Genomic DNA, 72,089 nt, shown 5'->3' with positions numbered 1-72,089 from the left:
GATTATTTGGATTAATATGTATAATTGGAATTTTATGTATAAACTAAAACTGATGGGCAGCAGCTTGTGAGAGATGCAGGCAGCAAAGATTTTTTTCCCAAGGATAAAGTTTTTGGGCCAAACAGTAAGTTCAAACTGATCTTAGTTAGAGCCACTGTATAAGATTAGGTTTGAGTCAGCCTTGTGAAGTGAGACAAAGCACACTATGATTATTTAAATGTCTGACACCCTTGCCCTAAACTTTATAGAAAATAATAATTTTTCCCGTCCTTGAAAATCCTGCTTGCATAACTATGCTCTTGCTTTTCTGCCAACAAAGAAAGTATAAAAATGGTAACAAATCCTGAATAAAATGAAGAAGTTTGAATCTAATTCATGTGGTCATTCTTCTTTCATTTTCGACCTCAGATTCCCCTCATCAACACATGAACCTCGACTCTGCTAGGGCTGGAACCCGGCAGCATGGAATGGGAAGGTGCTCTCAAAAGGGTATATGTTTTCAGTAAACAGTAAGGAGAGAAGTGTCATGATAGTCAATAATGACTGTATATTTTGAATTAGCAAGTTTTCTCTGCTCTCACATTGTGAAGGCTGGAAGCAGAGAAGGAGCAGCAGGTAAATGGAATCTATATGATTCCCCAAGGCCACACTCCCTAGGAACCTCATTAGCAACTAAGTACTGCTTTCAATATTGCTACCTTCTAGACACACTTGAAAGTAGCCCAAGTCACACAATGTAAATTGCAAACTACTTTCTCCCCAAAGTAGAAGGACAGAGAGAGACAAAAACAGAGACATCCAAAGACAAAGGGAAAGAAAAGGAGACAGTTAGGTTGAGATAAAGACATTCTTTCCCCACCTAACCTTGACCTTGGACCTCACTCTCCCTTGTGCTCAGCTGCCTCTTCTTCAGGTCAGGTCTGTGATAAAATTTCCCAGGCTTCTGGAATCCCCTCCAGGAATTCTAATGACATACTGCTTTCCCTTGGGGACAAAAGGGATGGGGAAATCTCTCTTTAGATTCCCTTGGAGAAATGGGAGGATTCCTGCTGCACTAAGTTTGTTTGGTTGGGTTCACAATCACACTTTTGTTAGAAGTTGGTGGTGGAGATGAAGCCACAGGTAAATGTAGTAGATAGGGACAGCAATGATATTCACAGTAGTGCAGAACATACCCAAGGAGTGCAATTGTGAAAAGAATGTTTATGTGCCAACCAAAGTTTGAGAAAAATCTGGAGAGAATGAGTAAAGAGTAGATTTTCTTAGGAGTGTTAAATTTTTATTTCATTTTTAATTTTGTTGATTATAAAAAATAACATATTTTTGTGTATTGCTATGTTTGAAGATGCTTTGGTTTAATTGCAGCAAAACACAATGGATCAAAATATTAAAGGCACAAGAACTCTGGAAAAGAGCTTTTCAACAATTTTAGAGCAGAACTGTTGTGCACTCAGTAGAAACTCTGTTTCAGAGGCAGATGTGGCAGAGAGCTTATAGGGCTCTGCTCTTTATTTTGGTTTTAGTTCTTGTTTCACTGCTTTCAAATTCTCAGTTTTGTTGTTGTTATTCACTTTTTACTGTTTTTCTTCCCTCATGGAGAAGCAATCTTCCAGTGGTTGAGTTGTAGATCTCAGAGAATTTGAATTCTGCTGTCTCACTCAGTCACCATCTTGAATCTGCTATTATTGAACACTGCTCTGGACCTCTGGAGGAGGTGGTGAGCTCGGTGGCCACTGCTGCAGGTCGGGTTCACAAAGGAGGAGTTGACTGCTTATCATTCTGATGAGCGGCCGCTGCTTACTTTGTTTCAAATCAATGCCTATTTGCTGGGGTCTCTGCTTTTCCAGCGTGGTGAGGCAAGATGGTGCTGCTGTGGAAGCCACAGCCACTGGAAGAGGGCAGGGCACTTTCTGCTCTCTCTTCTGCTTTCTAGCATTTTTTCCACAGCCTTTCAATTCTCAGTGCTCTGTTCTAATTAATGTTGTTTTTAAGGCATAAGAGATTGTCAACGGGACAGACGTTTGCTGGTTCCCTTGGTTGCCATCTTCCCAGAAGTCCACTACATATGGCTTTTCATGATCACTTTTGAAAATGTGTGAACTACTCACATTACTGAAGAAAATACCAATTTGTGAAATTATAGTTGCAGTCATGGAAAAAAAATAGAATACTATCTGCTTTATTTTCTCTGGCACACCATACACTGAAAACAAATTTTGAGAAAAGAAACCTAAGTATTCCTTACAATAAGTCCAAAACATTCCAAGATAACATAATTTTTTTTTGGTGGTACTGGGGGTGAAACCCAGAGGTTTTCTACCTCCAGGCTATACTACCAAAACTATTTGTATTTTATTTGGAAACAGGGTCTCACTAAGTTCCTGATAATCTCACTAACTAGCTGAGGCTGGCTTTAAACCTGTGTGATCCTCCTGTCTCAGCCTCCCAAGTGCAGGGATTGCAAGCGTGTGCCACCATGTGTGGCCAAAACACAATGTAATTTTTTAAAGAAAGTAAAAAAATGATACAAGCAATGATATGCAGAGCTCTTCACTATCATCTTAATAAGCTCTTCTTTTACTTATACTTATATCTTTAAAATTTGCAACATAGGTCAGAACATATGAAAACTGCTTGATGAACTAATATAAAAATGTGTGATAAGTAAAATATTTTTAAAAACTTAAGAATCAATGGACACAGGCAGAATTTTTTTTATTGGTGCATTATATTCATACAACTTATTGGGGTAAAAAACTTATGTGTACAAACATGTATTCATCGCTGATTTAACCCCTACCCAAATACCACCCCATTCCCTCCCCGTCCCTCCCTCCTTTGCTTGGCTTAGTGATTGACTTTGATATGTTTAAGTACATTGTGAGCTTTAGAGATTTTCCTCTTCCCCCCTCATTTCTACTCCTTTAGGTTGTCTTGTTTGCTCCTCTTTTCTCCCTAACTCTCACATATTAGGGAAAGCATCTGATTTCTTATTTTTTGTGCCTGACTAATCTCACTTAGCATAATGTCCTCCAGTTCCATCCATTTTCCTGAAAATGATGTAATTGAGGTTTTTTTGATGGCTGAGTAAAACTCCATTGTGTACATATCCCACAGTTTTGTAATCCATTAATCTGTTGATGGACATCTTGGCTGGTTCCATAGTTTGGCTATGGTGAATTGTGCAGCTATGAACATAGATACACATGCATTAGTTTGGTAATTTGGTTTCTTTTCTTTTGGGTAGATACCCAACAGTGGTATTGCTGGATCAAATGGTAGATTTGTTCCCATTCTTCTGAGGATTCTCCATACTGTTTTCCAAAGTGATTGCACTAATTTGCAATCCCACCAACAATGTCTTAGAGTTCCCACTTCTCCACATCCTCACCAGCATCTGTTGTTGTTTGTGTTTTGAATGATGGCCATTCTAGTTGGAGTTAGGTGTAATCTCAGGGTAGTTTTGATTTGCATCTCTCTGATTGCCAGTGATGTTGAGCAGTTTTTCATGCATTTATTGGCCATTTGAATTTCTTCTTTTGTGAAGTGTCTATTTAGTTCATTTGCCCATTTTGTTATTGGATGCTTTGTTTTCTTAGTGTTGAGTTTCTTGAGTTCTCTGTATATTCTAGATATTAGTCCTCTATCAGTGGTGTAGGTGGCAAAAATCTTCTCCCATTCTGTTGGCTCTCGATTGAGATTCCAGATAGTTTCCTTTGCTGAACAGAAGCTCTTCAGTTTCATGCAATCCCTTGTATTGATTCTCCTTTTAATTTGTTGTGCCTTTGGGGTCTTGTTGAGTAAATGTTTGTCTGTGTCTATGTGTTGTAGTGTTGGACCTATGCCCTCTTCAAGGAGCTTCAAAGTCTCTGGTTTAATTTCCAAGTCTTTGATCCATTGTGAGTTGACTTTTGTACAGGGTGAAAAAGTGGGATTAACATCCAATTTTGTGCATATGGTTAACCAGTTTTGCCAACACCATTTGTTGAAGAGGCTATCTTTTTTCCAGTGTATGTTTTTGGCCTCTTTGTCAAAAATCAATCGGCTGAAAGTGTGTGGACTTGTTTCTGGGTCTTCTATTCTGCTCCATTGGTCTATATATCTGTTCTTTTTCCAGTACCATGCTATTTTTATTACAATGGCTTTGTAGTATAGTTTAAAGTCAGGTATTTTGATTCCTCCAGCGTGGTTTTTGTTGTTGAGAACTACCTTGGCTATTCTGGGATTTTTGTTATTAAAGATAAATTTAAGGACTGATTTTTCTATGTCTGTGAGGAATGATCTTGGTAGTTTAATGGGCATTGCATTAAATCTGTAGATCACTTTTAGGAGGATGGCCATTTTAATGATATTTATTCTGCCAATCCATGAACATGGAAGATCTTTTCATCTTCTAAGATCTTCTTCGATTTCTTTTTTTAGTGTTTTATAATTTTCTTTGTAGAGATCTTTTACCTCCTTGGTCAAGTTTATTCCTAGGTATTTTATTTTTTTGTGGGAGATCCTGAGTGGAAGTGTTTTCTGAATTTCTTTTTCAGTGGATTTATGGTTGGTGTACAGGAAAGCTTCTGATTTTTTAAGATTGATTTTGTATCCAGATACCTTGCTGAATTTGTTGATCAGTTCTATAAGCCTTTTGGTTGAGTTTGTTGGGTTTTCTAAATATAGTATCATGTCATCTGCAAATAGTGAAAGCTTAAATTCTTCTTTTCCTATTTGTACTCCTTTGATTTCCTTTTCTTGCCTTATTGCTCTGGCTAGAGTCTCTAGTACTATATTGAAGAGAAGTGGTGATAGTGGACATCCTGGTCTCATTCCAGTTTTTAGGGGGAATTCTTGAAGTTTTTCCCCATTTAATATGATGTTGGCAGTGGGCTTATTGTAGATTGCCTCAATAATATTGAGATATGTTCCTTCTATTCCAATTCTCTGCACTGTTTTTATCATAAATGGATGTTGAATTTTATCAAATGCTTTTTCAGCATCTATTGAGATGATTGTGTGGTTTTTGTCTTTGATTCTGTTTATATGATGAATTACATGGATTGATTTTCGTATATTGAACCAGCCTTGCATCCCTGGGATGAACCCTACCTGGTCATGGTGAATGATTTTCTTGATGTGGTTTAAATGCGTGTTGCTAGTATTTTGTTTAATAGTTTTGCATCCAAGTTCATCAGAGATATAGGCCTGTAGTTTTCCTTCCTTGAACTGTCTTTATTCGGTTTGGGTATTAGTGTGATGTTGGCTTCATAGAATGTATTTGGGAGAGTCCCGGTTTTTTCTATTTCCCAAAATAGTTTGAGTAGTATTGGGATTAGTTCTCCTATAAAGGTTTTATAGAATTCACTTGGGAAACCATCTGGTCCTGGGCTTTTCTTTGATGGTAAGCTCTTTATTGCTATTTCAATCTCTTTGATTGTTATTGGTTGGTTTAAGTGTTCTATATCTTCTTGACTCAGTTTAGGAAGGTTGTATTTATCTAGGAAGTTGTCGATTTCCTCCATATTTTCCATTTTGTTGGAGTATAGTTTTTCAAAGTAGTTTCTGATAATCCTCTGGATTTCTATGCTGTCATTAGTAATGTCTCCTTTTTCATCCCTTATCTTCATAATTTGGGTTGATTCTCTCTTTTTTTTAGTTAGGTTGGCTAGTGTTTTATCAATCTTGTTAATTTTTTCAAGAAACCAGCTTTTGGTTTTGTTGATTTTCTGTATTGTTTTTTTATTGTCTATTTCATTAATTTCTGCTCTAATTTTAATAATTTCCCGTCTTCTGCTGGCTTTGGGGTTCAATTTTTCCTGCTTTTCAAGGGCTTTGAGGTGTGTCATAAGGCTATTTATTTGAAGACTTTCTGTTTTTCCTATGTGAGCACTCAGTGCTATAAATTTCCCTCTTAATACTGCCTTCAAAGTGTCCCAGAGGTTTTGATATGTTGTTTCTTTATTTTCATTTATTTCTAGAAATTTCTTGATTTCACCTCTTACATCTTCTATGACCCATTCTTCATTCAGAAGTGTGGTGTTCAGTCTCCACATGTTTATGTTGTTTCTCTGGGTCTTCTTATAGTTGATTTCTAGTTTCATTCCATTATGGTCTGAAATGACACAGGGAAGTATGTAACATTTTTTAAATTTGCTAGTGCTCATTTTGTGTCCCAGGATGTTATCTATTTTGGAGAAGGTTCCATGAGCAGCTGAGAAAAATGTAAACTCTGCTGTAGTTGGGTGAAATATTCTATATGTGTCCAACAGGTCCATTTGGTTAATGGTATTCTTTAGTTCTGAGACATCTTTACTGACACTTTGTCTGGAAGATCGGTCTAGTATTGTGAGAGGTGTGTTGAAGTCTCCCAGTATTATTGTGTTGGGATTTATGTGTGACTTCATGTCACAAAGAGTTTGATTTATGAAAGTAGCTGCCCCTATGTTTGGGACATAGATGTTGATTATTGTTATTTCCTCTTGCTGGATTATTCCTTTTACCAGTAAAATGTGACCTTCTTTGTCTCTTCTAATAAGTTTGGGTTTGAAGTCTAACTTGTTTGATATCATAGTTGCTACTCCTGCTTCTCTTCAAGTACCATTAGCATGGATTACCTTGCTCTAGCCCTTTACCTTGAGTTTGTTCCTATCTTTACTTGTATGGTGTGTTTCTTGTAAGCAGCAGATGGATGGATTCTGGCTTTTAATCCATTTTGCCACTTTATGTCTTTTTATTGGGGAGTTGAGGCCGTTTACATTCAGTGTGATTATAGAGAGATAATTTTTAATTCCCAACATGTTAAGATGTTACTTCTGTTTGAGATACTGTTTATTCTTCTTTTCTTAGTTGTCTGCTGGATGGGAATTCTTGTTTCTTTGGTTCTGGCGTGTATTACCCATTTCCTCTTTGCAGTTAATCTCCTTGAGTATTTTCTCTAGCGCTGGTTTTGAAGACATAAATTACTTCAGTTGCTGTTTGTCATGGAAGCTTCTTATTTCCCCATCTAATTTGATAGATAGTTTTGCTGGGTAGGAAATTTTTTCCTGGAAGTTGTTTTCTTTCAGAGTTTGAAATATGTTACTCCAAGCCCTTCTGGCTCTCATGACTTGGTTTGGGAAGTCTGGAGTGATTCTAATTGGTTTGCCTCCGTATGTCACGTGGCCTTTTGTTTTTGTTGCCTTTAAGATTCTCTGCTTGGCTTCCACATTAGTCATTTTGACAATTATGTGGCATGGGGATCCTCTTCTTTGATCCTGTCTAAAGGGAGTTCTATAAGTTTCCTGGACCTGTGTATTGACCTCTTGCTCTATGTTTGGAAAATTTTCTGCTATTACTTCCTTGAAGAGATTGTTGATCCCTTTGGTTTCACCTTCTTTTCCCTCCTCTATTCCAATTATTCTTAGGTTAGCTCTCTTGAAATGGGCCCATATTTCTTCAATGTCAGATTCCTGCTGTCAGGTTTTTTTTTTTCTAAATTAGAAACTATGCGTTCATTTTTAGAATGATCATCTTCAAGAAGCGAGATTCTATTCTCCATGTGGTCTAATCGGTTGTTTGTGCTTTGAATTGAGGCCTTTACTTCATTAATTGCATCCTTTATCTCTTTTTGACTCTCTCTAAATTCTTTTTGAAAGTCCTCTGTTATTTCTAAAGTTATTTTCCTAATTTGATCTTCTAGAGATCTTTGGATTTCTGTGTTATCAGATTATGATGTTGTGGGGTTGTTGGCATTCACTGCTCCATTGTTATTTCTCTTTCCCATCATTTTGGAAGCTTGTGCCTTCTCTGGGTTCTTCCCTGAGTCACTACGAGTTCACTTAAGATGCTCTGGATCTTGAGTCTGTGGTATCTCAGTTACCACTCCTCCTTTACTGTGTTGTATCACAAAGTCTCAGACCCAGGGAGTCAATCAAGGCTGCTTAGACCGTGGAGGGTGCCAAGTTGGGCGTTCTCCAGTGGGGAGTTATGACTATGGTATGATATCTCTGCCACTGCCACTCCCCCACTGGGCTGCACTGCTAAAATCTCCGGCCCAGGGAGACTATCTGCACAAGTCCCTGGGAGTGCAGTACTGGGATTTCTCCCCTAGGAGCCGCAATTTGACTCACGGTTGTTGAGTGTGCTGATGGAGCTGTAGTGAACTCGGTGGATTGGCTGCTGCCGCCGCTGGCAATATGGCACCACTGCCACGCCCTCAGCCGTGATGCGGCGTATTTCTTCTCTGGTTTTGAACTCCGCTCTGAGTCCTTGCCAGTTGTGCTGTGCCCGGCCCTTGGGAGCTTTAGATGTTCCCTGCACCAACAAAACTGCTGACTGCCGCCCGGCTGTTCAGCACCTGCTCACCTCGGCTCGCTGTCCACCCCTCCTCTCAGGCGCCTGGTGGCTGGTTGAGTGGGTTGGTCTAGGGCTGTCCGGTGAACTCGCCGCTGCCGCCAGCAGTAAGACGCTGCTTCTGCATCCTAGGCCGCAAGGCCAGAGTACCTCCTCTCTGGATTTGAGCTCTGTTTTGAATCTCCCTCCTCTCTGGAGCCTAGTGCTGCTAGGGAAGATGTAGGCCGCGCCGCTCCGGCCGCTCTGCGCCACGGCTCTGGCTGCTCTGCACCACGGCTCTGGACGCTCCGGCTGCTCCGGCCGCTCTGCACCGTGGCTCTGGCTGATCTGCACTGCGGGTCTGGCCACTCTGGCCATTCCGCAACGCGGCTCTGGCTGCTCCGGCTGCTCTGGCCGCTCCGCTCAGCTGTTCTGGCCGCTCCGCTCCGGCTACTCCAGCTGCTCCGCTCCGCAGCTCCGGCCACTCTGCACCGCTGCTCCAGCCAATCCACGCTGCGGCTCTGGCTGCTCCGGCTGTTCTGGCCGCTCCACTCGGCTTCTCTGGCCGCTCTGCTCGGCTGCTCTGAACCGTGGCGCCGGCTGCTCTGCACCGCGGGTCTGGCCACTCCGGCCGCTCTGTCCATTCCGCAATGTGGCTCTGGCTGCTCCGGCTGCTCAGGCCGCTCTGCTCCGCACCCCCCCCCCCCAATCCGCTCTGCGGCTCTGGCCGCTCCAGCTGCTCCGGCCGCTCCGCACCGCGCGGGTGCGGCACTTCGGGCTGGTTTTTTTCCGGTGTCTTGTTTTCCAAGCCCTTTTTCTCTGTCCCTTGTATTTACCGTTTTTATTTCTTTGCTGGTGGTGTTTTCTGGCTCTGAAAGGCGCTGGTTTTGTGGTAGTAGAGTTGGATTGTTAGAAGAACTTGTAAGTGCCGCTTTCCTCCATCGTCATCTTCCCGGAAGTCCCACAGGCAGAATTTTTAAAGGTGGGCCAAGAAGACACACTAGGTAGACAGTTGCAGCTCCTCAGGGCAACTCCTCAGCCCAGCTCAGGAATCCCTCTATAATTCCACAGTAGAAAATTCTTGAAAACATAAGAAATTTCTATTTTTTCAAATGTAAATAAATGAAATTGGTATTGTAACCTCAGGGAGAATGTTACACATTAGGAGAGATGAGAAGCTACTGAAGACTAAGGACATAATTTCATCTCTGCAACTGCCACAGCTTTCAGATCAAGACAGGGAGATTTCAGAGGCCACTCTCTAGAGATGCAGTGAAACCCAAAGCCTCATGTAAGACTGAAGTCAAAGCCACCAGTGTAGGCTTCTATCCCTGTCTCATGGGTTCTCTGAGCCACTGAATAGAAAGAACCCTCCTGTAAGTGTATTAGCCAAAACACTGAACCTCAGAACCTGGAAAACAAAAGGCCTGGCAAGAGGCACCCACTGCAGGTTTAACTAAAAGACAAATTTAACCTCAATGGAACGAAGAAATATCCTCACAGAATTTGAAGACCATTCAGAACAAATATACAAGGGTTATATTTAGAACATCCCTCAGGGTGGCCACATTCCTTTGCAGGTCATCTGTGAATCTATGTCATCCTCCATCTCTATAAATACACTGCAGCCCTGCATCCTCTGTCACTCAGCTTCCTGGGGAAGTTTCTTGTCCTGTTCTGAAATTGGACCCAGCCTGCTGGATACCATGAGGACCTGCTACTTTCTTCTGCTAATGTCCTGTCTCCTCTTCTCCCAGGTCTATGCAGGTATGCTCTGGGAATTGGTGGGACACCTGGCCCAGGAATGGTGTTAAGGAGACCTAAGAATGACTACCACTGTTTTTAGAGGGGTTGAATAAAAGAGGGCATTAAATGTGGAGGGAGGTTCAATTGGAAAGTCTCAACATCTGGAAGTTGTTCTCAGGGAAGCAGAAGTTGATGCTAGCAGGGCTACAGAGTGAATAAAGGGCAGTTTCCAGCATCTCCCAGCACCTGTATTTGCCTTAAACATATACACCATTTTTTGATGTTGAAAACTTTTTTGCTTCACATGCAAGAATTTTTCTCACTCTGAGAGTCCATCTTTCTATCCAAATAGTGGTGCCAGACACCCAACCATGGATCACTGGATGGGCCCCTTAGGTCCCTTCTGCAGGCAAGTGGCTGTTTCCATTCTAACTCCTGAATGAACATTGTGACAACTTTAGGCCACCTTTCACCCTCTATTAGAAATCCATCCACAACTTCCATGCTATATTTTCCAGTGGAGGTAAAGTCTCAGAAGGCCAGAGGATTCCAGTGTCTCTTGAACAAAGCAGAATGTCTCTGACATGACATAAGTGGACCATTAAGAAATAGCAGAGGACACATTCTTATCCTGCCTGTCACCACAGAGATCTTGACTTCTCCTGTATTTTTGGAGCATATTTTTTACATCTACAAATGAATCTTGGAGCAGAAAGTATGGATTGTAAATTCTCTAGAAGATACAATTACACTTATTTCTGGGTGGTGACATTCCTAATAAATCAGGATTTCAAGTTTATTCCAATTATTCTCTAATTTTTATCATAAAAGTAGATACAAAATGTAATTAAAATGCACAGATTTTCATGAAGACGATTGAGACCACTTAGAGTGGCTGAGATACCAATCTCATAATCTTTAACATATTTTTGTCTAAAGAATAAAAAAAAATTTAGCAGGCCAGTATAGAGTAGTATATGCTGATAGATTGCACTTTTGCTTCATATTTGTGTGAATCCATTGTTTTACTTATTAATTAGAAGACATTCTTTTTTATAATCCAAACAAGAGAGTTTATAACAGATTAACAGGAAGGTTTTTTATTTTGTCTAATATACCTAAAAATCTTGAGCTCCTCATTTGAAGTACAGAGAACACAGTGCTCCACAGAGCTGTGCAGAAGTGCTGTGCTTCCCGATCCTGCACCTTAGGGATGGAGGAAGTGGGGGCAGCGCACACACCAGGAGCTCAGGTGCTCCCCTGACAGGATGCCCTCCTGTGTCTTTGATCACACAAAACTTTTGTGGAGATAATGTATCAGGCAACAGTATCTTCAGCCAGAATTGGACACTTCCGAAGAGCGTAGTTGAGTTTGATCCTACATGAGTTCCACATTAAGGCAAGGCTATCAAGACAAAACAAAAATGGCAAGCTATGATATAAAGGAAGAATGTGACCTAGACATAAGGAGTCTGTCTTTTATGTGAAAAACTAAGTATGCTTGAGAACTTATGCTTCCCTGGATATGGGATGATACTGACACTATAACCCAGTTCTCTCCAATCACCATAGCAGCATGACATAATGGAACTTTCTGTAGTGTTGAGAAAATAGCTTCCATGAATGTTCAATGCCCTAATCATGCACAACAAATGACTTTGAGCACTTGTAATGGAGCTAGTGACATTTCAATATCAACAGCCACATCTCACAAGTGACTATTGTGTTGGATATGAGAGCTCTGCAGTAGAGAGTGGGCGAGAGAGGGAGAGAGAGAAGGAGGAGAGAGAAAGGACAGAGAGAGGAGGGGGGGGAGGGAGAGAGAGGAGAGAGAGAGAGAGAGAGAGAGAGAGAGAGAGAGAGAGAGAGAGAGAGAGAGAGAGAGAGAGAGAGTGTCTTTCTTTTTTCAGTTGCTGGGACACATTTAGGTGCTTTTTATTTACTCCAGGCCTTGGACTTTATGAAGACTGACAAACCTGTACACATCCAGAGGAGCATAACAGCATTTGGAAAGTCTAGACATAAGGCATTGAGAAAAGTGAAAAAATATGCTTAAAAGTTTAAATACGCTGGGCATGGTGGCAAATGTTTGTAATTTTAGTACTTTGGAGACAGGAGAATCACAGGTTCCCAGACAGCCTCAGCTACTTAGTGAAGCCCTCTGTAACTTAGTGAGACCTTGTTTCAAAATAAAGAATTCAAAATAGGGCTTAGACTGTGGCCCAGAAGTAAAATTCCACTTGGATTCCATCCACAGTACCACAAAAAAGTTGAAATTATTAAAAATGAGGTTACCTTCTCAAATAATAGACTTAATAGCAAATAAAGAGCCTCTTAGTGGACTTTCTGAGAGGACATTGAAATCAGCATGAATGCCATCTTACCAGCAAGCAGCCATGTGACTTTAAAATGGGCTGTCTGCTGGGGAGGTGATTATACATTGTACTTGTCCACTCAGGCTACCATAACAGAATACCACACACTAGGGCCTCAGCATTAGAAACACACCTCCTCACAGTCCTGGGAGCTGGCAGCATGAGATCAATTGGAAAAGGGGTTTGTTTCTCCTAGGCCTCTCCTCTTGTTTTGCACATGGTGGATTCTCACTCGTCATCACTTATCTTTCTTCTTTGTGTGTTTGTGCCTGTTCTCCTCTTGTAAGGACACGTCATACCAGACACACCCAGGAGTATTGTATTTACTCCAGGCTTTGAACCTTAGAATGTCACCTGTAACACTCAGAGAACAATGGGCAGGATTAGGAAGGCCTCATTCTTAGGCATTGAGAAAAACTAGATAAAGAGTTATAAAAAAATTAAAATGACTAAGAATGGTGTTACCCTATGCCAAAATGATTAGACTTGACTGCAAAAAGCAGAGGAAGAACCCTGAGATGGAATGTCCTGAGAGGATAATTACAGCCAGCATGAATACCATCTTGTCAGTGAGCAGGCACATGACTTTAGAATGGGCTGCGTCCTGGGGGGGGGGGTGAGTGATGGCCTATTGAACTGGTCTGCTCATTACAGAATACCACACTTCAGGGCCTTAAACAACAGCAGTCCACCTCCTCACAGCCCTGGAGGTTGGTGGTCTGCGGTCAGGGTGGCAGCAGGGTGTATTTCTCCTCCTGGGTTCTCTCTTCTTGGTTTGCAGATGCTGCCTTCTTCTTGGTTCTCACCTGTCACTCCTTTGTGTGTCTGGACCTAATCTTGTTTCGTAAGGACACCAGTCATACAGAATAAGGGCCCACACTAATGACCTCATTTAACTTTAATCACCTCTTGGAGAAATAACTTGAAGATTCTGTGCACTTTGATAGCTCTTAGAAGAGGAAAATCTCATCAATTTTTCTTGGCGAGTGATGAATCACATGCCTGTCTAGTTTCATGTGTAGCTGCAAAAGTCAATGTGCAAATTTCGAGGAAGAGAAAATATACTCCTATGCACTGTAGAGTTGTCTGTTCGGCCTCTGTAGTGGTTGTTCAAGTAACTGGAGATAAAAGCCAAGTGTCTGACGTGTTTCTGTTCACACCCTACAGGTGATGACCCTGCCACAGCTAGATTGGTTTTGACAACCAAGATGTGCAATAAACATAATGGAATGTGTCACTTTTTGTACTGCCCTCCTGGATTCCGTACCATTGGCACTTGTTTCCGGTCAGCAGATGTATGCTGTATACCAACCAAATAATTTTTGGAAAAAAACACCTAAAGGCCATGTGAATGATTTATAGTCCTCAAATAATAAAAGAAAACTTTCCTTAAAGCATACCTTCCTTAGGGCTGAATGAGTCTTGTATTGCAATATCGAAGAGGTGAAGAAATTGTGAGCTCAGGTATGGGGCTTGGAATAAAAGATAGACCAGGCCCCAAAGACTTCCTTGTCCACACAAAGGAGGGTCAAGACATGAGCAATGTCCTTGCCATTTGGTTTTATCATAAACCCACAAGTAGGCAATGCTGAAGGTCCACATGGATCAAAGGCACCTACTGAGGCCAGTGGAGAGGGATTCAGGGCCTTCTGGGGCCTGACAGAGGTTGACCCCAAATTCCAGGGTCTCTGATTTCTGTTCAGTGAAAAGGTCCATCTGCAGTTAGAGCCAGAGCTGTGGCCTCTAGCCTCCTTCATGACCACAAAAGCATCCCCATAAGTCCCATCCTCGAGGACTCATATGTGGCTTCTGGGATCAGCTCTCGCCTCTGCCTCAGTCTCACAACCAAGCTGCATAGCGCACACCCTCACCATGGCATAGCACATCCCTATGTCAGTGCTGCCTCCCCATGGGGTCTGCAGACATGGCTGGCCCAATAAACCTCAAGAACTGAAAACATACACAAATAAGTAAATGTGGCTCAATTCAACATCATGTTTTCCCCACTATCCTATACCCTGAATGCACACTCCCACACAGAGTTTCCAAGTTTGCTGGCATCATTTAGAAATGTATCAAGCTTTCTTCACACCTAGCATCTGAACTGACTCAAGAAAGACTTAGACATGAACTATGTCCCTTCTGATAAGACACCAGCATGACCCTGAAGAGCTGACTTGAAAGGGACTTGATTCCTTGTTCAGGGAGAATCCAGGGCTTGTTCCTGAACACTTAAGTACACTGGTTTCTCCAAGTTGCTAGGAAATCAATACATTTCCTTTTCCTTCTTTCCAAAATCTTGTCACAATTATTTTATATGGCTTTGAGGGCAGGTGCCAGGCTTTGGCAACACCTTGATATATTCAAATTTTTACTTTTTTAAATGAACTTAAAATTCTGCCTGCACTTACATGATGTTAATTCATTTGTACTTGATTTTCTATCATTTTAGCTTCTCTTCTATATGTTCCTAACTTGTCTATTATAAAATTGATAGCTACTATAATTGACAATTAAAAATCCAAACAGCCAGGCATGGTGGTGCACGCTTGTAATCCCAGCATTCGGGAGGCTGAGACAGGAGGATTGCGGTTTGTGGACAGCCTCAGCTACTTAGTGAGGCCCTCTGTACTTCAGTGAGACCCGCTTTCAAAAGAAATAACAAAAACTAGGGCAGGGAGTATAGCTTGGAGGTCAAATGCCCAGACCCTTCCCCAGACCCGCAAAAAAAAAAAAAAAAAAAAATCCAAACAAATGAAGTTTTCCATAATACATATGTCTCCTTAATAGTAAGACAAAATAATGCAAAACTGTCTCAAAGGCTGTTTGTAGATTATATGAAACATTTTGGAAAATTACCTATGCATCTTTATAAAAACTGTTTTTATTGGTGCATTGTAGGCATAAATCTTAATGAGATTTAAAAAAAAAACTTGTGGAGACATACATGCACACATCCCCCAAACAGCCCCTACTCGAACACCACCCCATTCCCTTCCCAACCCTCCTTCCCATGCTTGGCTTAGTGAATGACCTTGATGTGTCTGTTTAAGTATATCATGTGCTTTAGAGAGTTTCCCTCTTCCCTACTCCCATATCCTCAATTAGGTTGCCTTATTTGCTCCTCTATAGGGTCTCCTTCTTCATCCAGAGTTTCTCCTGTTACCCATTTCTCCCTAGCTTTTGCATATTAGGGAAAGCATCTGATTTCTTAATTTTTTCTGACTGACTAATCTCACTTAGCATAATGTCCTCCAGTTCCATTCATTTCCCTGTAAATGATGTAATAGTGTTTTTCTTTATGGCTGAGTAAAATTCCGTTGTGTACATATCCCATAGTTTTGTAGTCCATTCATCTGTGGATGGACATCTTGGCTGGTTCCATAGTTTGGCAATGGTGAATTGTGCAGCTATGAACATAGATATACATGCATTAGTTTGGTGGTTTGGTTTCCTTTCTTTTGGGTAGATATCCAGAAGTGTTATTGCTGGATCAAATGGTAAGTTTGCTCCCATTCTTCTGAGGATCCTTCATACTGTTTTCCAAAGTGGTTGCACTAACCTGCAATACCACCAAGAATGTTTTAGAGTTCCTACTTCTCTGCACCCTCACCAGCATTTGTTGTTGTGTTTTGAAAGATTGTCATTCTAGTTGGAGTTCGGTGAAATCTCAGGGTGGTTTTGATTTGCATCTCTCTTCTGGCCAATGATGTTCAGCTTTTTTTTCCATGCACTTATTGTCCATTTAAATTTCTTCTTCAGTCAAGTGTCTATTGAATTCACTTGCCCATATTTGATTGGGTTATTAGTTTTCTTAGTGCAGAGTTTCTTGGGTTCTCTCTATATTCTAGATATTAGTCATCTATTGGAAGCGTAGGTGGCAAAAATCTTCCGGTGTGTTGGCTCTTGATTGAGGTTCTTGGAAGTTTTCTTTGCTGTACAGAAGCTCTTCAATTTCACTCAATACCAGTTATTGAGCCTTGCATCTTTTATCCTTTTCATGTTAGAAAGTTCAGAACCACTGCTTTCCAAAATCATGTCTGATTCTAGGAACAAAGCTGGAAGAGATATTAAAAATACAAGGTCATCATGATAATAATAATGAAATTGCTTTACTCAAAGAATTCATCTTCTACTATGAGACACTGGGTCATAAATGTGCAGGTTGTTCTGTGATACAGGACACACTATGATGGAATCCTGTATTGTTTTCTGCATGTGGTGGGGGTGATATCAGAGAAGGCCTTGTAGAGACTGAGGGAGTGAGAAAGCTAGACAGGGAAGATGGATCCAGGAGGCTACACATGGGGCCTCAGTGGGCCCGACCACAGCTGAGTCAAGCTGGGCATGCTGGGAGCCCTGTGGTGTCTGCTAAGGATTCTGAGCCTTTGCCAGGGAGCTGCTGAATCTCAGATACTCTAACCAATGTGCTTGACTGGCACAAGGGAATCCGAGACTGGCAGTCCCACAGAGAGGCCACCTGCATGCCAAACACCTTCACCACTCATTGGTTATTCTCAGGGTGGTAAAACAGCAGACATCCTGGTCCAGGCCTGTGTCAGGGTCGGGCTCCTCCCTGCAACAAGAACAATGCTGCTCGCCCTTGCCATCAACACAAGGCCTACCATCAGGCATAAAGCAGCAGGTCAGTCACCATACCACTGTTACCACCACTGCAACGCCATGGCAAAAGGAAGTTGTATTGAGCAAGGTATGCCCAGTGGGCTTCATTTCTTGTATTCCCATGCTTTGACCTCTGGGCCCTCTCTGACCCTGGAGGGACTGCTTACCCCAGGATTAGATAATTCCTAAAAATAGCAACCAACTCACTGAGGAGCAGGATTGTCCAATGCCAACCAGCCACTCCAATCACCTAATTGGCCCTAATCACACCAGGGCAGGTAACATCTCCTACATGCACCAAAACAGTTCAGACCAGCCTGTCCCAAGCCAGTAGGTGCCAGCTTGCCTGCTCACATGGGGAAACCACACCAAAGGCTCTGGCTCCCAGTGACTCTTCCTCAACCACATAACTGTCCTGGTGCCTCCCCATAGGCCCCCATGCTCGGTGCCCCCTCACCCTGGAACGCAGAGTAAGAGTTTGTCTTTACCATGGTAATGGTCACCTGCTCTGTGGATCTTGCCCACCTTCTGGATCTATCACACACTATATCTTAAAACAAGAAATCTCAGTCTACCACAGCAACCCTAAATTTTCACATTTCTTTCATATACTGAGAAGATGTTTGGTCTTCAAGGGTTGACCAAAACCTCATTGGACCCCATTGTGCCATATGTATAGAAAATAAAAAATTAGCAGAGCCAGGCATGGTGGCACATGTCTGTAATCCTAGTATTTGGGAGGCTTACACAGGTCCACAAGTTCTAGGCCAGCCTCAGTTAGTCAGTGAAACTCTCAGCTGTTTAGAGAAAGCCTGATTCAAAATAAAAAATGAAAGGGATGGAAGTGCAGCTCGGAGGTAGAGTGCCCCTGGGATTAACCTCAGTACTTGAGGGGAAAATCTGATTTTAATGTTAGCAGAAATATCTGGAGCCATGTGAAGTACTCCAAATGTGCTGCTTTGTCTGATTAAGGACCTCAGGTAAGACATTTGAAGCTATAAATCAAACTATCAAGCTGCTAAATACAACATGTTTTTCGTACTACCTGAACAGATATATTTTCAAAACAACTTGGAAGGCCACGCAAAACTTAGGACTTCTGAAAGTCAGGATGAGCCAGTCCAGGAGAGCCAGATCTTGACCTGCAGGAAGCACTCTCGTTTCTCTTCCTACCCCAAGAGCATCCCCACAGTCCTGGTCTCATATACTCATGTACAGGACCCTTAGCTTGGAGCTCTGAGTTCTATCCACAGTCCCACAAGCAGTACCCTGTGGCTCTGTACATGCACCCAGACAGCATGACTTCTCCTTGAGTGTCAGACCGAGGAGAGACTCCCATGGCCTGGGAAGAAGGCCATCCATTCAGAGGCCACAGGAGCCTGAAAAATAATCTAGAAGGAGAAGGGACATGGGTGTAGCCAGACAGGAAACATCCTAAAGCCAGAGCCACTAGGGCCCCTCTTATCTGGATCAGCACCTGGTGAAAGCTGGGAAATTCTGAAGGAGTTTGCATTCCAGCTAGTCCCAAAAGTTGAGTCCACATGACCTAGGTTAAGAGGGAGCATCAAGAGACCAACCCTAACCAAGCCAGGGGAAAACAGATTCCGGTAAGAGATGCAGAGGCACCCACCTCCGCCTCCCACTTGTTAACAATGGAAGCTCAGAACATGTGAGTGAAAAGTTGGGTCCCTCCCCCACATTATCTCTCAGCGGAAGCCCCGAAGCCAAAAGTGGAGATATCGCGAAACTCCAGGTGCCCCCAGACTCCAAACATCCCGAGAAAACAGATGTCATGAGAATCGGCATGCCTATAAAACATCAGTGCCTCCGATCCACCACGTGACTCAGCTGGCCGATCAGGAACTCTTCACAAGCGTGGCCCATCGCTCTCTTACCCCCAGCCAGCTGACTCTTCGGAGGGTACTAGGGTTGGGGCCTAATAAAACAGTGGTCTCTGATAACTCAGTTGGTGTTTTTACATCCCTCCTAAACCAACTCAGGAGGCTTTTTGAAAAAATTAAGACCATCCTCAGGTCCTCAAACCCCTATTCGAGATTTACTTAACTTGGCATTTGAAGTTTTTAATTCCAGAGAGGAACAGATGGAGATGGAGTGTACTCTACGACTTTGCCAAAGGGCAGATCCCTGGTAGCTGCCCTGCTGCTAGTGGTGGCAGCTCAGCCCTCTAGAGCGCCACCTAGGGGTGGAGGACATCAATGACGACTAAATAAAAATAAAAAAATAAAAAATAATTTCCTATTGGTAATTGTTTTATTCTACAGGACTGCCTAATTTATCCCAATTGTGCCTCAATGTTCTAACTGAAAACTAGGTACAAACACATTCTATTGCATAAATTGTATACTTCTAGTGACCTTGCAGACAAGTATAGAAATCAATTTCATGAACTAAAACATAATTTTCTTTGCAGATGAGAAAACTCCACTGCTCAAGAAGTAAAATGTGTATGTGCTGTCCCCAATAAAGACAAGTGCTGGACCTGGACCCTTCAGAAGCGTTAAATTGAGTTTGATCTCCTTGAGTCTCACTTTGTGTTGAGAACATGAACAGAGCACGTTTGGCCAGGATCAGTATGAATCACATTGACAGAATGAATGGGAGCTAGAGATAAGGAGACTGTCTTTTATGTAAAATATTGAGTGGGTTGGAGATTGCATACTTCCTTCAAGATAGGATGATTTTGTCAAACTAAAATAGAGCTCAATCCCCTTCCATTTCCATATTGTCATGATGTCATAGAAATTTCTATGGTGTTGGAAAACTTGAAATGAAATACATGCTACGCCACAAAGCCTGCTTGCTCCAGGGAAATGAGGCCAGGGCTGGGCAATGTTCCTGACACATGAATGCTAGCACAAATCCAAGGGAAGCAATGAAGAGGGTCCAAATGAAAACAAGGACAACAACGGAGGCCACAGGAGAGAGCTGCAGAGTCGCCCAAGGCCAGGAAGGAACTGATTCCAAATTTCAGGTTTGGGCAGTTTGCTCAGCGCCCTGGTCAATCTGCAGAGTCATTACTGCAGTTTCTTCTTTCTGGGCTTAGGGCAGAGGATTCCTTAACATTATCAAGGGTGACTTTTCTCATCACCACAAAATCTTCCCCTTAAGTTTTATCTCAAGTACTATTGTGTGGTCCTGGGGTCTCTTCACTCTGCTTCAATTACACAACCAAGGTGCATAGCACAGACCCTCACTGTACTCTGCACATCTGCATTTGAGTGCTCCTCCATTATTGGACCTGCACACACCTCTATGGGAGGGCAAAAAATGCCTTTCTTTTCTTCAATAAACTTCTTAACCCTCCTCAGCATGCACACAGTATTCTTGTCGTTTTAACTTGCAGCTATAAATTCCCAGTCTGAAATTAAGGATAAAAATAATTTTTCTTAGCATTTCAATATTGTCATCCCTGTGAACATAGCATTTGCCCCAGCAGCAGATATTGTCTTCTATAGAACACTCTCTTCTGCAATGGACAGGCGGAAAATTATGAAAATTATGAAACTGGTTTCTCTACCTCTCCTTGTATTCCTAGAGTCTCCAAGAAAAACTGTGCCTTTAGATTGATTTTGAACCTGCTTTTCAGATAGAAAAAAAGGATGCATAACTGGAAATTATTAGGCTTCCCTATAGGATAAAGTATCCCAGAAATAAATTCAATAGGTTTTTTTTCAGGGAACTTATAGGCTGTGTTTTTACTGTAAAATTCATTTTCAGGTGAGAAAATATGTCTTAGAAATGTATGACAAGTTCAAGGTCACTCTGGGTGACTGAGGCAGAATAAGAGTGTGTTGTACGTTTCTTCTGAATGCTCCCTTTCTGTTAGGTCAGGGACATTTTGGTTTTTCCCAGAGACATTGGAATCCTTAGGACTTGTGAGAATGTCCTTCCATTAGAAGACTGAACATTGGGAATGTGGGTGGATTTCTCATAGAGTGTGGAGGGCTGCATCTAGTTGTCACAATGTACATGCAGGAGATTAGAATCACAGCACTGGATGTGCAGGCCTGACAGTAGTGTGTATGGCCTCTTGAATAGAGAAGGGCACCTTGGAGACTCACCCAGTAACCTGGCCTGGGGGTGGCTGTCACCTCTCTTTGGATGGAGAGCTGGATTCAAATGTGAGGGACTTGCTACAAGTCAAGCAGAAATCCCTTAAACACAAGACATGCCAGATTCCCAGGACAAAGAGGGGGAAAAGGAGGATGCTAGGAAACACACCTGAAAAGTCCTGTGTCCCTGTCAGAATGATTTCTCTGGTGCTCAATGGGAAAATTCTGTACCCTGAAACCTGCCAACTGCACTTCCTCAACTCTGTATACAGTCCATTCCCTTCCCTTGAAGAAATAATGGGAATGTAAGTTAGGTCTCATTAGCCACACTGTCCCCAGCCCTTGGCAAGGTGTTCTACTAATTCTCAGAGCATACCTAAGATGACTTAGGAAAAAAGAGACAGAAAACAAGCACCAGAAAGCACTGAGTCCTCATGGTGTCCAGCAGGCTGGGACTCATTGAACAGCAGAACCAGACACTCCCCAGGAATCTGAAGCAACAGAGCCCAAAGCCAAAGTGCAGGTGTATTTATAGGATGCATGATGACAGCCTCACAGAGGAGCAGTGAGGAGGTGTGGCCCACAGGAGTGATAGAATAAATCTAACTCTGGGGTGTTTGCCTGAAAACTCCCCAAGTCCTGTCAGCATATTGCTTTGCTCCACTGGCCTGGGTTTGGCTTTGACTCTGGAAACCCATAGGAGGTACATTTTACTGGCTTGTTCTTCTAGGTTTAAAGGTTCTGAGTGTTCTTCTCAAGGTACTCACAGGAGGATTCCTCCTATTCAATGTCTCAGAGATCTGATGATAGAGGGGCAGTGGCCCAAGCTGGTGGCCATGGCTCCAAGCTGGTATTGGTCTTTCAGTTTTACTGGGTCCCCACATGTTTGCCTCAGAACTAGCCCTATCCTGGTATGAAATCTGAGCCAGTTTTAGGTATCAATGTTTGTCTTCAGTCTGAGGTCACTTTCTATGTAGAGTTGTCTCCTTGAGAGTGCAATGCAACTTAATTTTTTCCATTTAGACTTGTATTCCCAGGAATTCCTATGTTTGCTTCAAGAGAGTGAATATACAGCCTGGCCACACAAGGAGCTGGACACTCTTTTTGTTGGTGTTTGTATGTTGTGTTTGTTTTTGGTATGTTAGCTAAACTCTTAATTAAGCAGAAAATTTTAAAAATTAAGTGATTAAATTTCTTCTCGAATCATAAAAACAGAGTTATGGGTTCTTTGTTAATTACCAGATTTAAGCTAGTTTACAGAGTCACCTTCTCTTGAGTGGAGGGACAGTTGATTTCATTGATGAAGAACCCCTGTATACTACTGAAAAATCATACTTTTCATTATCATCTCTTGACCAGGGGCATCTATGTTATCATGTGGCCTGAGATATCCATCACTGACTAGCCACAAGACCAAAAAGCTGGGCATGCCAAGAGCTCTCCATCTACACTGCAAGCAGTAGGTACCTGGTGGGGTCTGAACAGGACCTGAAGGCTCAAGCAAATTATGAAGAAACATGGCCCAAATTCACGTGTATTCTGATTCTGCCAGCCAAGATTTCATACCAGAAGAGAATGTGTGGATTATTTTCTCTTTTAAAGTTAAAGAGCTTGGATGCATGTCACTGAATGCTCTCATGTCTGGTCACTGAGAATGTCTGGTTCCTGTCAGTGCCCTCCATAGGAGACAGGCTGAACCTCTCTCAGTATGTCCCTTACTGAGGCGGGCCTTGCAAGGAAGATTACTCCTAGGTGCTGGGGCAAAGGCTATTGTCATAGGAATGACATTACTGAAGTGCAAAGAAAAAACTGTGTGTTCATAATTGTGAAACAGAAAATTCCTGCTGCAGGTTAAGGTGACAACCCAAACATGTTCATGCTTAGGAGGGTTTAAGTTTATTGGAGGATAGAAGGTAATTACTGTTCTCGAGGGATGTTGGCAGGCCCAGGGTGAGGCACCACTAAAATTCAGTTGTGCTGAATCTTGGAGAGGTTTGTCCTATGCATGTTGTTTGTATAATCGAGGCAGAGTGAAGAGAGCAGATCTCAGGACCCAGACATGAGTACATGAGAATGGCACTTAAGAGGATGATTTTATGGTGTTGTTGTGGGTTTTCCTTGCTAAAGTTAACTAATCCCCTGTTCTAAGCCCAGACAGAATTGGCTATAGTCTTGGCTCTGCAGATCACCACGGATGTCCCTGAGCAGGCTTCCCAGACCCTGAAATTTGGAGTCAGCATCTTCCAGGCCCTGGAGGGCTCTGTATCTGTATCCTCTGAACTCTGTTAGTGTAATTGATCACATATTGACCCTGTGCTTGCTTAATTTGGGATCCATGGAAAAAATCATATGTGAGGGACATTGGTCAAGCCCTGGTCCTTATTCCTCTGGACTAAGCAGACTTTGTGCTCTAACATGTCTTTAATTTCAATGTCGCATATTTCAGAGGTGCTTTATCTTCTGCTAATGAGTCATAGGGCAGAAACCACAGCTTGGAAATCCTACAACTTCATTCTGCACTTTTCTCTAAGTTATTGCTTTATTTTACAGGGTTGCCTCATTTACTCCAGTTATGCCTCTGTTCCCCCATCTGTAGACTGGCTTCAAAGCATCCTCAATACATAGTTTTTAAAGCCATAGAGGTCCTTAAGAGGGTCAGAGAAATTAACCCAGGGCATTGTTCTTTATAGCTACACCCCAGCCCTTTTTATTTATTTGAAACAGGGTCTCACTAGGTTTCTGAGGGCCTTAGTAATCTGCTGAGGCTGACCTCAAATGTGTGATCCTTCTGTCTCAGCCTCCCAGGTACTAAGATTATAGGTGTGCACCACCACACCTGGCTTTTTGTACCTTTTATAAAAGACACCCTCTTTAAAATGAAGAAAGTCTTCATTATTCTCTCTTTCACTCTGCATATAATTCTTTATTATCTAAAGTCCTTCTTTTCTCCTGATTAATCCCTAGATGGGGAAATCTCTCTTTAGTTTCCCAGGGAGTGATGGGAGGATTCCTGCTGCACTAAGTTTGTTTGGCTGGGTTCACAATCACACTGTGGATAGAAGTTGATGGAGGAGATGAAGCCACAGGTAAACACTGTAGATAGGGACAGTAATGATATTCACAGTAGTGCAGAACATACCCAGGGAGTGCAATTGTGAAAAGAATGTTTATGTGCCAACCAAAGTTTGATAATATTCTGGAGAGAATGGGTAAAGAGTAGATTTTATAAGGATGTATTATTATTATTAATTTTTTTTGCAGGTCTCAGGATAGAATCCAGGGGCATTAGCCCTCTGAGCTACACCCCTGTCCTATCTTTTTTATTCTTTATTTTGAAACAGGGTCTCATTAAGTTGCAGCTGGACTCACTAAGTAGCTGAGGCTGTCTGCGAACTGTGATCCTCCAGTCTCAGCCTCCAGAATGCTGGGATTACAAGCATGCATCCACCATGCCCAGCGTATTAGGAGGTTTGGGTTTTTTTTTTTTTTTTGTCAGGATATAATTTGAATTTCAATTAAAGAAAAAAAAACATACAACTCAATTCAGACTTAGTATATATAAAATACTACTTATGAGTTTTCAACCTAAAATTGAAAAACTTCAGACCACATTAAAGATTCTAAAATCTAATTTCTAATGTTTTGTTAAAAACAAACTAAATTATCCATGAGTCAAAACAAGCTATTAACAGTGGAGAAAAAAAAATAGGTAAGCCCTCCAGGGGCCTCCAAGTAACATACAAGGTGTCAGATTTCATCATAAAACCCACGTAGATGCAGGTTCTTTTAATGAATACATAAAATGGAGCCCCAAAGTTCCTAAAGCATAAAAGATCTTGAGGAAAATATCACATTTTGAGATGTGGTACACATATCACTTTTTTTCCCTGTAATTTTGAACGTAACAGTGATAGTCTTAGCAAAAAATCTGCTGGGAATATTAAGGGAAAAAAAGCCATACACGTCTACTAATTTAAAAATGAACTCGGTTTTGAGAGGGTTAAAAGGCAAGTGATGTCAGGCCATTTCTTGTAAACATCACTACACATGCAGATGCTAACAGTACCGCGCCATCGCACCATGACACAATGGTGCTCCTAAATATCCTGGGCGTCTAGGACGGTCGGTGCTGTGGGGCAGCGCAGCTGGGCTGCACATCCTGAAATGTGTTCACCTTATTTCCTCTTCATTTAAAAAAGCAGGATCAACCAGACGTGAATAGGACAGGGCCAGTATTATCCTAACAATATCAACTGCGTGCTTCCTATAAATCATCCGCAACAAAAACCCAGGGGCGTTCTCAGTTCTAAAAGTAAACACAAAACTGACCCCCACTTCCTCCCTCGGCTGAACACTGCAGCCGGGTGTGCCACATGCCCTCTCGGCTGTTTCCAAGTCACACTCGGTCGGATGCTCCCGCTGAGTCTGAGGACGGCCTGGTTCTCAGCAGCCTGAGAACCCCATGATCAGCGGGCCGGTGGCCTCTCCTCAAGAGCTTGAGCAGCAGGGTCTCATGGCGAGGCTCGCCTCAAGACTGCGGTGCAGAACGCAAATGCACCGTCCAGTGACCTCTGCCTCCTGTTTCCTAATCAAAACACATTACTACTGAAGATCAGAGCACACGCGTGGTCCCGGCACTGACTCTCAACATGATGATGGGGCCCTGCGCTGGGAGGCTGGGGGAGGCGAGCGGGAACGGAGACACTGCGTCTCGCGTGCAACTCTCGTGCTGAGCGAGCCTCCATGCGTGCGAGCGCTGCCCAGCGCTGTGCAGAGACACACGGACACTCGTGTCCACTCGGAGCCGTGGCTCCTACCAAAGGGACACTTTGAGCATCTTAAAAAATAAACAGGCATTTCAGATAGCAAATCTGTAATATACTGCCATCTAAGGTTAAAGGCAAACTTTCCACACATTTTTCTCTCCCACTACTTTAATTCCCTGTTTCCTAGCAAATTCACTCACATGTAAGCAAACTCCTATGCACTTCAGCGTGGCTCCACTCTGACCTACCTATGTCTTATCCCAAATCTGTGCTTCAAAACCCATTCCTAGCAAACCCTTCTATCTTGTCTTTGGGGGAGACAAACACCAGCACCTCCTGGGCAAAAACCACAAAACTAGGTGTACAGAACCTGCAGCTCACCAGCCGTCAACCCTTGTAAAGTGGGAGGCAGTCCCTAGATTCCGGGAGGCGCCCATAGGGCTAAAGATGGCCGACAGCAAACAGGACTACGGAAGGTGAACAGGACGCGCACGCTCCCCTGGCATCTGTGTACAACACCGCGAAGGCGAGGGTGTCCATCACAGCGCAGCGCACGGTTCATCTGGCGAGGGCGCCAGGCTCACAGAGCAGCCGACCGCAGCGGGGCCTCAGCGCCTGGGCCCTGTTCGAGTACACGTATATTGGGTGGAATCAGAGCGGTCAATAGTTTGTTGCCTCAATTGGTATCAGCGCGCACCAAGAGCTGGGTCTTCTGGTTAGCTGTGGGCTTTAAATGCAGGGTGCCCTCTCCCTTCTCTTTAAATTCACTGTCTTTCTTGTAAAATAGTTTACACTTTTTGGAGGAGAAAGCATCCTCTTTCACCTCAGTGATCACCACCTTGGGGGTCTCGTCGTTCTCTTCTTCCTCCCCACCTTGGCATTCATTATTACCACCTTCTGCTTCATTATCGGTTTCAGCAGAAAATGGTGAAGCTCTGGGTTTACTCTGGGCAGCACCTTTGCCAAATAAGGTGGAGTTTAAAGGCGAAAAGGAAAATCCAGTCAGAGCAGCAGAGCTTGCTGAGCTCAAGACAGAGCTGTCGATCTTCTTGCCAAAACGAAGCGAGGCGCTCGCGGCTCCTTGTGCTGGGTCTGTCTTTTCAGAAACGCCCTCCTCCTTCTTCTCGGATGTGCCCTCAGCTGTGCAGCCATGAAAGGAGAGTGTTGCCTCCTGGGGGAGCTTTGCTGAACCAAACAGGGAGGGGGCTGTGCTTCCACTGACAGCTGCTGGTTGCGCTTTCAGAACCACTATGCCGCCGGCCTCCCGCTGCTGCTGGATGGAGGCCAAGTACTTCTCATCGTCCTTAAAGATGGGCGTCAGGTCGCACAGGGGCTTGGTGTTCACTGCTTCACGACCCAGTCCCGAACCCAGCAGTTCAAGGCAGCCAGCTGCTCCTGGTAGGCGCTCCCCGCGCAGGCGCCCCTGGAAGACGGGCTGGGGGAGGGCTGCTGACCGCTGCCCTTGGTTTTGGCAGCTGAAAGCTTCTTCATGACCAAGGCAGTAGGGCCATTTGCCGCCAAAGAACCGAAGGCTGCCGTGGGCGCTGCCGTGGGCGCTGCTGCTGCCTTTGCGCTGGCGAAGGGAGGGGCGCCATTTGACAGTCCTTCCACAGGCTTTCCCGGGGCACCACCAAATCCAGAAAGCACCACCAGGCCTTTAAAAGCCTTAAAGGCTCCTCCGCTATCAGATTCAAAGCCAACACTTCTGCGCTTTGCTTTCTTTATTGCTCTGTTCTTGAAGACCTCCTCGCTGGCCACTCGGAATGTCCCCACCTCTTCAGCCTCATCTTCTTGATCCCAGTTTCTGTCTGTCACTTCCTTCTCCGCAATTCATTTGGCCATTTTGTTGAACCTCCCCTGTGCTCACTGAGTCGAGGGTGCTGCGGCTCACAGGGCCCTGGAGGATCTCAGAGCCTCGCAAGCTGGAGCCCCTACCACCATGGCCCTGGGGCGCGCCCCTCTGCTCCCTGCTGCACCAGGCAGCGCTGTCAGCTCGGCCTCATAACGCTGGGGACACAGCGGCCAGCGCGCTCCACGCAGCCATTTTGTAACTCCAATTATTATTAGGAGTTTTAAATGTTTTATTTCATTTTTAATTTTGTTGATTGTAAAAAAAATCCAATTTTTCTTTGTTTATCGTTATGTTTGAAGATGCTTTGCTTTGTTGCAGCAAAGCACCATGGCTCAAAATATTAATATAACAAGAACTTTGGAAATCAACTTTTCAACAGTTTTAGAGCAGAACAATTGTGCACTCAACAGAAACTCGCATTGTTTCAGAGGCAGGTGTTGCAAAGTCCTTTTAGGTCTCTGCTCATTATGCTGGTTCTGGTTCTACTGCTTTAAAATTTTCAGTTTTGTTGTTGTTATTTACTTTTTACTGCTTTTCTTCCCTTATGAAGAAGCAGTCTTCCCCGTGGTTGAGTAGTACATCTCAGTGAATTTGAATTCTGCTGTCTCACTCAGTCACCATCTTCAATGTGCTGTTATGGAGCACTGCTCTGGACCTCTAGAGGACCTGGAGAGCTCAGTGGCCACTGCTGCAGGTCGGGTTCACACAGGAGGAGCTGACTGCTTAAGATTCTGATGAGCTTCCGCTGCTTACTTTGCTTCAAGTCATTGGCTTTTTTGCTGGGCTCTCTGCTTTTCCAGGATGGTGAGGCAGGATGGTGCTGCTGTGGCAGCCACAGCCACTGGAAGTGGGCAGGGCACTTTTCTGATCTCTCTTCTGCTTTCTAGCATTGTTTCCTTTCAATTCTGCCTTTCAATTCTCAGTGCTGTGTTCTCATTAATGCTGTTTTATGATAATAGAGATTGAGCGTCAACACAACTGATATTTGCTGGTTCCCTTGTTGCCATCTTCCTGGAAGTCCCCTACATGTAGTTTTACATGCACAGTTCTTCTGAAAACATGTCAGCTACTCACAATATTGAAGATCATAGCAATTTATGAAATAATAGTTGCAGTCATGGAAAATACAGAATACTCTCTGCTTTATTTTCTCTGGTACACCATACACTGAAAACTAATTTTGAAAAAAGAAACCTAAATATTCATATGATAAGTCCAAAACCTTCAAAGACAACATAATTTTAGAAAGAAAATAAGAAAATGACACTAGCAATGATTTTCAGAGCTCTTCCATGTCATCTTAATAAGCTCCTCTTGTACTTATACTTCCAGGCCTGGCTTCTTTGTTAAATTTGCAGCATAGGTCACACCATAGGAACACTGCTTGATGAACTAATATAAAAATGTATGATAAGTAAAATATTTTGAAAATCTTAAACAATGAACACAGGCAGAATTTTAAAAGGTGGGCCAAGAAGACACTCTAAGTAGACAGGTGCAGCTCCTCAGGGTCAGCCCAGCTCAGGAATACCACTATGGGATCCATGGTAGAAAATTCTTAAAACATAAGACATTTCCACCTTTCAAATGGAAAAAAATGAAATTGGTATTGTACCCTCCTGAAGAAAGTTACACATCAGGAGATGAGAAGCCACTGCAGACTAAAGATATACAAGGACATATTTACATCCCTGCAAGTGCCACAGCTTTCAGACCAAGAAAGGGAGATTTCACAGGCCACTCTCTAGGGACACCGTGAAACCCAAAGCCTAATATAAGGCTGAAGCCAAAGCCACTAGTGTAGGCTTCTATCCCTGTCTCATGGGTTCTCTGAGCCATTGAATAGAAAGAACCCTCTTGTAACTGTATTAGCCAAAACACTGAACCTCATAACCTGGAAAACAAAAGGCAAAAATAATATCATGTATTTTGCCTAAATTTTACCTTATAAAAATTTCAGAAATTAGAGCTGAAATGTAAGAGTATGTTAATCTGCAGAGATCCTAACCAAAAAAATATTTTAGGAAGACATATATGTCTGTACTAGACAGTGAAGAGGAAGTAAAAATAAAAAATAATAAATTAAGTCAGGCCTGGTGGTGCATGCTTGTAATCCTCATGCTTGGGAGGTAGAGACAGGAGGACAGCGCAGTTTCGTAGTCAGCCTCGCTGGCTTAAGAGACCCTGTTTCCAAATAAATAAAAAAAGGTCTGGGACTTTTAAAAAAAGCCCGGAGGGAGAGGGCTTCCGGGAATCCCAATACCACCACCAAAAGAAAAAGATAAATTAAAAAAGATGAGAAGCCACTGCAGACTAATGACATACAAGGATATACTTTCATCCCTGCAACTGCCACAAATTTCAGACCAAGACAGGGAGATTTCAGAGGCCACTCTCTAGGGACACAGTGAAACCCAAAGCCTAACATAAGATAGAAGCCAAAGCCACCAGCGTAGGCTTCTATCCCTGTCTCATGGGTTCTCTGAGCCATTGAATAGAAAGAACCCTCTTGTAACTGTATTAGCCAAAACACTGAACCTCATAACCTGGAAAACAAAAGGCCTGGCAAGAGGCACCGAATGCAGGTTTGACTAAAAGACAAATCGAATCCCAGGGGAACAGAGATATCTCCACATAGAACTTGAAGACCATTCAGAACAAATATACAAAGGTTAGATTTAGATCATCCCTCCGGTTGGACACATCCCTTTGCAGGTCCTCTGTGAGTCTACGTCATCCTGCGTCTCTATAAATACACTGCAGCGCTGAATCTTCTCTCACTCAGCTTCCTGGGGGAGGTTCATCTCCTGTTCTGAAATTGGACCCAGCCTGCCTGATACCATGAGGACCCACTACATTTTTCTGATAATTTCCTGTCTCCTCTTCTTCCAGGTCTATTCAGGTATGCTCTGGGAATGGGTGGAACACCGGGCCCAGGGATGGTGTTAAGGAGACCTAAAAATGACTACCACGCTTTCTAGAGGGGTCGATTAAAAGAGGGCATTAAATATGGAGGGATGTATAACTGGAAAGTCGCAACAACTGGAAGTTGTCCTCCAGGAAGCAGAGGAATAATTCTAGGAGAGATGCAAGGTTAATCAAGGGAATTTCCCAGCATCTCCCAGCCCCTATCTTTGTCTTAGATATATACACCTTTTTTTGCGTGGAAAATATTTTTGCTTCACATGCAGGAAGGCTCCTCACACTGAGAGTCAAGCTTTCTATCCAAAGAGAGGTGCCAGCCACCTCCACCACGGTCAATGGATGGGCTCCTGAGGTTCCCTTCTGCAGGCAAGGGGCTGTCTCGATTCTAACTCCTGAATGAACATCGGGGCAATTTTAGGCCACCTTTCACCCCCTATGAGAAATCCATCCAAAATTTTCATGCTATGCTTCCCAAAGGAAGTAAAGTCTCAAAAGGCCAGAGGATTCCAGTGTCTCTGGAACAAATCAGAATGTCCCTTACCTGACAGAAGTGGACAATTAAGAAATAGCAGAGGACACATTCTTATCCTGCCTGTCACCCACAGAGATCTTGAGCTTCTCCTGTATTTTTGGAACATATTTTTTACATCTGCAAATGAATTTTGGAGCAGAAAGTATGACTTGTAAATTCTCTAGAAGATAGTATTGCACTTATTTCTGGGTGATGACTATCCTAACAAATCAGGATTCCCAATTTATTCCAATTATTCTTCTATTTTTCTATCATTAAAATAGATACAAAAAGCAATCAAAATGCACAGGTTTTCATGGAGACAGTTGAGACCACTTAGAGAGGTAGAGAAATCAATCTTATAATCTTCAACATATTTTTGTCTAAAGAATAGAGAATTTGCTAACAGTCCAGTAAAGAGTAGTATATGCTGATAGATTGCACTCTCACTTCATTTGGGGGTAGTCAGTTTTTTTTTACTTAGTAATTAGAAGACTTTTTTCTTATAACCCAAACAACAGAATTTATACGAAGATTAACGTGAAGGTTTGATTTTGTCTAATATACCTAAAAATCATGAGCTCGTCATTTGAAGTACAGAGAACACAGTGCTCCACAGAGCTGTGCAGAAGTGCTGTGCTTCCCGATCCTGCACCTTAGGGATAAAGGAAGTGGGTGCAGCGCATACACCAGGAGCTCAGGTGCTCCCCTGACAGGATGCCCTCCTGTGTCTTTAATCTCACATACTCTTGTGTACATAACCTATCAGCCAACAGGATCTTCAGTCAGAATTGGACACTTCCGAAGAGCATAGCTGTGTTTGAGCCTACAAGAGTTCCACATTAAGGCGAGGGTATTAAGACAGAACAAAAATGGCCATCTATGATATAAAGGAAGAATGTGACCTAGACATAAGGAGTTAGTCTTTATGTGAAAAACTAAGTTTGCTTGAGAACTTATGCTTCCCTGAGTATGGGATGATACTGACAATATAACCCAGTTCTCTCTGACCTCTATAGCAGCATGGCCTATTGGAAGTTTCTGTAATGTTGAGAAAACAGTTTCCATGAATGTTCAATGCCCTAATCATGCACAACAAGTGAATTTGAGCACTTGTAATGGAGCTAGTGACATTTCAATATCAACAGCCACATCTCACAAGTGACTATTGTATTAAATATGATAGCTCTGCAGTGGAGAGGGGGAGAGAGAGGGAGAGAGAGAAGGAGGAGAAAGGACAGAGAGTGAAGAGAGAGAGGAGAGAGGAGAGAGAGAGAGAGACAGAGAGAGAGAGAGAGAGAGAGAGAGAGAGAGAGAGAGAGAGAGAGAGAGAGAGAAAGAGAGAGAGAGAAATTAAGGCTTTCTGTTTTCAGTTGCTGGGACATACTTAGGTGCTTTTTATTTACTCCAGGCCTTAGACTTTATGAAGACTGACACACCTGAGCACATCCAGAGAAGCAAAAGAGGATTTGGAAAGTCTAGACATAAGGCATTGAGAAAAGTGAAAAAATATGCTTAAAAGTTGAAATAAGCTGGGCAGTGTGGCAAAGGTTTGTAATTTTAGTACTTGGGGGACAGGAGGATCACAGGTTCACAAACAGCCTCAGCTATTTTGTGAGGCCCTCTGCAACTTAGTGAGACCTTGTTTCTATATGAAGAATTAAAAATAGGGCTGGGGGTATAGCTCAGAAGTAAAATTCCACCTGGATTCCATCCAGAGTACCACAAAAAAGTTGAAATAATTAAAAATGAGGTTACCTTCTCAAATAATAGACTCAGCAGCAAAGAAAGAGCCTCTTAGTGGAGCTTCTGAGAGGACAGTTGCAATCAGCATGAACACCATCTTAGCAGCAAGCAGCCAAGTGACTTTAAAATGGGCTGTCTGCTGGGGAGGTGATTATACACTGTACTTGTCCACTCAGGCTACCATAACAGAATACCACACATCAGGGTCTTAGCATTAGAAACACACCTCCTCACAGTCCTGGCAGTTGGAGATCAAGTTGGAAAGGGGTTTGTTTCTCCTGAGGCTTCTCCTCTTGGTTTGCACATGGTGGATTCTCACTGGTCATCACTTATCTTTCTTCTTTGTGTGTTTGTGCCTGTTCTCCTCTAGTAAGGCACCAGTCATACTAGACTCACCCAGGAGACTTGAATTTACTCTAGGCCTTGAATCTTAGGATGCCACCTGAGCACACAGAGAACATTGGGCAGGATTAGGAAGGCCCAGTCATTAGGCACTGAAAAAACCTAGATAAAGAGTTTTAAAAAAAATTAAATGAGCCGGGCATGGTGGCGCACACTTGTAATCCCCGCTCTTGGGAGGCGGAGACAGCAGGATCAAACTGGTTCTGAGTCACACTCGCTGGCTTAAGAGATTCTGTTTCCAAATAAAAAAAATATAAAAATAAGTCTGGGAGTGTAGCCCTGAGGTAGAAGGGCTTCCAGGTACCCCAGTATCGCACAAAAAATTTTAAAAAATTTAAATTTGACTAAGAATGGTGTTACCCTATGCCATAATGATTAGACGTGACTGCAAAAAGCAGAGGACGATTCCTGAGATGGAACGTCCTGAGAGGATACTTACAACCAACATGAATACCATCTTGCCAGCGAGCAAGCACATGACTTTAGAATGGGCTGTGTGCTGGGGAGGTGATGGCCTATTGCACTGGTCTGCTCATTACAGAATACCACACTTCAGGGTCTTAAACAGCAGCAGTCCACCTCCTCACAGCCTTGAAGGCTGGTGGTCTAGGTCAGGGTAGCAGCAGGTGTATTTCTCCTTCTGGATTTTCTTCATTTTAGTTTGCAGATGCTGCCTTCTTCTTTATCCTCACCTGTCTCTCCTTCGTGTGTCTGGACCTAAACTTGTTTTGTAAGGACACCAGTCATACAGAATAAGGGCCCACACTAATGACTTCATTTACCTTTAATCACCTCTTGGAGAAATAACTTGAATATTCTGCACATATTCATGTCTCTGAGAGGAGGAAAATCCAATCAACTTTTCTTGATGAGTGATAAAATACATGCCTGTCTAATGTAGCTGCAAAATTCATGTGTAGCTGCAAAATTCAATTAATGTGCAAATTTTTTGGAAGAGAAAATATTCTCCTGTGCACTGCAGAGTTGTCTGTTCAGCCACGCAGTGGTTGTTCAAGTAACTGGGTATAAAATCCAAGAGTCTGAAGTGTTTCTGTTCACACCCTACAGGTGCTGGCCTTGCTGAAGCTAGAAAAGTTCACAGAAACTATAAGTGCCATAAACATAATGGAAGGTGTCACTTTTTGACCTGCCCTCCTGGATTCCATGCCACTAGCTATTGTTCCAAGGCATCGCTCTTTTGCTGTACACCAATCCGCAATATTTTTGGAAAAAACACCTAGAGGCCATGTGAATGATTTATAGTCATCAAATAATAAAAGAAAACTTTCCTTAAAGCATACCTTCCTTATGGATGAATGAGTCTTATATTGCAGTTTGGAAGAGGTGAAAAAAATGTGGGCTGGGTTATCAGGCTTGGAATAAATGATGCACCAGGCCCCAAAGCCTTCCTTGTCCACAGGAAGGAGGACCAAGACATGAGGAATGTCCTTGCCACTTGGTTTTAGCACTAGACTCACGAGTAGGCAATGCTGAAGGTCCACAGGGGTAAAGGCACCCATTGAGGCCAGTGGAGAGGGATTCAGGGCCTTCTGGGTCCTGACAGAGGCTGACCCCAAATTCCAGGGTGTCGGAAATCTGTTCAGTGAAAGGGCCCATCAGCAGCTAGAGCCAGTGCTGTGGCCTCTAGCCTCCTTCCTCACCACAAAAGCATCCCTGTAAGTCGCATCCTGGAGGACTCATGTGTGGCTTCTGGGATTAGCTCTCTCCTCTGCCTCAGTCACACAACCAAGCTGCATAGCGCACACCCTCACCATGACATAGCACATCCCTATGTCAGTTTTGCCTCCCCATGGGGTCTGCAGACATGGCTGGCCCAATGAACCTCAAGAACTGAAAACATACATAAATAAGTAAATGTGGCTCAATTGAACTTCATGTTTTTCCCACTATCCTATACCCTGAATGCACACTCCCACACAGAGTTTCCAAGTTTGCTGGCATCATTTAGAAATTTATCCAACTTTCTTGGCACCTAGCATCTGAACTGACTCAAGAAATACTTAGACATGAACTGTGTCCCTTCTGAGAAGACACCAGCATGGCCTTGAAGAGCTGACTTGAAAGGAACTTGATTCCTTGTTCAGGGAGAATCCAGGGCTTGTTCCTGAACACTTAAGTGCACTGGACTCTCCAAGTTGCTAGGAAATCAATACATTTCCTTTTCCTTCTTTCCAAAATCTTGTCACAATTATTTTATGTGGCTTTGAGGGCAGGTACCAGCATTCAACAACACCTTGAGATATTCAAATTGCTATTTTGTTCAATGAACTTAAAGTTCTGCCTGTACTTACATGACCTTGATTCATTTGTACTTGATTTTCTGTCATTTTAATATCTCTTCTATATGTTCCTAATTTTTCTATTGTAAAATTGATAGCTACTATCATTGATAATGAAAAATCCAAACAAATTAAGTTTGGATCCCATGGGGAGGCAGCACTGCCATAGGGATGTGCTAAGTCATGGTGAGGGTATGCGCTATGCAGCTTGGTTGTGAGTCTGAGGCTGAGGGGAGAGCTGATCCCAGAAGCTACAAATTAAATAATTTTCCATAATACGTTTGTCTCCTTAATAGTAAGACAAAGTAATACAAAACTATCTCAAAAGATGTTTGTAAATTATATAAAACATTTGGAAAAATTACCTACTTATCTTTTTTAATAGGTTTTTTTTTTGGTGCTTTGCAGTCATACATCTTAATGAGATAAAAGACTTGTGGAAATATACATGCACACATCCCCCAGTTAGCCCCTACCCGAATTCCATCCCATTCCTCCCAACCTTCCTTCCCATGCTTGGCTCCTTCCTTTCCCAGGACTCGCTCTCACAATTTGTTTTTTCTTTAATAGGCCCTCACTTGTTACAGTTTCCTCAAACGCACATCACCAAGCTGTCCAGGGTAACCTCCAATTCATGCTGCTGCCACACTCTCACCTGCCCACTCTGAAGGACCCAACCTCTCCTGGCCAAAGGGCCCCCCTACAATGCCCCTTGACAGCAGGAAGTAGTTTAAAGTTTAATCTCGACCCATTATCACCAAATGGCTGGGAAGGTAAGTTGGGTCCCTCCCCCACGTGATCTCTCAGCAGAACCGTGGAAGCCAAAAGTGGAGATATCGTGAGACCCCAGGTGCCTCGAGACTACAAACATCCTGAGACAACAGATGTTGTGAGACTCAGCATGCCTATAAAACATCAGTGCCTCCGATCCACCACACGACTCAGTCACCAATCAGTACTATGCGCAACTCTCCACACACGTGGCCCATCGGTCCCTTTCTCCCAGCCGGCTGACTCTCTGGAGGGTACTGGGGTTGGGGCCTAATAAAACTGTGGTCTCTGATAACTCAGTTTGTGTTTTTACCTCCCTCCTAAACCCCATAACTCTATTTTCAACCTAACATGTGTGTGGCATGTGTGTGAGCACTGTGGGTATGAGTTGTGTGTATGTATATATGTGTGTGTGTATGGCTGTGGGTGTGAATGTGCATTTAAGTGTATGGAGATGTACATGTGGGGATGTGGGGCTGTGTTGGTGCTCACACTCTAGCATGTATGTCTGTGGGTAAGGGCATGTATGGATGGGGGTATGCATCTGTGTGGTTTCCCCATGAGGGTAGAGGAAACCAGAAGTGCCATTTTCCCTCTGGAGAGCCTGCCCTGTTCCTGGCTTCCCTTGGAGAACTGTCAGCATCTGTGTTTTAGTTCTGAGGTCTGTGGGACATACACTGCTTAATAACTTCTTTTTTAATTTATCTTTTTCTTTTGGTGGTGGTATTGGGATTCCCGGAAGCCCTCTCCCTCCGGGCTTTTTTTAAAAGTCCCAGACCTTTTTTTATTTATTTGGAAACAGGGTCTCTTAAGCCAGCGAGGCTGACTACGAAACTGCGCTGTCCTCCTGTCTCTACCTCCCAAGCATGAGGATTACAAGCATGCACCACCAGGCCTGACTTAATTTACTATTTTTTATTTTTACTTCCTCTTCACTGTCTAGTACAGACATATATGTCTTCCTAAAATATTTTTTTGGTTAGGATCTCTGCAGATTAACATACTCTTACATTTCAGCTCTAATTTCTGAAATTTTTATAAGGTAAAATTTAGGCAAAATACATGATATTATTTTTGCCCTGGGGGAATGGATTTTTTTCTTTATAGAAGATGAAATTGGATACTTCTAGTTGACTGGAGGCTACTCATCTTCTGATCAACCCGCCATTTCCTTATTTATTTGTTGTCCACAGGGTCCATCAGGGTGGGCGGCTCTGACCACGGGGCAGCTCACTGATCTTGGATTGCCAGGTTTGCTGTGGCTTTATTTCCTCACCGCTTTTATCACTACTTTAAGCATTTCAGCAGCTGTCACCAGCGGCAACAGATTCTTATCACATTAAAGGAGTCAGGGTGGGACGACTTCTGTCATCTATGTTACAGTTTTGAAAGAATGTGGTCATGGGGAAACTGTTCCTGGGGACCCCTGTTAGGGTCCGGACACAATTACTCTCAAACCACAACAAAACTCAAAACGACCAATAACAAAAAAACCGTGGGTCCTTGTCCTAAGCTAAGAATAAATATGCATAGCTTGGAAAGTTGCTGAAGATTTAAAGGAGTTTATTAGAAAGAAATAAATACAGAAAATAGAAATACAGCCCCATACCAGACTGGCATGGAGGGGTGAATCGAATGACTACACCAAAGGGATCACACTTGGACCAGACTTTTTATACCCATGACCTCCATCTTGTTTATGTAATTCTGACATAGTGGACATCGCTGTAAGATACCTCCCCTTACCAGGTGTGGGAAGGTGTCTCCTTTCATGAAGGGCAAGGTCAAACCCTGCTCCATCCTCCCTAGATTATCATGTAGATCTGTCTTTAGATAGAGAAAGGCCTAGTTCTCCTCTATTGACTTCTTAATCACCTTTAGCTAGGTTAATTTACATTGGGATAGTTGCCTGCTTTTAGGCAGAAACCAAATACTTGCACAGATTTGCCCCTCACCCAATTTTTGAAATATATTAATAATCACAACTTTCTCAAATCTTCCTAGGCCATTCCCAATACTGGCACAATCCATGATATGGGAGCAGCTTCTCCCATATCATGTGGTGGCACATGCTTGTTATCCTTGTGCTTGGGAGGTGGAGACTGGAGGATCGCGAAGTTTCGTAGTCAGTCTCACTGACTTAAGAGACCCTGTTTCCAAATAAATAAAGAAAAGTCTGTTACTGTAGCCCGGAGGAAGAAGGGCTTCCGGGAACTCCAGTACCACCACCAAAAAAAAAAAAAAAAAGATGAATAAAAAAGAAGTTATTAAGCAGTGTGTATCCCACAGACCTCAGAAATAAAACACAGATGCTGACAGTTCTCCAAGGGAAGCCAGGAACAGGGAAGGCTCTCCAGAGGGAAAATGGCACTTCTGGTTTCCTCTACCCTCATGGGGAAACCACACAGATGCATACCCCCATCCATCTATGCCCTTACCCATGGACATACGTGCTAGAGTGTGAGCACCAACACAGCCCCACATGTACATCTCCATACACCTAAATGCACATTCACACCCACACCCATATACACACACATATGTACACACAACTCATACCCAGAGTGCTAACACACATGCATGTACATTCACCCACTGTTAGGTTGAAAATAGAATTAGGGGGTTTAGGAGGGAGGTAAAAACCCCAACCGGGTTATCAGAGACTACAGTTTTTTGGGTTTTTTTTTTTTTTTTTTTTTTTTTTTTGGTGGTGGTACTGGGAGTGGAACGCAGAGGCTTTCTACCTCCAGGCTATACTTCCAGACCTATTTTATATTTTATTTGAAAACAGGGTCTCACTAAGTTTCTGAGAGCCTCACTAAGTAGGGGAGGCTGGCTTTGAACCTGTGTGATTCTCCTGTCTCAGCCTCCCAAGGGTGGGGATTAAAAGCATGCACCACCACGCCCGGCCAGAGACCCGCAGTTTTATTAGGCCCTAACCCTAGTACCCTCCCAAGAGTCAGCCGCCTGGGAAAAAGGGACCGATGGGCCACACGTGTGGAGAGTTGTGCATAGTCCTGATTGGCCGGCTGAGTCACGTGGTGGATCGGAGGCACTGATGTTTTATACGCATGCTGATTCTCACAACATCTGTAGTCTCAGGATGTTTATAGTCTCAAGGCATCTGGGTTCTCACGACATCTCCACTTCTGGCTTCCGCAGTTCTGCTTAAAGATCACGTGGGGGAGGGACCCAACTTATCATCCCAGCCTTTTGGTGATAATGGGCGGAGATCGAACCTTAAACTACTTCCTGCTGTCAGGGGGCATTGTAGGGGGGCCCTTTGGCCGGGAGAGGTTGGGCCCTCCAGAAGTGGGCAGGTGAGAGTGTGGCTGCAGCATGAGTTGAAGGTTACCCTGGACAGCTTGGTGATGTGCGTTTGAGGAAGCTGTAACAAGTGAGGGCCTATTAAAGAAAAAACAAATTGTGAGAGCGAGTCCTGGGAAAGGAAGGAGCCAAGCATGGGAAGGAAGGTTGGGGAGGAATGGGATGGAATTCGGGTAGGGGCTAACTGGGGGATGTGTGCATGTATATTTCCACAAATATTTTATCTCATTAAGATGAATGACTACAATGTACCAATAAAAACTATTAAAAAAAGATAATTAGGTAATTTTTCCAAATGTTTCATATAATTTACAAACACCTTTTGAGACAGTTTTGTATTATTTTGTCTTACTATTAAGGAGACAAACGTATTATGGAAAATTATTTAATTTGTAGCTTCTGGGATCAGCTCTCCCCTCAGCCTCAGACTCACAACCAAGCTGCATAGCGCATACCCTCACCATGACTTAGCATATCCCTGTGTCAGTGCTGCCTCCCCATGGGATCCAAACTTAATTTGTTTGGATTTTTCATTATCAATGATAGTAGCTATCAATTTTACAACAGAAAAATTAGGAACATATAGAAGAGATATTAAAATGACAGAAAATCAAGTACAAATGAATTAAGGTCATGAAAGTACAGGCAAAATTTTAAGTTCATTGAACAAAATAATAATTTGAATATCTCAAGATTTTGCCGAATGCTGATACCTGCCCTCAAAGCCACATAAAATAATTGAGACAAGATTTTGGAAAGAAGGAAAAAGAAATGTATTGATTTCCTAGCAACTTGGAGAATCCAGTGCACTTAAGTGTTCAGGAACAAGCCCTGGATTCTCCCTGATCAAAGGAATCAAGTACCTTTCAAGTCAGCTCTTCAAGACCATGCTGGTGTCTTCTCAGAGGGGACATAGTTCATGTCTAAGTATTTCTAGAGACAGTTCAGATGCTAGGTGCCAAGAAAGCTGGATACATTTCTAAATGATGCCAGAAAACTTGGACACTCTGTGTGGGAGTGTGCATTAAGGGTATAGGATAGTGGGAAAAACATGAAGTTGAAATGAGCCACATTTACTTATTTATATATGTTTTCAGTTCTTGAGGTTCATTGGGCCAGCCATGTCTACAGACCCCATGGAGAGGCATCACTGACATAGGGATGTGCTATGTCATGGTGAGGGTGTGTGCTATATAGCTTGGTTGTGAGACTGAGGCAGAGGAGAGAGCTGATCCCAGAAGCCACACATGAGTCCTCAAGGATGGGACTTATGAGAATGCTTTTGTGGTCATGAAGGAGGCTAGAGGTCACAGCTCTGGCTCTAACTGCAGATGGGCCCTTTCACTGCACAGAATTCAGAGACACTGGAATTTGGGGTCAGCCTCTGTCAGGCCCCAGAAGGCCCTGAATCCCTCTCACTGGCCTCATTGGGTGCCTTTACCCCTGTGGACTTTCAGCACTGCCTACTTGTGGTTTTGGTGCTAAAACCAAGTGGCAAGGACATTGCTCACATCTTGGCCCTTCTTCCTATGGACAAGGAAGGCTTTGGGGCCTGGTGTATCATTTATTTCAAGCCTGATAACCCAGCCCACAGTTTCTTCACCTCTTCCAAACTGCAATATAAGACTCATTCAGCCCTAAAGAAGGTATGCTTTAAGAAAAGTTTTCTTTTATTATTTGATGACTATAAATCATTCACATGGCCTCTAGGTGTTTTTTCCAAAACTATTGCGGATTGGTGTACAGCAAAAGAGCAGTGCCTTGGAACAATGGCTAGTGGCATGGAATCCAGGAGGGCAGGTCAAAAAGTGACACCTTCCGTTACGTTTATGGCACTTTTTGTTTGTGTAAATGTTTCTAGCTGCAGGAATGCCAGCACCTGTAGGGTGTGAACAGAAACACTTCAGACTCTTGATTTTATACCCAGTTACTTGAACAACCACTGTGTGGCTAAACAGACAACTCTGCAGTGCACAGAAGAATATTTTCTCTTCCAAAAAATTTGCACATTAATTGAATTTTGCAGCTACACATGAAATTAGACAGGCATGTATTTCATCACTCGACAAGAAAAGTTGATGGCATTTTCCTCTTCTAAGAGACATTAATGTGTGCAGAGAATTCAAGTTATTTCTACTAGAGGTAATTAAAGTTAAATGAGGTCATTAGTGTGGGCTCTTATTCTGTATGACTGGTGTCCCTACAAAATAATTTAGGTCCAGACACATGAAGGAGAGACAGGTGAGGACCAAGAAGAAGGCAGCATCTGTAAACTAAAATGAAGAAACTCCAGAAGGAGAAATACACCTGCTTCTACCCTGACCTAGACCACAAGCCTCCAGGACTGTGAGGAGGTGGACTGCTGCTGTTTAAAGGCCTGAAGTGTGGTATTCTGTAATGAGCAGACCAGTGCAATAGGCCATCACCTCCCCAACACACAGCCCATTCTAAAGTCATGTGCCTGCTTGTTGGCAAGATGGTATTCATGCTGGCTGTAATTATCCTCTCAGGACGTCCCATCTCAGGAATCTTCCTCTGCTTTTTGCACTCCCAGACCTATTTTTATATATTTTTATTTGGAAACAGGGTCTCTTAAGCCAGCGAGCTTGGATCCAAACCAGCATGATCCTCCTGCCTCCACCTCCCAAGAACAGGGATTACAAGCGTGAGCCACCACGCCCAGCTCATTTTAATTTTTTAAAAACTCTTTATCTAGTTTTTCTCAGTTCCTATTGATTTGGCCTTCCTAATCCTGCTCAATGTTCTCTGTGTGCTCAGGTGGCATCCTAAGATTCAAAGCCTGGAGTAAATACAAAGCTCCTGGGTGTGTCTGGTATGACTGGTGTCCTTACAAGAGGAGAACAGGCACAAACACACAAAGAAGAAAGAATAGTGATGACCAGCGAGAATCCACCATGTGCAAACCAAGAGGAGAGGCCTAGGAGAAACAAACCCCTTTCCAACTTGATCTCCAACTGCCAGGACTGTGAGGAGGTGTGTTTCTAATGTTAAGGCCCTGATGTGTGGTATTCTGTTATGGTAGCCTGAGTGGACAAGTACAATGTATAATCACCTCCCCAGCAGACAGCCCATTTTAAAGTCACATGGCTGCCTGCTGGTAAGGTGGTGTCCATGCTGATTGCAATGTCCTCTCAGAAACTCCACTAAGAGGCTCTTTCTTTGCTGCTGAGTCTATTATTTGAGAAGGTAACCTCATTTTTAATCATTTCAACCTTTTTGTGGTAATGTGCATGGAATCCAGGTGGAATTTTACATCTGAGCTACACCCCCAGCCCTATTTTTAATTCTTCATATAGAAACAAGGTCTCACTAAGTTGCAGAGGGCCTCACAAAATAGCTGAGGCTGTCTGTGAACCTGTGATCCTCCTGTCCCCAAAGTACTAAAATTACAAACCTTTGCCACACTGCCCAGCTTATTTCAACTTTTAAGCATATTTTTTCACTTTTCTCAATGCCTTATGTCTAGACTTTCCAAATCCTCTTTTGCTTTTCTGGATGTGCTCAGGTGTGTCAGTCTTCAGTCTAAGGCCTGGAGTAAATAAAAAGCACCTAAGTATGTCCCAGCAACTGAAAACAGAAACCCTTAATTCCTCTCTCTCTCTCTCTCTCTTCTCTCTCCTCTCTCTCTTCACTCTCTGTCCTTTCTCCTCCTTCTCTCTCTCCCTCTCTCTCCCCCTCTCCACTGCAGAGCTATCATATTTAATACAATAGTCACTTGTGAGATGTGGCTGTTGATATTGAAATGTCACTAGCTCTATTACAAGTGCTCAAATTCACTTGTTGTGCACGATTAGGGCACTGAAAATTCATGGATGCTGTTTTCTCAACACTACAGAAAGTTCCATTAGGCCACGCTGCTATAAAGATTTGAGAGAACTGGGTTATAGTGTCAGTATCATCCCATACTCTGGGAGCATCAGTTCTCAAGCAAACTTAGTTTTTCACATAAAGGACCTTATGCCTAGGTCACATTCTCCCTTTATTTCATAGCTGGCCATTTTTGTTCTGCCTTAATAGCCTTGCCATAATGTGGAACTCTTGTAGGCTCAAACACAGCTATGCTCTTCTGAAGAGTCCAATTCTGGCTGAAAATCCCGTTAGCTGATAGGTTATGTCCACAAGAGTTATGTGTGATCAAAGACAGAGGAGGGCATCCTGTATCGGGAGCATGTGAGCTCCTGGTGTGTATGCTGCCCCCACTTCCTCCATCCCTAAGGTGCAGGATCAGGAAGCACAGCACTTCTGCACAGTTCTGTGGAGCACTGTGTTCTCTGTACTTCAAATGAGGAGCTCATGATTTTTAGATGTATTAGACAAAATAAAAAGTTTTCATATTAATCTGCTTATTAACTCTGCTGTTTGGATTATAAGAAAGATTGTCTTATAATTAATAAGTAAAAAATGGACTCACACAAAAATGAAGCAAGAGTGCAGTCTATCAGCATATACCACTTTATACTGGCCTGCTAGCAAATTCTCTATTCTTTAGACAAAAATATGTTGAAGATTATGAGATTGTTTTCTCTACTCCTCTAAGTGGTCTCAACTGTCTCCATGAAAACCTGTGCATTTTAATTGCTTTTTTTAAATCTATTTTAATGGTAGAGAAATAGAAGAATAATTGCAATAAATTGGGAATCCTGATTTGTTAGGATAGTCATCACCCAGAAATAAGTGCAGTAATATATTCTAGAGAATCTACAAGTCATAATTTCTGCTCCAAGATTCATTTGCACCTGTAAAAAATATGCTCCAAAAATACAGGAGAAGCTCAAGATCTCTGTAGGTGACAGGAAGGATAAGAGTGTGTCCTCTGCTATTTCTTAATGGTCCACTTCTGTCAGGTAAGGGACATTCTGCTTGGTTCCACAGATACTGGAATACTCTGGCCTTTTGAGACTTGACTTCCTTTGGGAAGCATAGCATGAAAATTTTGGATGGATTTCTCATAGCGGGTGAAAGGTTGCCTTAAGTTGCCACAATGTTCATTCAAGAGCTAGAATGGCAACAGCCCTTTGTCTGCACAAGGACACCTCAGGAGCCCATCCAGTGACCACTGGTGGGGGTGTCTGGCACCTCTCTTTGGATAGAAAGCTTGACTCTCAGTGTGAGGAGCCTTCCTGCATGTGAAGCAAAAATATTTTCCACACAAAAAAGGTGTATATATCTAAGACAAAGATAGGGGCTGGGAGATGCTGGGAAATTCCCTTGATTAACCTTGCATCTCTCCTAGAATTATTCCTCTGCTTCCTGGAGGACAACTTCCAGTTGTTGCGACTTTCCAGTTATACATCCCTCCATATTTAATGCCCTCTTTTAATCGACCCCTCTAGAAAGCGTGGTAGTCATTTTTAGGTCTCCTTAACACCATCCCTGGGCCCGGTGTTCCACCCATTCCCAGAGCATACCTGAATAGACCTGGAAGAAGAGGAGACAGGAAATTATCAGAAAAATGTAGTGGGTCCTCATGGTATCAGGCAGGCTGGGTCCAATTTCAGAACAGGAGATGAACCTCCCCCAGGAAGCTGAGTGAGAGAAGATTCAGCGCTGCAGTGTATTTATAGAGATGCAGGATGACGTAGACTCACAGAGGACCTGCAAAGGGATGTGTCCAACCGGAGGGATGATCTAAATCTAACCTTTGTATATTTGTTCTGAATGGTCTTCAAGTTCTATGTGGAGATATCTCTGTTCCCCTGGGATTCGATTTGTCTTTTAGTCAAACCTGCATTCGGTGCCTCTTGCCAGGCCTTTTGTTTTCCAGGTTATGAGGTTCAGTGTTTTGGCTAATACAGTTACAAGAGGGTTCTTTCTATTCAATGGCTCAGAGAACCCATGAGACAGGGATAGAAGCCTACGCTGGTGGCTTTGGCTTCTATCTTATGTTAGGCTTTGGGTTTCACTGTGTCCCTAGAGAGTGGCCTCTGAAATCTCCCTGTCTTGGTCTGAAATTTGTGGCAGTTGCAGGGATGAAAGTATATCCTTGTATGTCATTAGTCTGCAGTGGCTTCTCATCTCTCCTGATGTGTAACTTTCTTCTGGAGGGTACAATACCAATTTCATTTTTATTTCCATTGGAAAAGATGGAAATTTCTTATTTTTTTCAAGAATTTCTTACTGTAGATCCCATAGAGGTATTCCTGAGCTGGGCTGACCCTGAGGAGATGCACCTGTCTACCTAGAGTGTCTTCTTGACCTACCTTTTAAAATTCTGCCTGTGTTCATTGGTTCTTAAGATTTTTAAAATATTTTACTTATCATACATTTTTACATTAGTTCATCAAGCAGTGTTCCTATGGTGTGACCTATGCTGCAAATTTAACAAAGAAGCCAGGCCTGGAAGTATAAGTGCAAGAGGAGCTTATTAAGATGATATGGAAGAGCTCTGAGAATCGTTGTTAGTGTCATTTTCTTATTTTCTTTTTAAAATTATGTTGTCGTTGAAGGTTTTGGACTTGTCATATGAATATTTAGGTTTCTTTTTTCAAAATTAGTTACCAGTGTATGGTGTACCAGAGAAAATAAAGCAGAGAGTATTCTGTATTTTCCATGAATGCAACTATTATTTCATAAATTGCTATGATCTTCAATATTGTGAGTAGCTGACATGTTTTCAGAAGAACTGTGCATGTAAAACTACACGTAGGGGACATCCAGGAAGATGGCAAACAAGGGAACCAGCAAATATCAGTTGTGTTGACGCTCAATCTCTATTATCATAAAACAGCATTAATGAGAACACAGCACTGAGAATTGAAAGGCAGAATTGAAAGGAAACAATGCTAGAAAGCAGAAGAGAGATCAGAAAAGTGCCCTGCCCACTTCCAGTGGCTGTGGCTGCCACAGCAGCACCATCCTGCCTCACCATCCTGGAAAAGCAGAGAGCCCAGCAAAAAAGCCAATGACTTGAAGCAAAGTAAGCAGCGGAAGCTCATCAGAATCTTAAGCAGTCAGCTCCTCCTGTGTGAACCCGACCTGCAGCAGTGGCCACTGAGCTCTCCAGGTCCTCTAGAGGTCCAGAGCAGTGCTCCATAACAGCACATTGAAGATGGTGACTGAGTGAGACAGCAGAATTCAAATTCACTGAGATGTACTACTCAACCACGGGGAAGATTGCTTCTCCATAAGGGAAGAAAAGCAGTAAAAAGTAAATAACAACAACAAAACTGAAAATTTAAAAGCAGTAGAACCAGAACCAGCATAATGAGCAGAGACCTAAAAGGACTTTGCAACACCTGCCTCTGAAACAATGCGAGTTTCTGTTGAGTGCACAATTGTTCTGCTCTAAAACTGTTGAAAAATTGATTTCCAAAGTTCTTGTTATATTAATATTTTGAGCCATGGTGCTTTGCTGCAACAAAGCAAAGCATCTTCAAACATAACGATAAACAAAGAAAAATTGGATTTTTTTACAATCAACAAAATTAAAAATGAAATAAAACATTTAAAACTCCTAATAATAATTGGAGTTACAAAATGGCTGCGTGGAGCGCGCTGGCCGCCATGTCCCCATCATGTTATGAGGTCGAGCTGACAGCGCTGCCCGGTGCAGCAGGGAGCAGAGGGGCGCGGCCCATGGCCATGGTAGTAGGGGCTCCGGCTTGCTGACCACCGCGTCCCGTGAGGCTCTGAGATCTGCCAGGGCTCTGCGAGCCGCCGTCCCCTCGACCCAGCGAGCGCAGGGGAGGTTCAACAAAATGGCCAAAAGAATTGCCGAGAAGGAAGTGACAGACAGGAACTGGGATCAAGAAGATGAGGCTGAAGAGGTGGGGACATTCCGAGTGGCCAGCGAGGAGGTCTTCAAGAACAGAGCAATAAAGAAAGCAAAGCGCAGAAGTGTTGGCTTTGAATCTGATAGCGGAGGAGCCTTTAAGGCTTTTAAAGGCCTGGTGGTGCTTTCTGGATTTGGTGGTGCCCCGGGAAAGCCTGTGGAAGGACTGTCAAATGGCGCCCCTCCCTTCGCCAGCGCAAAGGCAGCAGCAGCGCCCACGGCAACGCCCACGGCAGCCTTCGGTTCTTTGGCGGCAAATGGCCCTACTGCCTTGGTCATGAAGAAGCTTTCAGCTGCCAAAACCAAGGGCAGCGGTCAGCAGCCCTCCCCCAGCCCGTCTTCCAGGGGCGCCTGCGCGGGGAGCGCCTACCAGGAGCAGCTGGCTGCCTTGAACTGCTGGGTTCGGGACTGGGTCGTGAAGCAGTGAACACCAAGCCCCTGTGCGACCTGACGCCCATCTTTAAGGACGATGAGAAGTACTTGGCCTCCATCCAGCAGCAGCGGGAGGCCGGCGGCATAGTGGTTCTGAAAGCGCAACCAGCAGCTGTCAGTGGAAGCACAGCCCCCTCCCTGTTTGGTTCAGCAAAGCTCCCCCAGGAGGCAACACTCTCCTTTCATGGCTGCACAGCTGAGGGCACATCCGAGAAGAAGGAGGAGGGCGTTTCTGAAAAGACAGACCCAGCACAAGGAGCCGCGAGCGCCTCGCTTCGTTTTGGCAAGAAGATCGACAGCTCTGTCTTGAGCTCAGCAAGCTCTGCTGCTCTGACTGGATTTTCCTTTTCGCCTTTAAACTCCACCTTATTTGGCAAAGGTGCTGCCCAGAGTAAACCCAGAGCTTCACCATTTTCTGCTGAAACCGATAATGAAGCAGAAGGTGGTAATAATGAATGCCAAGGTGGGGAGGAAGAAGAGAACGACGAGACCCCCAAGGTGGTGATCACTGAGGTGAAAGAGGATGCTTTCTCCTCCAAAAAGTGTAAACTATTTTACAAGAAAGACAGTGAATTTAAAGAGAAGGGAGAGGGCACCCTGCATTTAAAGCCCACAGCTAACCAGAAGACCCAGCTCTTGGTGCGCGCTGATACCAATTGAGGCAACAAACTATTGACCGCTCTGATTCCACCCAATATACGTGTACTCGAACAGGGCCCAGGCGCTGAGGCCCCGCTGCGGTCGGCTGCTCTGTGAGCCTGGCGCCCTCGCCAGATGAACCGTGCGCTGCGCTGTGATGGACACCCTCGCCTTCGCGGTGTTGTACACAGATGCCAGCGGAGCGTGCGCGTCCTGTTCACCTTCCGTAGTCCTGTTTGCTGTCGGCCATCTTTAGCCCTATGGGCGCCTTCCAGAATCTAGGGACTGCCTCCCACTTTACAAGGGTTGACGGCTGGTGAGCTGCAGGTTCTGTACACCTAGTTTTGTGGTTTTTGCCCAGGAGGTGCTGGTGTTTGTCTCCCCCAAAGACAAGATAGAAGGGTTTGCTAGGAATCGGTTTTGAAGCACAGATTTGGGATAAGACATAGGTAGGTCAGAGTGGAGCCACGCTGAAGTGCATGGGAGTTTGCTTACATGTGAGTGAATTTGCTAGGAAACAGGGAATTAAAGTAGTGGGAGAGAAAAATGTGTGGAAAGTTTGCCTTTAACCTTAGATGGCAGTATATTACAGATTTGCTATCTGAAATGCCTGCTTATTTTTTAAGATGCTCAAAGTGTCCCTTTGGTAGGAGCCACGGCTCCGAGTGGACACGAGTGTCCGTGTGTCTCTGCACAGCGCTGGGCAGCGCTCGCACGCATGGAGGCTCGCTCAGCACGAGAGTTGCACGCGAGACGCAGCGTCTCCGTTTCCGCTCGCCTCCCCCAGCCTCCCAGCGCAGGGCCCCATCATCATGTTGAGAGTCAGTGCCGGGACCACGCGTGTGCTCTGATCTTCAGTAGTAATGTGTTTTGATTAGGAAACAGGAGGCAGAGGTCACTGGACGGTGCATTTGCGTTCTGCACCGCAGTCTTGAGGCGAGCCTCGCCATGAGACCCTGCTGCTCAAGCTCTTGAGGAGAGGCCACCGGCCCGCTGATCATGGGGTTCTCAGGCTGCTGAGAACCAGGCCGTCCTCAGACTCAGCGGGAGCATCCGACCGAGTGTGACTTGGAAACAGCCGAGAGGGCATGTGGCACACCCGGCTGCAGTGTTCAGCCGAGGGAGGAAGTGGGGGTCAGTTTTGTGTTTACTTTTAGAACTGAGAACGCCCCTGGATTTTTGTTGCGGATGATTTATAGGAAGCACGCAGTTGATATTGTTAGGATAATACTGGCCCTGTCCTATTCACGTCTGGTTGATCCTGCTTTTTTAAATGAAGAGGAAATAAGGTGAACACATTTCAGGATGTGCAGCCCAGCCGCGCTGCCCCACAGCACCGACCGTCCTAGACGCCCAGGATATTTAGTAGCACCATTGTGTCATGGTGCGATGGCGCGGTACTGTTAGCATATGCATGTGTAGTGATGTTTACAAGAAATGGCCTGACATCACTTGCCTTTTAACCCTCTCAAAACCGAGTTCATTTTTAAATTAGTAGACGTGTATGGCTTTTTTCCTTAACATTCCCAGCGATTTTTTTTTTTTTTTTTTTTTTGCTGCTAAGACTATCACTGTTACGGTGAATATTACAGGGGAAAATGTGATATGTGTACCATAACTCAAAATGTGATTTTTTTTTAAAGGTCTTTTATGCTTTAGGATCTTTTGGGGCTCCATTTTATGTATTCATATAAAAGAACCTGAGTCTACGTGGGTTTTATGATGAAATCTGACACCTTGTATGTTACTTGGGGGCCCCTGGAGGGCTTACCTATTTTTTTCTCCACTGTTAATAGCTTATTTTGACCCATGGATAATTTAGTTTATTTTTAACAAAACATTAGAAATTAGATTTTATAATGTTTAATGTGGTCTGAATTTTTTTAACTTTAGTTTGAAAACTCATAAGTGGTATTTTATATATACTAAGTCTGAAGTGAGTTGTATTTTTTTCTTTAATTGTAATTCAAATTTCATCTTGACAAAAAAAATTCTAATAAGCCGGGTGTGGTTGCACTGGAGGTTTGCGGTTCGAAGACAGCCTCAGCTACTTAGTGAGTCCATCTGCAACTAAGTGAGACCCTGTTTCAAAATAAAGAATTAAAAAAATAGGGCAGGGGTTGTAGCTTCGAGGTCGAATGGCCCTGGATTCTATCCACAGACCCGCAAAAAAAATTATAATAATAATAAAACTCCTAATAAAATCTACTCTTTACCCATTCTCTCCAGAATATTCTCTAACTTTGGTTGGCACATAAACATTCTTTTCACAATTGCACTCCTTGTGTATGTTCTGCACTACTGTGAATATCATTACTGTCCCTATCTACAGTGTTTACCTGTGGCTTCACCTCCACCACCAACTTCTATCCACAGTGTGATTGTGAACTCAGCCAAACAAACTTAGTGCAGCAGGAATCCTCCCATCTCTCCCTGGGAAACTAAAGAGAGATTTCCCCATCCCTTTAAATCTCAAGGGAAAGCAGTATGTCATTAGAATTCCTGGAGGGGATTCCAGAAGTCTGGGGAAATTTTACACAGACCTGACCTGGATAAGAGGCCACTGAATAAGAAGGAGAGTGAGGTCCAAGGTCAAGGTTACATGGAAAAAAATGTCTCTATCTCAACCTCTCTATCTGTCTCTTTTTCTTTCTCTTTGTCTTTGGATGTCTCCATTTTTGTCTCTCTCTGTCCATCTCCTTTGTAGAATAAGCAGTTTGCAATTGACATTATGTGACTTGAGTTACTCCCAAGTGTGTCTAGAAGTTAGCAATATTGAAAACATTACTTATTTGCTGATGAGGGGTTCTAGGGAGTGTCGCCTTAGGGATCATATAAATTACATTTCCTTATGCTCCCTCTCTGCTTCCAGCCTTCACAAAGTCAGAGCAGAGAAAATTTGGTAATTTTAATATATACTTTGTTATTGACCATTGTGAAAATTTTCTGCAATATATTGCGAAATATGTTTCTCCTAATTGAAAACATGTACCTTCTGAAAGCACCTTCCCATTTTACCTTTCCCCAACATTAAGTAACCACATTTTGAGTTTGTGTGAGTTTGACTATTTTAGTGTCCATATGTGAATGATGCCATACAGTATTTTTTTCTAGTGCCAGCCTTATTTCACTTATGTTAATATCTTCTGGGTTCATCTATATAATGAGAAACAACTGAACTTCACTCTCTTCCTTTGCTCAATGTGATTTTGTTATGTGTTTAGGCAGTATGTACTTTATTCTTTCATCCAGTGAGGAAAGCATAGGGAGATTATGAATTTAGGCTTTTGTTAGTAATGCCCAAGTTGACATTAAAGTGCAGATACATCTTTTGTACGCATTTCTATTATTTTGGATACAAATTTGGTGGTGGGCTTTCTATTATTGTCCTGGTATTGTCCCTTTTTTTGAAATTTACATAATTAGCAATTACACAGTTACTATTCAATAATAGTTGTTCTACTTTACATCCCCAACAACAGTGAACAATCTTCCACTTGAATAGCAATATAATGACCTTTTAAAATTTTATAGATTAGGACTTATGGTTAGAAATGGGGCCAATGAATTTGGGGGAGGAATAAGATTAGGAAGTCACAAAAAGTGGAAGATCATGTTGTTCTTTATATGTAACAGCTAGAGATTATTCAGAAGACAAGAGAGACTTTAGATAATGAAGAATTATGGTCCAGGAGGGAGAGAGAATAATGAAGACTTTCTTCATTTTGGAGAGGGCATGTTTCTTTACAAAGGTACAAAAAGCCAGGTGTAGTGGGGCACACCTATAATCTTAGTACATGGGAGGCTGAGACAGAAGGATCACACATTTGAGGTCAGACTCAGCAGATTAGTAAGGCCCTGAGAAATCAAGTGATACCCTGTTTCAAATAAATAAAAAGGGCTGGGGTGTAGCTATAAGGAGCAATGCCCTGGGTTGATTTCTCTGCACATCTAAAGGATCTCTATGGATTCATGAAAAGCTCTGTATTGAGGAGGCTTTGAAGCTAGTCTTCAGATGGGGGAACAGAGGCATAAGGGAGTAAATGAGGCAACCCTATACAATAAAGCTATAGCTTAGAGAAAAGTGCAGTAGAAAATCTTGGAGAATTTCCACCTGTGGTTTCTGCCTTATGACTCATTAGCAGAAGGTAAAGCACCTCTCTGAAATATGCGACATTCTTGAAGTTACGGTGAGCAACAGAGTTGGAATAAAATTGTATCCTCAATTCCTCCTGTAAGGCCCCCCACCCCACCATTATGTGCATCCAGGGATAGTCTGCTTTGGTACAGAGATCCTGGAATCTTTGGCCTGCTGAGAATCCCTCCCTATGGGTATACCAAACTCAGAGAAGCTGATGATTTGGCATGGAAGAGAGAAGGTGATCTATGCCCTCTGAGTGTATTCACATGACATGTCACCCAGGCACTGGCAGGGCTGGCCTGGTGGGAGGGGTGGTGGCACTTTGCCTATAGCAGGGCAGCTGGGAAGGCCCATCCAGTGACCTGGTTTGGGGGTGGCTGTCACTTTTGGATGGGAAGCTGGACTTTCACTCTAAGGTGTCTTGCTGGAAGAGAAACAGAAAACCCTTTCACAAAGGACATTCCATAGATGTTCAGAACAATAATGGGCTGGAAGCTGCTGGGAGCTATCTCTCCCTTGACTACTTCCCTGCCAGGTTCATTTCTCTGCCTTCAGAGGGACAGCTTAAAGATCCATGACCATGGAGGCTCTTCTATCTCCTGCCCCTAAATACCTGGAGGCATCTGTTGTCAACTCTGATTAGCCCCACTCTCCCCAGCCCTGGATCGGCTGCTCCAGCAGTTCCTATAGCATACCTGGGAAGACCTGGGAGAATAGAAAACAGAAAACAAGTGAAAGAAGAGAAAGCAGAAAGCAGTGGATCCTCATGGTGTTCAGCAGGTTTTGTTCAATTTCACAAGAGGAGAGGTGACTCCCCAAGAAGGTGGGCAGAGAGAGGGTCAGGGCCCGAGTGCAGGTATATTTATCGGGATGCAAGGTGGTCACTCAGAGCGATGTTCTAAATCTAACCCTTGTACATTTGTCCAGCATGTTCTCCAAGTCCTTCTGGGGTTGAATTTGGCTCTTAGCCTGGAAAGCCAAAGTTGGTGTCTCTGGCATGGCCTTTTTGTTTTCAATGTTGGTAGAAGAGTCTGAGGGTCAGGATTTATTCAGTAACTTGGAGAGTTATATTTCTCCCACATCAAGCTCTGAAAATGGAGATTCTCTTAACACTCAAAGATTATTGGGCAGATAACACTAACCAAAGACATTTATTCCATTCAAGTTTCTTAAGCATTTATTCCCTGGTTATGGCACAGGTACTTGGTTCCTTGATGTGCCAGGAAATTGATTAGTGACCTGGGGTTGCAATGAGAAGTCTACCATCTGGTGACCCTGCAAAAGTCTCTCTGGGCTGGGAGTGATAGCACATAACTGTAAATCCCAGTGCTTTGGAGGCCAGGAGTCTTTCTGCTGGTGTCCCATTCTCTGCACTTGACTCTATATTATTGGGTTCTGTTGGGTCATCTGTAGAGAAGTCCATGGGGGAAGGGAGGTTACTGTGTCTTGGACGGTGGGTATGTTCTCTCAAGAGACTGATCCTGAGCTGTGCAGGTCTGCTCTGGACAAATGAGGCAGCAAGGCCACAACTGTACACAGAATAGAACAATACACTGCTCACTGTCAGGAAAGCTTCACTAGTCCAGCTAGATGCTGCCAGGAGACAGAGTTGTCAGTCTCTGGTCAGTGCTAGGAGGTTGGAGCAGCTGGGTTGAAATGTGTTACTGGGGTTGGATGTGTTTTGTGCAGGGACAGCTCTAAATGGATTTTTTTCCTTTACATTTTTTGAGACTTCAAAGTGCTCATCAGCCTTTCCTCAGGTACTCCAGGTCTGCCATGGTATCTCTTGAGCTCTCCAGAAATCCCTCCGGAAATCCAGAAGATACTTTGCTTTCATCTGGGGACATTTCTTTTGGTTTTTCAAAGCCAAATCGATTTGACAAGAGACAGAAGAGAAGGCTCCAAACTACTGCAAGCTGCTTCAGCTGGACACTGAATTAGACAGTTGCTAGAGGATGGTGGTGGAGGAGATGAAGCCAAGGGTAACTGTGTGGACAGACACAGTACTGGGAACTGACCTGCTGTAGTACACACGTGAGGGGTGCAATTGTGAAAATATGATTATGTAACAACCAAGGATAGGGAGGAATGTGGGGAGAAGAGGTCAACAGTAGATTTTATTGGGAGAGTAATGTGTTCAACAATTTTATTTCACTAACGTTTTGTATACTGTTGATTATGATGAGAACATATTTTTCTCCTTTTGTGTATTCTTGGAGTTTTGCGAAGTCAAAAAGCCATAATCAAGATATTAATGTCGCACAGGAGGGCATAGCTTTCAACCAAGTTTTCTATTACCCAGCAAAACTGTTCTTTAACTTCTTCTAAGGCAAGTATTAACTAACAACCACCATGCAAGAAAATAGGTAAAGTCATAATGATGAAGATAACATCTGTAGGAATTGTCGAAATAAATTATTTTAAGGTAGAGTGCATGCAGCCAGGCCAGAATAGTCTGGGCCTGTAAGAAACAGTAAAGATGTTCTGACTGATGGTTAATTTTATATGTTAATTTTGGCTGGATTAAGTTTCCCAGATATTTGTTGAAGTAGTAATCTGGTTGTGTCTAAGAATATGTGTTTCAGATAAGATTAATATGTGTTTTGTGTCCTCTTATGTCAACAGTAGACAGGTATGTGGACAGGAGGACACAGAGGAGGCTCAGGTTCAGGAAATCAAGGGGCATTATCCTTCCCCATATGAGCAGCAGGAGGCAACAAAGGCCACACAGGCCAGCACAGGGAGCACCCGGTGGCTGAGAACAGAGATGAGCCGGGGCAGGGAGGCCAGAGCTCTTACAGGGCTCCATTGGGATTGGCATAGCAAGACAGGGGAATATTTAGGTTGCACTAGTTTTGAGTAATTCCTGTGTAGTTTGATGTATAGAGTGGCACTTAGCCCTAAGGGGATCAAAGCAGAGGAGTCCTGTAAGATGTCTCCCCTTACCAGGTGTGGCAAGGTGTCTCCTTTCATGAAGGGCAAGGTCAAACCCTGCTCCATCCTCCATAGATTATTATGTAGATCTGTCTTTAGATAGAAAAAGGCCTAGTTCTCCTGTCCTAAGATCTGTATTTAGATAAAGCCCTACTTCTCCTCTCCTAATGACTTCTTAATCACCTTTAGCTAGGTTAATTTACATTGGAATAGTTGCCTGCTCTTAGGCAGAAACCAAGTACTTGCACATATTTGCCCCTCACCCAATTTTTGAAATATATTAATAATCACACTTTCTCAAATCTTCCTAGGCTATTCCCAAAACTGGTACAATCCATGATATGGGAGCAGCATCCCTCTTCCATGATGTGGGCGAAGCTTCTGTCATCCCTGACGCGGCATGGCTTCCTACTGCCATGATGAGAGGGGCTTCCAGCGCTGTGTTGCAGCAGAGGCTTCCCAGGAAGGGGCTTTGGCTGACTAGATGCGGGAGGGGCTTCCTAGTCCAACATGATGCAGCTTCCTACATCCATGACTTAGAGTGGCTTCTGATAAAGGGTCCAAGAATCGCCCACTAACCCAAATAACGAAGGACTCACAAGAAATGTAAAATGCAAGTGAGGTTTATTGTGCTGCAGCTCTGTCCCGGCTAGCCAGGGGTCGAGACCCAGACACTATGGTCGAGTTTCGCCCCAGAGCTCACTCCACAGTCTGGATTTATAAGCCCAGGAGAGAGTGGTTACAACGTCAGAGCCCGCCAAAAGTCTGAGCCCGCCAACCTTAGAATACAACCAATCAGATACAAGGACAAACAAGTGCAACCAATAATTTTAAAACATGCATCCACACACATCAGAGCCTGCTAAAGACTGCTTATCTCCCTTATGGTATGTGTTCATTCCCTAGGGCTGCCTTTCCCATCCACCTTGGCTGGGCCAGGCTTATCTCTGCTCTGAGGAATCTGCCTGGAGAGCAGATTAGCATGGCCTTGTTTGCTGATCTGGCTCAGAGATATGGGGATCTGGGCCCATGTTCAGAGACCTTGGCCGGCAAGTTGGAGATTAGAGGCGTTGACCTGATGGGTCCCCTGCCCTGATGTTTGAATCCTACAACCTGGGCAGCTGGGCTTACGGATCTTCATTCTGTTTCTAATCCTACCTTACTTCTATATCTTAACTCTATATTCTAATATCTTATTTTTAATCCTAATATGGGAGAAGACTTCTTGAGTTTACTTCTTATGCTGGGGCTGGAGAGCGCTTCTTCCAGCCTGCTTTACAGCACCCCTACAATGGGTAAAAAAATGTTCCAGTCTGCAGTCGGAGGATGGCCTCCCGCTCTACCTAGTAAAGATTTAAGAATGCCAATACCTATCCAAAGGATGGCCAGTCTGCCGAACAGAGAGTCAAACTTACCCTTCTTGATAGTCAGGCCCATTTCCCGAGCCTCCTTCTGTACCTCCGAAAACTGGGAGAGGACGAGACCTTTGGGAGTTACGTGTGCTTGTCCCATTGTTAAAATTAAACAACTTATTCTATATTTTTCTCTTAAAACCACTTAATACTGTATTTACAAAGTTTCATAACCACAATCCTTATTATTCTCAGCTGAGTGGGATGGGGTAGTTATAAGTCTAGTGATATGCTTTTAGAACTCTGGCAGCTAGTCCTTCATCTCAAATTGCTCCCCCAGATCTTAAGGGCTACAGGTGGTCAGAAAGCCACCTGGGCAATCGGTGGAAGTCAGTCACCTAGACCTGAGTCTGGGATGGGCTCTCCTAGTGTTTCAGGTCTGTAAGTATGCTGTATTAAGGAGGGGACTTCACCAGGTTACTATCCTGGTGCTGTATGCCTCCACGGTGTCTCAGGCAAACCTGCCCTCATTAGCAGAGGTAGGCTAGTCCAGAGTGCTGGACGACCACTCCTTATGTGCACTCCCCTGGCGAACTGTTAGAATTTATTTTTAACAGATGTCATTGCTCAACCCCACCCAAAATCGGCTGTTTCCCTAGCCAAATACCTTAGAATAGCAATCAATGAATATTAAATGAATACCATGAAAACTTAGACATGCAAATTACCACTATCATTAAAAGAGCAAAATCTAAATTTAGAAGAATTATAATTAACCACTAATTATACTACATTTACTGGAACATATACTCCGAAATATCATACAACAAAAACAAAATTGCAAATCCAATCACATATTCCAATTGTTTCCATTCACTCCACTTACTCCAATCATACGGATGGGTCCTTTTCACACTCACACACTCACAGTTAGGATCCTTGATGAGGTCGAATGGAGTCCACTTCACCGGTGGCAGATTGATGAACTCAATTACTTCTTCGTTGGGCACCAGGATTCCTTGTTTGCTCGAGCACAGAGGACACTGTTCCTCTCTCAAAATCTTCTTTGCTTGAGCACAGAGGACACTGTTCCTCTCTCAAAAAAATTCCAAAACAGCTCTAACTCCCTTCTCATGAAGAAACTCAAGAATGGAGCTCCCCCTCTCACAGAGAGACTTCCACCGAGAGCCTCCTATTGGAGGTCACTGGTCTTACATGCCGTCGCATGCCCCTGGGATCTTTCTCCCACTTCCGACCCAGCGTCCCGGCGTCGGGGCCTGGGTGGTGCCTTCGGGCTAGGGGCCATGGTCCGCACCACCACTGGAGGTCACAAGGGACTTTATACCCAAGCCTGTTCCTCCAGCCCAGGGGGGTCACAAGGGCCTTACCACAGCATCCTGCTGCCCAAGCCTGTTCCCCCGTCTGAGGCCGTCACCTCCAGACTCAATCAAGGGTCACAAGGGCCTAACACAGCGTCATGATGCCCAAGCCTTTTCCCTTGTCTCATCCCAGGACTTACAACGACATCTCGCAGCCAGAGGGCCCCCAACGAAATCTCTGCCCCTTGGTGCCATTCGCTCAATAGGGAAGGGGCTTATTCCAGACGAGCACCCATATGAAGGGTCCGAGAATCGCCCACTAACCCAAATAACGAAGGACTCACAAGAGATGTAAAATGCAAGCGAGGTTTATTGTGCTGCAGCTCTGTCCCGGCTAGCCAGGGGTCGAGACCCAGAAACTATGGTCGAGTTTTGACCCAGAGTTCACACCACTGTCTGGATTTATAGCCCCAGGGGGAGTGGTTACAACGTCCGAGCCCGCCAAAAGTCTGAGCCCGCCAACCTTAGAATACAACCAATCAGATACAAGGACAAACAAGTACAACCAATAATTTTAAAACATGCAACCACACACATCAGAGCCTGCTAAAGACTGCTTATCTCCCTTATGGTATGTGTTCATTCCATAGGGCTGCCTTTCCCATCCACCTTGGCTGGGCCAGGCTTATCTCTGCTCTGAGGAATCTGCCTGGAGAGCAGATTAGCATGGCCTTGTTTGCTGATCTGGCTCAGAGATATGGGGATCTGGGCCCATGTTCAGAGACCTTGGCCGGCAAGCTGGAGATTAGAGGCTTTGACCTGGTGATTCCCCTGCCCTGCTCCTTGAATCCTGCAAACTGGGCAGCTGGGCCTACGGATCTTCATTCTGTTTCTAATCCTACCTTACTTCTATATCTCAATTCTATATTCTAATATCTTATTTCTAATCCTAATATGGGAGAAGACTTCTCTAGTTATCTTCTCATGCTTGGGGGGGGGGCGCTTCTTCCAGCCTGCTTTCCAGCACCCCTACAATGGGTAAAAAATGTTTCAACTGTGGAATTTCCAACTATTACTTTATCAATATGTTAAAAACATTGAAAGGATATCCTGCCATTGATAGCCCTCACACTCTCTCTCCTCTAGCAAAGCAAACATTAAAATTTGTCAACCAAAGGCTGTGAGAGGCATTCTTAACACAGCATGATCCCTCTGTACCTTTAACTTTGTACATAATTCCTACATTTTCCAGTCCTTCCAGAATTTTGGCACAAAATAATCAGCCTATAGAATGGTTGTATCTACACCACAAGGGACCAAAACAATTATCTCTTTTATTGATAATATAGCTGTATTCATTACACAAGGATGAAAACTTTACAGACATCTCTCAAGATATGATCCTATGAATATTGTTCTTCCCTTGTCCAAACAAGAATTTCTTGATTCTTTAATGATATCAACTAAGTTACAAATTGCCTTTTTAGATTTAATAAGAAAAATAAAATTCCAATTCCCAGCTGGAAAATTTTGACAATTTCTAAAAATGCGCCCAATCATTATTAATAATATGTGGCCATGGCACCTGTTCAAGGGCCTACCTATCTCATTAATGCTATCAAAAGTCACTGAGCTGCACTATATGGCCCAGACTTTTAATGGGTTTTTAAGACTTCTTATGATTCTACACAAAAACTATTTATATTAATACAAGCTCTTCAGAATGTAAAAAAAAAGGCTTACAATATAGTCTCTGATTTTGCTTAAGTAGCACAGTTCTTCGTCTATATTGTTGCTGCTTATATACCTGATAAAAATAAAGGTTTGCAATAATGGGAATCCCACATATTATAAAAACAGACAATGATACTGCCTTTGCTTCCTCCAAACTTAAGGGTTTTTTACTGCCATGGGGTGTTATACATCATACAGGAATACCTTACAATCCACAAGGACAGGCTATTATAGAAAGAGCTAATCATACCTAAAAAAAAAAAAAAGAAAACATGCTCAGAAAGCAAAAAAGGGAAAAAAAGATCCGTGAGACTTGTCATATTCTAGCCTATTTGCTTAAAGTTTTCTACAAATGCCTCAGCTTTCTGCCATTGGAGGCACTGGAGCCCAGTCATTTTACAACTCAAAAAGAAAAGCAGTTACAATTAAATACTTGTTATAAGGATATTAACTCATGGAAGCTAGGGATTCTAAAATTCCTAGGCAAAGAATGTGGTTTTGTTGTTTCAGATGGCCAAGAATTTTGGAAGTCCTTACATTGTATCCTCCAGTGAGCAGGGATCGAGTATGGGAAGTCGCCCTCAAATGAAGAGGATGCACAAGCAGTGTGCCCAGATGAACATAGCAGACAAGACATCTCCTTATCCTCGCTGGGCACAGATAAAGAATCTGAGGCGATAGGCTGAAGCTACTCTTCAACAAGTAGAAAGAAAATAAATTCCAATAAGTTGTTTTTGGCAGTGATGGCCACTTTATCATGCACTTCTGTGGTAGGTGCTAATTATACCTATTGGACCTATGTACCCTTTCCACCACTGTTACAGGTAGTTGACTGGACCATGAGAGGCCCGGTAATATATCCTAATGACTCTGTTGCTTTCCCTCCCCCATGGAGAATAAATGGACCTGAATATCCTGATCAGGAGGGAGAAACATATCTTTAAGCCCGGTGTATAAGACAGTTGCTATTTGTTTGGGAGGCCAACAGATCAGTATGATTCCATTCCCTCAATGGTGGAGATATAACATGAATTATGGATCAGGTCTTCAGATAAGATTCTTGGACACGGTAACCTTTTTGTTAAATTCCACTGAAAAAAAATAGCTCATCATCATATGGAAAATTATACAACCTCTTTTCTGATGCCCATGGAGCCTCCTTGGGCAACTGAATCTTGGGGACAGCAACTCTTCACTACTTCACATTAAAGTACATGCAGAGGAAGACTAGCCAAGCTCTCTTCTGATTAGAATTATTCTTTTGTTGATTGAGGCCCTCATGGATACTTCACAAATGGCAGCAAAGAGGAGGCTGGAGACTTATGGTATAATGGTACCCACATGAGTCTCAATTGTACCCGAATTAATGAGACTTTATATATCTGGAGGTAAAGAGAGGATATTTTATCCTGGAACAAGGGAGGTTTATCCCCCCCTAAGTCCCCATAACATTTACACCCCCCCCAGGACCAAAACAATGTCACATATGGAAAATTCTTGCTGCTCTGGCTCATTTTATATTTGCTTCTACTTCTACGGGAATTTTTCAACCAAAAAATTCTGTTGAGTCTGTAATAGTTTTACAACAATGGTTAAGCTAATGGGTCCCTGTCACAATTTCCTTCATTGGACTGAATCACCGTTTATGCTCCAGTTATACCATACTTCACACTCCAGGATTTACAGCTTCATTGAGTGGATCATAGCAGAACTTACTGGATTCACTGCCATCACGACAGTAGGGATGGTGGCAGGTATGGCCTACATACATCTATTCAAAATCATGAGTTTCTTGTATCCTGGCAGGTTGATTCACATAAGTTATGGCTACAACAGGCTAATATAGACCTGCAACAAAATACTAAAATTCAGGAGCTTCAACAGACAGTAACATAGATCAGGGGTCGATTATTAGAGACTCAAAAACCACTCAGTATGAGGTGTAATTGGAATTTTACTTAATTTTGTGTTACTAACCTCAAATACAGTCAAACAAATATTCTAGGAGTTTCATATCTAACCATTTCTTCTCCTTATTCGGTAATTCAAGGCTCAACTTTTAAAAATTACAAGAAGATATGTCTCGGGCCTTTCAAAAGGTCATTCTGAAAGACCCCCGCAGAGGGGAGACCCTCAATCAAGCCTTGGGATAAGCGACGCCAAGTACACATGAGAGACTTATCCTTGATGCAAAAAGCAAAAGGTTTATTAAGGAGGCAGTGCACACTGGGGTCATCTCATGACTCACGCAGGAGATGAGATCGACCCTGAGCGCTAGGGGCTGGGAATATTTAAAGGGAAAAACCGCAAGCTGGGGAGGAGATTGGGCCACATTACATGCGTCAAAGGAAAATTACAAAACCATTTGAAAAGCACATTCTGGGGTCAAACGTTGGACAAGATGCTAGGTGTGTCCATTTGTAGTCAGCAAATTTCTGGAACAAGGTGGGCAACCTGTGGGTCATACTGATCTGGGGGTCACATATTAATCATGATGTTTCCTAAGCATGTACTTTTCAAACTGCAGCAGAAATATGTCCTAAGCTTGCACTTTTAACCCGTAGCAGAAAGATTTCTCAAATCTGCACTTTAACAGGAATGAGGAACTGTTTGCTATGTGTTTGGCTAGTTGCTAGGGGCTTTATAATTTTTCATTAGGGTCTTACAATTCCTGAAGCCTTTGATGATTCATGCTTTAACGCATTGGCTACTGCAGTCCAGTCTTGGGACCTATGTACCTGGTTTTCATACCCATTTCATCTTTTACAATTTTGTTTGATTCTATTTTCTTGTTTGTTATTATTAGGATGCAGGTACAGTAGGCAAGCCTTCACCATAAAACAAATCTCTGGAATCACTCTTACTGCAGCCGCTATCACCCTTTCTAACAGATGAATGGGAAATGTGAGGAGAGCCTAGAGCAAAGCATGAAGAGGAGAAGGTCCTCTAGGTCCTCTGAGGTCATTGCGAAGGGCCATGGCCTTCAAGACCCTGTTTGCTGTATCTGTTTTCCTCATGTTCCCTGAAGCATATCCTGTTCTCAGTACACCTTAGGGAGGCATTTGTTCTAGTTATCAGCAGTATGTTCTTTTCCCAGGGCTGGTTCCCAGGATTAGATTGAGAATGCTGATATTGTTCGTTTTTTAATGATTAAGCACAATTTCACTGATTCTGCTGCCTGCATGTACCCCCTGTGTATTAAAGGAATAGGCTCACAAATAAAGATTGTGAATTGTTCATCGAACAGTTGTTCATATTTCATTCAGACCTGGACTCCCCAGTCCCGGGCCCTCGAGACCCCAACAGGGACACAAGGACAGACAAATGAAACTGGTACTTCCCCTCAAGGGGAAAGTTCTACATAAAGAGAGACCTGAGAGGCTGCCTCAGACTGAAAAAGAAATTTCATTCTGCAGCTAGCTCAACTCAATTGTTGATTGATTGAATTTGATTTCTAGTTTTATCCCATTGTGTTCAGAAAAGATGCAGGAGAAGCATGCCACATTTTCTGAATTTGCTATTCCTCACATTGTGGCCAAGGATTTGATCTAATTTGAAGAAGGTTCCATGAGTGGCTTAAAACATTGTGAACTCTGCTGTGGTTGGGGAAAATATTTTCTAGGTGTCTAATAGGTTCGTTTAGTTTATTGTGTTCTTTAGGTCTGAGGCATCTTTACTGACCTTTTGTCTAGATGAGTCTAGAGTTGTGAGAGAAGTGTTGAAGTTTCCCAATATTATTGTATGTGGATCTGTGTGTGACTTAATGTCACAGAAAGTTTGTTTTATACAAGTGGCTACACCCATATTTGGGGCATAAATGTTGACTTTTGTTATTTTCTCTTACTGAATTGTTCCTTTAGCAGTAAAAAATGACCTGCTTTGTCTTTTTTGATAAGCTTTGGCTTGAAATCTAATTTGTCTGATATCATAGCTACTACTCCTGCTTGTCTTAGAGTTCCATTGGTATAAACGACCTCACTGCAGCCCTTCACCTTTAGTTTATGACTATCTTTACTTGTAAGATGTGTTTCTTGCAGGCAGCAGATAGATGGACTCTGATTTTCTGATCCATTTTGCCACCTTATGTCTTTTTATTTGGGAATTGAAGCCATTTATATTCAGTGTGATTATTGAGAGATGATTTTTAATTCCTAAAATTTTGAGTTTAACTTCTGTTTGAGCTCACAGAAATAGAGAAAAACTATGATGAGTCAAGGCTGGAAAAGAAAATGAATGGAAAGCTGTTTGTTGAAAGGTACATACTTTGAGTTAGGACATACATATTTTTGAGATTTATTGCCACTACAAAGATCAGTGTGGAGATTCCGTAGAAAACTGAGGATGGATCACCATAGGATACAGCTATACACTACTGGATATCTTTCCAAAGGGGGTAAAATCAGAGAATTACAGTAACATATGCATACCCATGTTCATAGGAGCTCAATTTGCAATAGATAAACCATGGAACAAACTTAGGTGTCAATCAAGAAATGAAAGGATTACAAATAATAGAATAAATATATACAATGTAATTGTACTCATCATTAAGGAACAAAATTATGTCATTATTAAGACCATGGAATGGGAAGGTGCTCTCAGAAGGGTATATATTTTCAGAAAAGTGTAAGCAGAGTAGTATCATAATGTCAATAGTGACTGTATATTTTCAATTAGCAAGTTTTCTCTGCTCTCACATTGTGAAGGCTGGAAGCAGAGAGGGAGCAGCAGGTAAATGAAATTTATATGATTCCCCACGGCCACACTCCCTAGGAACCTCATTAGCAACTAAGTACTGCTTTCAGTATTGTTACCTTCTAGACACACTTGGGAGTATCTCAAGCCACACAATGACAATTTCAAACTACTCTCTCCCCAAAGCAGAAAGACAGAGAGAGACAAAATCAGAGACATCGAAAGACAAAGGGAAAGAAAAGGAAAGAGATAGAGTGGTTGAGATAGAGACATTCTTTCCCCACCTAACCTTGACCTTCGACCTCACTCCCCCTTGCACTCAGCTGTCTCTTCTCCAGGTCAGGTCTGTGATAAAATTCCCCCGAATTCTGGAATCCCCTCCAGGAATTCTAATGACATACTGCTTTCCCTTGGGGATAAAAGGGATGGGGAAATCTCTCTTAAGATTTCCTTGGAGAGATGGGAAGATTTCATGCTGCACTAAGTTTGTTTGGCTGGGTTCACAATCACACTGTTGTTAGAAGTTGGTGGTGGAGATGAAGCCACAGGTAAATGTTGTAGATAGGGACAGCAATGATATTCACAGTAGTGCAGAACATACCCAAGGAGTGCAATTGTGAAAAGAATGTTTATGTGCCAACCAAAGTTTGAGAAAAATCTGGAGAGAATGAGTGAAGAGTAGATTTTCTTAGGGGTGTTAAATATTTGATTTCCTTTTAATTTTGTTGATTATAAAATAACATATTTTTGCTTATTGCTATGTTTGAAGATGTTTTGGTTTTATTGCAGCAGAACACCATGGATTAAAATATTAATGGCACAAGAACTTTGGAAACCGGCTTTTCAACAATTTTAGAGCAGAACCATTGTGCACTCAATATAAACACTGTTTCAGAGGCAGGTGTTGCAGAGAGCTTATAGGTCTCTGCTCTTTTTTCTGGTTCTGGATCTGGTTTCACCACTTTTAAATTTTCAGTTTTGTGCTTGCTATTTTCTTTTTACTGTTTTTCTTCCCTTACGGAGAAGCAATCTTCCAGTGGTTTAGTTGTGGATCTCAGAGAATTTGAATTCTGCTGTCTCACTCAGTCACCATCTTGAATCTGCCTTTATTGAACATTGCTCTGGACTTCTGGAGGATGTAGTGAGCTCGGTGGCCACTGCTGCAGATTGCAGTCACAAAGGAGGAATTGACTGCTTATGATTCTGATGAGCTGCCACTGATTACTTTGTTACAAGGCATTGGCTTTTTTGCTGGGGTCTCTGCTTTTCCAGAATGGTAAGGCATGATGGTGCTTCTGTGGCAGCTACAGCCACTCGAAGAGGAAAGATTACTTTTCTACTCTATCTTCTGCTTTCTAGCATTGTTTCCATACCCTTTCAATTCTCAGTGCTCTGTTCTAATCAATGTTGTTTTTATGGCATAAGAGATTGAGTGTCAACAGGACTGATATTTGCTGGTTCCCTTGGTTGCCATCTTCCCAGAAGTCCACTACATATGGCTTTTCATGGACACTTCTTCTGAAAATGTTGAACTACTCACATTATTAAAGAAAATAGCAATTTAAGAAATAATAGTTGCAGTCATGGAGGAAATATAATACTTTCTGCTTTATTTTCTCTGGCACACCATATACTGAGTCGAAAGCAATCAAAGATATCATTTTTGTGTGTGTGTGTGGTTCTGGGGGTGGATCCCAGAGGTTTTCTACCTCCAGGCTATACTCCCAGACCTATTTTGTATTTTATTTGGAAACAGGGTCTCACTAAGTTCCTGAGAGTCTCACTAAGTAGCTGAGGCTGGCTTCAAACCTGTGCGATCCTCCTGTCTCAGCCTCCCAAGCACAGGGATTGCAAGCATGTGCCACCACACCTCGCCAAAAGACAATATAATTTTTAAAGAAAGTAAGAAAATGACACAAGCAATGACATACAGAGCTCTTCACTGTCATCTTAATAAGCTCCTTTTTATTTATACTTATATATTTAACATTTGCAGCATAGGTCAGACCATAGGACAACTGCTTGATGAACTAATGTAAAAATGTATGATAAGTAAAATGTTTTTAAAAACTTAAGAACCAGTGAACACAGGCAGAATTTTTAAAGGTCGGCCAAGAAGACACACTAGGTAGACAGGTGCAGCTCCCCAGGGCAACTCCTCAGCCCAACTCAGGAATCTCTCTATGGGAGCCACAGTAGAAAATTCTTGAAAACATAACAAATTTCTATTTTTTCAAATGGAAATAAATGAAATTGGCATTGTAACCTCAAGAAGAATGTTACACATTAGGAGAGATGAGAAGCCACTGCAGACTAAGGACATAATTTCATCCCTGCAACTGCCACAGCTTTCAGACCAAGACAGGGAGATTGCAGAGGCTACTCTCTGGAGACTCAATGAAACAAAAAGGTTAACATAAGACAGAAGCCAAAGCCACTAGCTTAGGCTTCTATCCCTGTCTCATGGGTTCTCTGAGCCATTGAAGAGAAAGAACCCTCTTGTAATTGTGTTAGCCAAAACAATGAACCTCAGAACCTGGAAAACAAAAGGCCTGGCAAGAGGCACCGACTGCAGTTTGGACTAAAAGACAAATCTAACCTCAGTGGAACAAAAAAAAAATATCCTCACAGAAATTGAAGACCATTCAGAACAAATATAAAGGGTTATATTTAGAACATCCCTCAGGGTTGCCACATTCCTTTGCAGGTCATCTGTGAATCTACGTCATCCTGCATCTCTATAAATACACTGCAGCCCTGGATCTGCTGTCATTCAGCTTCCTGGGGGAGTTTCTTGCCCTGTTCTGAAATTGAACCCAGCCTGCTGGATACCATGAGGACCTGCTACTTTCTTCTGCTAATGTCCTGTCTCCTCTTCTTCCAGGTCTATGCAGGTATGCTCTGGGAATTGGTGGAACACCTGGCCCAGGAATGGTGTTAAGGAGACCTAAGAATGACTACCACTGTTTTTAAAGGAGTCAAATAAAAGAGGGCATTCAAAGTGGAGGGAGGTTCAGTTGGAAAGTCTCAGCATCTGGAAGTTGTTTTCAGGGAAGCAGAAGTTGACCCTAGGAGGGACACAATGTGAGTCAAGGGCAATTTCCAGCATCTACCAGCCCCTATATTTGTCTTAGATATCTACACCATTTTTTGTGTGGAAAAGATTTTTGCTTCACATGCAAGAAGTTTCCTCACTCTGAGAGTCGAGCTTTCTATCCAAAGAGAGGTGCCAGACACCCCCACCAGCAATCACTGGATGGGCCCCTTAGGTGCCCTTCTGCAGTCAAGGGGCTGCCTCCATTCTAACTCCTGAATGAACATTGGGACAATTTTAGGCCACCTTTCACCCTCTATGAGAAATCCATCCACAATTTCCATGCTATATTTTCCAATGGAGGTAAAGTCTCAGATGGCCAGAAGATTCCAGTGTCTCTGGAACAAAGCAGAATGTCCCTGACCTGACAGAAGTGGAACATTAAGAAATAGCAGAGGACATATTCTTATCCTGCCTGTCACCCACAGAGATCTTGAGCTTCTCCTGTATTTTTGGAGCATATTTTTACATCTGCAAATGAATCTTGGAGCAGAAAGTATGACTTAAAAATTCTCTAGAACATTTAACTGCACTTATTTCTGGGTGATGACTATGCTACTAAATCAGGATTCCCAATTGATTCCAATTATTCTGCTATTTTTCTATCTTATAAGTAGATATAAAAACCTATTAAAATGCACAGGTTTTCATGGAGACAGTTGAGACCACTTAGAGGAGTAGAGAAATCTCATATACTTCAACATATTTTTGTCTAAAGAATAGAAAATTTTCTATCAGGCCAGTATAGAGCAATATATGCTGATAGATTGCACTCTTGCTTATTTTGGGGTGAGTCTTTTTTTACTTATTAATTAGAAGACATTCTATCTCATAATAACAACAGCATTTGTAAGCAGATTAACATGAAATTTGTTTTGTCTAATATATCTAAAAATCTTGAGCTCCTCATTTGAAGTACAGAGAATACAGTGCTTCACAGAGCTGTGCAGAAGTGCTGTGCTTCCTGATCCTGCACCTTAGGGATGGAGGAAGTGGAGGCAGTGCACACACCAGGAGCTCAGGTGCTCCCCTGACAGGATGTCCTCCTGTGTCTTTGATCACACATAACTCTTGTGTAAATAACCTATCAGCCAATGGGATCTTCAGCCAGAATTGGACACTTCAGAAGAGCGTAGTTGAGTTTGATCCTATTTCCACATTAAGGAAAGTTCCACAGAACAAATTTGGCCAGCATCCATAGAAATCACTATGATATAAAGGAAGAATGTGAGCTAGAGATAAGGAGTCCGTCTTTTATGTGAAAAACTAAGTAGGCTTGAGAATGGATGCTTCCCTGAGTATGGGATGATACTGACGATATAACGCAGTCCTCTCCGACCTCCATAGCAGCATGGCCTAATAAAACGTTCTGTAGTGTTGAGAAAACAGCATCCATGAATGTTCAATGCTCTAATCATGGTCAGAAAATGACTTTGAGCACTTGTAATGGAGCTAGCGGCACTTCAATATCAACAGCCGCATCTCGCAAGTAACTATTGTGTTGAATATGATAGCTCTGCAGTGGAGAGTGGAAAAGAGAGGGAGAGGGAGAGGGAGAGGGAGAAGGAGAGGGAGAGGGAGAGAGCGGAATTAAGTTGTTCTGTTATCAGATGCTGGGATATATCTAGGTCTTTTTTTTTTTACTCCAGGCTTAAACTTTATGAAGACTCACACACCTGAACACATCCAGAGGAGCACTAACAGGATTTGGAAAGTCTAGACACAAGGCATTGAGAAAAGCGAAAAAATATACTTAAAAGATAAAATAAGATGGGCATGGTGGCAAATGTTTGTAGTTTTAGTACTTAGGAGACAGGAGGATCACAGGTTCACAGACAGCCTCAGCTACTTAGTGAGGTCCTCTGCTACTTAGTGAGACAATTAATGTGCAAATTTCTAGAAAGAGAAAATATTCTCCTGTGTACTGCAGAGTTGTCTGTTCAGCCTCTGCAGTGGTTGCTCAAGTAACTGGGGATAAAAGCCAAGAGTCTGAAGTGTTTATGTTCATGCCCTACAGATGCTGACCTTGCCACAGCTAGAAGCATTTACACAAGCAAAATGTGCCAGAGACGTAACGGAACGTGTTACTTTTTGTTCTGCCCTCCTGGATTCAATGCCATTGGCAACTGTTTCAATTCACCAAACGTATGCTGTATACCAATCTAAATATTATTGGAAAAAACAGCGAGAGGCCATGTGAATGATTTATAGTCATCAAATAATAAAAGAAAACTTTCCTTAAAGCATACCTTCCTTTGGACTGAATGAATCTGTTATTGCAATTTGGAAGAGGTGAAGAAACTGTGGTCCAGGGTATCAGGCTTGGAATGAAAGATACACCAGGCCCCAAAGCCTTCCTTGTCCACAGGAAGGAGGGCCAAGATGTGAGCAATGTCCTTGCCACTTGGTTTTAGCACCAAGCCCACAAGTAGGCAATGCTGAAGGTCCACATGGATCAAAGGCACCCACTGAGGCCAGTGAGAGGGATCCAGGGCCTTCTGGGGCCTGACAGAGGCTGACCCCAAATTCCCGGGTCTAGGAAGTCTGTTCAGTGAAAGGGTCCATCTGCAGTTAGAGCCAGAGCTGTGGCCTCTAACCTCTTTCCTGACCACAAAAGCATCCCCGTAAGTCCCATCCTCAAGGACTCATGTGTGGCTTCTGGGATCAGCTCTTCCCTCTGCCTCAATCACACAACCAAGCTGCATAGTGCACACCCTCACCATGAGATAGCACATCCCTGTCAGTGCTGCCTCCCCATGGGGTCTGCAGACATGGCTGGCCCAATGAACCTCAAGAACTGAAAACATACATAAATAAATAAACGTGGCTCAATTCAACTTCATGTATTCCCCACTATCTTATAGCCTTAATGCACACTCCCACACAGAATTTCAAAGTTTGGCTAGCATCATTGAGAACTATATCCAGCTTTCTTGGCACCTAGCATCTAAACTGACTCAAGAAAGACTTAGAAATAAACTATGTCCCTTCTGAGTAGACACCAGCATGGCCCTGAAGAGCTGACTTGAAAGGGACTTGATTCTTTGTTCAGGGAGAATCCGGGGGCTTGTTCCTGAACACTTGAGTGCATTGGATTCTCCAAGTTGCTAGGAAATCAATACATTTCTTTTTCCTTCTTTCCAAAATCTTGTCCCAATTATTTTATGTGGCTGTGAAGGCAAGGACCGACATTCGGCAACACCTTTTGATATTCAAATTGTTATTTTGTTCAATGAACTTAAAGTTCTGCTGTCGGGGCCCACTCCTTTAGACCGGGATGGGGCGGTGGCTCAAGATGGCGCCTACGCATGTTGCCAAGTCACGAGGCTCACGAGGCTGGGGTGCCCTGAGCCTGCGCAGTGAGCCCTATCAGGTGCCCTACGGATGATCAGTGACACAGCGCCTCATGCTACCACCAGCCCGCCTATGAGAGAGTTAGAAATGTGCATGCCCTGGCTGTGGAAGCTTGGGGTTGGTGGAGTGATGAGGGAGGGGTTATGAGACTGATATAGATTTTCCTGCTGTGCGCATTGGGGGGGAAGCATTAAAAATGAAGCATCATCAGCAGACTCGGCGTTTGTGTCTTCTTTCCCGGGGCTCTGCAGGACGGAGCCTTAGGGACGCAACATTCTGCCTGCACTTACATGACCTTAATTCATTTGTACTTGATTTTCTGTCATTTTACCTTCTCTTCTATATGTTCCTAATTTGTCTATTGTAAAACTGATAGCTACTATAATTGATCATTACAAATCCAAACAAATTAAGTTTTTCATAATATGTATGTCTCCTTAATAGTAAGACAAAATGATAACTGCCTCAAAAGATATTTGTAAATAATATGAAACATTTGGGAAAATTACCTACACATCTTTTATTAAAATTTTTTATTGGTGCATTGTAGGGATACAACTTAATGAGATATAAGACTTGTGAGACATACATGCACACATTACCCAATTAGCCCCTACTCGAACTCCACCTTATTCCCTCCCCAACTCTCCTTCTCATGCTTGGCTTAGTGATTGACCTTGATATATTTGTTTAAGTACATCATGTGTTTTAGAGAGTTTCCCTCTTCCCCACTCCCATATTCTCATTTAGGGCACCTTATTTGCTCCTCTTTGGGGTCTCCTTTTTCATCTAAAGTTTCTCCTATTACCCATTTCTCCCTAGCTTTCACATATTAGGGAAAGCATCTGATTTCTTAATTTTTTCTGACTGATTAATCTCAGCATAATCTCC

General features: G+C 43.1%; 2 pseudogenes across 2 annotated transcripts; one reads left to right on the top strand and one right to left on the bottom strand.

The window, feature by feature from the left end:
- Positions 1–26,486: 26,486 nt before the first annotated feature.
- On the bottom strand, positions 26,487–47,238 carry LOC308273661 (nuclear pore complex protein Nup50-like; annotated as a pseudogene). Its single transcript has 6 exons — positions 47,207–47,238; positions 45,142–45,151; positions 41,538–41,591; positions 34,793–34,910; positions 31,697–31,821; positions 26,487–27,735 (listed from the first exon to the last, which is right to left on the bottom strand). The product of its transcript is annotated as a nuclear pore complex protein Nup50-like (transcript).
- A 186-nt stretch (positions 47,239–47,424) lies between these two features.
- Positions 47,425–48,664, top strand: LOC308273660 (nuclear pore complex protein Nup50-like; annotated as a pseudogene). The gene has a single exon. The product of its transcript is annotated as a nuclear pore complex protein Nup50-like (transcript).
- The last annotated feature ends 23,425 nt before the right edge of the window (positions 48,665–72,089 follow it).

Source organism: Muscardinus avellanarius (assembly GCF_963383645.1).
Source record: "Muscardinus avellanarius genome assembly, chromosome: 14".
Classification (NCBI taxonomy): Eukaryota; Metazoa; Chordata; class Mammalia; order Rodentia; family Gliridae; genus Muscardinus; species Muscardinus avellanarius.
This window is presented reverse-complemented; position numbering and strand designations above follow the sequence as displayed.